General features: G+C 41.0%; 2 protein-coding genes across 2 annotated transcripts; one reads left to right on the top strand and one right to left on the bottom strand.

The window, feature by feature from the left end:
- The first annotated feature begins 20,811 nt into the window (after positions 1–20,811).
- Positions 20,812–29,748, top strand: SNRPD1 (small nuclear ribonucleoprotein D1 polypeptide). Its single transcript, XM_075272213.1, has 4 exons — positions 20,812–20,959; positions 21,112–21,188; positions 24,111–24,302; positions 29,662–29,748. The coding sequence occupies exons 1-4, from the start codon at positions 20,946–20,948 to the stop codon at positions 29,736–29,738; spliced, it is 360 nt and encodes a 119-aa protein (XP_075128314.1). The 5' UTR covers positions 20,812–20,945; the 3' UTR covers positions 29,739–29,748.
- Positions 29,749–32,522: 2,774 nt separating this feature from the next.
- On the bottom strand, positions 32,523–71,493 carry SACM1L (SAC1 like phosphatidylinositide phosphatase). Its single transcript, XM_075271135.1, has 20 exons — positions 71,279–71,493; positions 64,283–64,380; positions 62,645–62,719; positions 61,487–61,614; positions 59,499–59,648; positions 55,569–55,628; positions 54,864–54,897; positions 53,821–53,922; positions 53,073–53,158; positions 50,969–51,055; positions 49,553–49,621; positions 47,956–48,035; positions 46,700–46,798; positions 43,860–43,998; positions 37,797–37,866; positions 37,121–37,193; positions 36,940–37,033; positions 36,306–36,398; positions 34,962–35,019; positions 32,523–33,167 (listed from the first exon to the last, which is right to left on the bottom strand). The coding sequence occupies exons 1-20, from the start codon at positions 71,305–71,307 to the stop codon at positions 33,031–33,033; spliced, it is 1,761 nt and encodes a 586-aa protein (XP_075127236.1). The 5' UTR covers positions 71,308–71,493; the 3' UTR covers positions 32,523–33,030.
- Between the last annotated feature and the right edge of the window lie 596 nt (positions 71,494–72,089).

Raw genomic sequence — 72,089 nt, 5'->3', positions numbered from 1 at the left:
ATATTCTTTGAATTCCCAGTCAGAAACTGGCACTATATGGCAGTAGCAAGAAATGAGGGTATTTGTAAACCCAATATATTATTGGAATTCCCAGTCAGACAATGGCACTATATGGCAGTAGCAAGAAATGAGGGTATTTGTAAACCCAATATATTCTTTGAATTCCCAGTCAGACAATGGCACTATATGGCAGTAGCAAGAAATGAGGGTATTTGTAACCTCAATATATTCTTTGAATTCCCAGTCAGACAATGGCACTATATGGCAGTAGCAAAAATAGTGGGTGTATATAGCCCCAATTCTATTGCTAGGGGACTTGCAGGGTATTTCTGGGGTGAAGGTGGGGGGGCACACCGTTGGAACGGGGATTTGGGGTGTATATATAGGGTATACGGGAATACACTGTCAGTGTATTCCATTCAGGATCCTGGGAAAGCTGGGTTGCGGCGATTGAGCCTGTCAGTGCCACGTTACACTGACAAGCTTCTCCCTGGAATTGAAGTTATATGTAACCCCAATATATTCTTTGAATTCCCAGTCAGACAATGGCACTATATGGCAGTAGCAAAAATAGTGGGTGTATATAGCCCCAATTCTATTGCTAGGGGACTTGCAGGGTATTTCTGAGGTGAAGGTGGGGGGGCACACCGTTGGAACGGGGATTTGGGGTGTATATATGGGGTATACGGGAATACACTGTCAGTGTATTCCATTCAGGATCCTGGGAAAGCTGGATTGCGGCGATTGAGCCCGTCAGTGCCACGTTACACTGACAAGCTTCTCCCTGGAATTTAGCTCTTATAAGAGCTGTTGGTTGTCTTCTCCTTCCTATCCTAGCCTGTCCCTGCCTACCCAGAATCTAAGCCCTAGCTAACTGGACGGAAACCTCCGTCCCCGGTGAATTGCAAGCTCAGAATGACGCGAAGCTGGGCGTCGCTGTTCTTTTAAATTAGAGGTCACATGTTTTCGGCAGCCAATGGGTTTTGCCTACTTTTTTCAACGTCACCGGTGTCGTAGTTCCTGTCCCACCTACCCTGCGCTGTTATTGGAGCAAAAAAGGCGCCAGGGAAGGTGGGAGGGGAATCGAGTAATGGCGCACTTTACCACGCGGTGTTCGATTCGATTCGAACATGCCGAACAGCCTAATATCCGATCGAACATGAGTTCGATCGAACATGAGTTCGATAGAACACTGTTCTCTCATCTCTACTCCTAATAAATCCTCAGGGCTTATTCACGTTGTGTTTTTGGCCTCCCTTGCCGGGATATGTTGATAACCAGTCAGAATCAGCTGACAACTTATCCCTGCATGAAGAACTGGCCATTAAAAAAAAAAAAGGGGGGCCTGCAGTTCTCCGTGCAGGGATAAGTGGGGAGCTGATTGTGACTGATTACCAACGTGTCCCGGCAAGGGAGGCCAAAAACGCAATGTGAACACTCCTTTAAAGTGAAAGTCCCACCCTCAAACAGGCTGCTATGCTAGTAGCATAGCGGCCTACATCATTATCAATACAAAGCACACATACCTTTGGAGGTATTGTGTGCTTTGTAGTTCTCCAGCTAAAAACTTATACATTATATATTATTGCCCCAGTTCCCTCTCCGCAGTGCCGCACACCCGATGACCCAACAATCCCCCCCTTCTAACATCTTTCCATTGCCCCCTGTACCCATACCTCCCAACTTTTGAAGAACCAAAAGAGGGACAAATTTAGCCCCACCTACTTTTATGTTGACTCCGCCCATTCATTAATTTTCATGTGCCCGCACACAGTATAATCCTCCTACAGTCACCCGTACATTATATGTACCCCCTCTTTCTCTCCCCCAGCTTCATATACACCCTTCATCTGCCCCCAGTTTCATGTCTCCCCATCCATTTCTGCCCCCAGATTCATGTCTGCCCATCCATTTCTGCCCCCAGATTCATGTCCCCGCCATCTCTGCCCCCATATTCATGTCCCCTCCATCTCTGCCCCCATATTCATGTCCCCTCCATCTCTGCCCCCATATTCATGTCCCCTCCATCTCTGCCCCCATATTCATGTCCCCTCCATCTCTGCCCCCATATTCATGTCCCCTCCATCTCTGCCCCCATATTCATGTCCCCTCCATCTCTGCCCCCAGTTTCATGTCCCCTCCATCTCTGCCCCCATATTCATGTCCCCTCCATCTCTGCCCCCATATTCATGTCCCCTCCATCTCTGCCCCCAGTTTCATGTCCCCTCCATCTCTGCCCCCAGTTTCATGTCCCCTCCATCTCTGCCCCCAGTGTCATGTCCCTCCATCTCTGCCCCCAGATTCATGTCCCCTCCATCTCTTCCCCCAGTGTCATGCCGTCCTCTCCATCTCTGCCCCCAGATTCATGTCCCCCCCCATCTCTGCCCCCAGTGTCATGCCGTCCTCTCCATCTCTGCCCCCAGTGTCATGCCGTCCTCTCCTTCATCTGCCCCCAGTTTCACGTTCCACCTCAGCATACACAACATTACACTTAGCTTCTCCTTCGTTCCCTCGCAGCTCTCTGCGCGCCTCTCTCACTGGCGCACAGTTGTAGACGCGATGTGACGTCATCACATCGCGTCTACAAGCCAGTAGCAGCGGCGGCAGCGAGGAGCTGCAGGTCAGCTCCTCGCTGCAGCCGCATATGTGTCAGCGAGAGAGGCACGCAGCGGCAAAGCGAGGAGCTGACCTGTGTCAGCTCCTCGCTTCGCTGCCGCCTCTGCTACTGGCTTGTAGACGCGATGGCTGAAGCGAGGAGCTGACCTGTGTCAGCTCCTCGCTTCGCCGGCTACTGGCTTATAGACGCGATGTGATCACATCGCGTCTACAAGCCAGTAGCAGCGGTGGCAGCGAAGCGAGGAGCTGACACAAGTCAGCTCCTTGCTTCAGCCGCATATGTGTCAGCGAGAGAGGCTCGCAGCGGCGAAGCGAGGAGCTGACCTGTGTCAGCTCCTTGCTTCAGCCGCGTATGTCTTCAACTCAGATCTGCGTCCTCTGGATGCAGATCTGAGTTGAAATAGGACATACAATGACTGCTACGGGCACCAGGGGGCCGGCACACGGTGGCGGGCCAAAACCGGGCCCCCCCCCCCATTTTTCAATTTGGCCGGGCCCCTGACGCCAGTAGCGGTAGTACTGGCCTATCGGCGGCCCTGGTTGGTAGAACCCAGCAGATGCTTCCTTACGGATGGTATTGATCAACACAATAGTCCCGGATCCTTGCTGAAACTTCTGGTGTATGTGAGCCATTGGTTGGGTGCGGTTTCTCTGGCCAGCCCCCATCTGTCTCTAGTACCTCCCAGTTTCGGGGGTCTGCCGACTCGGGGCACATTCTGACAATCACTGTTCACTTTTCACCTTCCACCTTCCAAGGATCGACCATTTCTGTGGTACCCGACAATTACCCCTTTCTCGAAATCGGACAACTCTGTACTTCGTGGCATCTTGCACGCGACTAATGCCAATGCTGTTTCCTATTTAGCACCAGAAGGTGTGATGTACATCACGACCGCAGATATCTTCATTTGCATGGAAGTCCAAATACTTATTGGTAGACAATATGTATGTCACAACCTTGTGTATACTGAGGGAGATTCATTAGAGATGCGTTGGATGTCATACAGCAGTAGATGGAAAAATAAAAGTAAGGGTATGTTCACATGTCAGATTAAAATCAAATGTGTATTTCGGAAATAGAAATCCAAGCCTGACCCCTTAGATTTCTAGCATGGATTGCCTGTGGATGTGTTACAGTTATGCAGCAGATTCACACAAGAAAAAGATCCATTGAAGATCCATTTCGGCTTGCTGTCATTCATTGTGTTACTTCTAGAGGATAAAACTCTGACCATGGTCATGTGATTTATGGTCCATGGTCATGTGATGAGCACACAGGTGCTGCAAGTTACTGTCGCAGCACAATATTCAGACATCTGCCTGGTAATCAGCTGTACACCTTTGTCCTCATCACATGACCATGGACCGTAAATCACATGACCATGGTCAGTTTTATCCTCTAGAAGTAACTGAATGAGAGTGAGCCGAAATCTAGAAAACCGTGAGGAATTGATACAGAAAGTATATTGGAAAATTGTATATCTTTTTATTGTACATTTGTTTGTCAATATTGGTCTGAAAGTGGCCAACCCCTTTAAGGTTGCTGGTGTGGTAGGTGTTTCTCAGTATCTTGCTGTTTTTAAGTTTTACCTGTCCCTTGGTCAAGGATTCCACAACTAATTAGGGTCCAATCCAGCGTGGTTCCATCTTTAAACCCATGCGAGCAATACAGCGCCAATTCTTGATATAAACAATGGTACCAGCAGTGATTTCTTTATTGCTGCTGTTTTGACAATCAAAAGCACGCTTCTGACGTTCCTAAGAAGAGTGGATGTTGGTAGTGACAGTTGGGTGGAGCTTTTTAAGAATGATAGTGTATTTAGCACATCAGGGTTGCCATCATTTGAAATGGGCATGGGGTCCAGTGTCATTTTCTGAGGGATTGAAGTCCATAGGAAGCTTGGAATTCTGTCCATACATGATCTCAAATCAAGTGCACTTGATTGAGACATGCATAGATGTGGGATAGGCAAACAGAACTCTCGGGCTGAATTGATCCCAGTTGTTTCCTTGGTTATTAACAAGCTTACTAAGAGATTCTTTGAGTGTTTAAATGTCCCGTTTCCGCTGGCCATATTTTTGTGGGTGGTAGGCAGATGAAATGCGGTGAACTGTTTGAAAATTCTCCATCAGGTTGTTGATGATCGAGTTCACAAACTCTCAGCCCTGGTAACTAATAAGATTGTCCATACTGCCAAGGCGGCAAATAACGGAGTACAAAAAAATTACTACTGACTTGGCACTTTTAGGTGGGACAGCTGTTGCTTCAGTCCACTTGAACTGATCAGTGGCAGCAACTACAGTATATACCTGTATTTGTTGCCATTTCATGTTTCTTGAAGACCAATCACATCAATCCCGACTAAGCTCCATACATTTCCTGGCACTGGTACACATTTGAGTGGTGGAGCTTCCTTGCTGATTTTGGGATTTATCACAAAACATTTTTGTCAGATTTATGAATGAAGAACGAGCAACATGTCAAAACCTGTTTCCCAAATAACAATAAGCCTATAGCATTTACAAGCCATCAAAAGGAGTTAATTGTTCTCCAAAATTATTACTTTTTCCAATTTAACCATAAGTGTCTAAAATAAACACGTGTACGCACCATTTCCTAATAAATGAGTAATTTTTGGAGCATTTTAAAGTGTCAATTAACTGCATAAAAACGAGAGTCAGCACAGTCTGTGATTAAATGTGAAATCTGTATCCACTGCTTATGTTTTATCATAGACATACTTGTCACATTCACAATGACATAACTTCAGCTATGTTTGCCTTAAGAGAACTAGTAATTGGTTAGATAGGTTCATAGGATCCCTAAGAGCATTCTACAAAATGTTTTAAGCCAATCTATAGATTTAAATTGTGGTTTTTACAAAATTTGTTTGTGCCAAAATGAACCCAGAACCTGGGCCGTCAAACCGAAATTGATCTCTATTTATATGCCAAATCATGCCACTGATTTTGGTTTTGGTTATCCACATATCTGCAGTCCTGATTGGATAACATTGCAGTGTGGCTGTGTGAGACGGGATGATATGGATACAAAAGAATTGAAATTGTCAATGTAAGTTCACGTCGGTTGAGCTGACATTTTGGTTATTTTGTGATTAATAGCTGAGCCCTATTACTGTGGCCAATCACTAGCCTCAGTGCTCACATGTTGAGTATTGGTGACGTATCAACTGTAATATCTGTAGTACTGTAACGTCTCTGCTTGTTCGGGTCTCTGTGCCACCCTCGGCGCGCACGCTGTGGCGCAGGAGGCAGGCTCATTTTGATTGTTTGCTTAGAGTTTTCATTGCACTGTGTGAATACTGGTTTATTCCCTCACCTTGGTAATTGAGTTACCACCACACCCATCTCATTCACCTTTTGTCTTGCCTGTGTGAATAACATCCTATCTTCCTATCAAGTCTAGGGCGGGTTCTTCCTCCCTATTTATTCTTGGCTCACATTCACTTTGGTGCTTGCTATTGCCTCGTGCGTACTGGTGTTTCTCTTGCTGTTGTTACTTGTATTCTTATTCTTGACCTCTGGCTTACCATCTGACTATTCTCTTGGATTTTGATTCTGTACTGCATTGCTTGATTGTTACCGGACCCTTGGCCAGCTGACCTCCCTTTGATGTTGTCTTGTCTGTGTTTTCATGTATATCAGAAGGGCCCGTTGATCAGTTGTCACCTATTAGGATAGGACTGGCAAACAGAAAGGGACAGAGGGGGGTTTCAGCTTAGGGCTCACTGTCTCTTGTGCTCTTCCCCCTATGGTTCACCAGCAGCTACTGGGTTAATTGCTGTCCTAGCAATTCCCTTATAAGTACTCAACATTTGACCTGAGCCTTTACACTTTTGGCCCAGACAGTGCAAGAACTGGAAAGAATAGGGAATATGCTACCCAATAGAGGACCAGGGGTTGGTATCCCTTTTTAAAATTTTACCCCAGTTATCCTAGAAAACTCATTTAAGCCTTACCCCAGGAACACCCAAAGACACCTGAGATTATGCCTTTTACATCCAGTGTACTGGATTGTCCTAGAAAAATTTGAGACTTTTGGCAAGTATGTGTGTTCTCTCTCACTGTGTCCCGCTGTCCATAATCTTGTTGAGATTTCCTTATTCTTTATTAGCTTTTCAGCAACATGAGAAAACACAGATGCTTCATTCAACACCTATATATTGTAATTATTTTGTCTTTGAAAATTAGAGTTTATACAAGAAGTTAATACAAAAATTTCAATACAAGAATTTCAATACAAGACATCTGTTTCCCTGTCTCCAGATCTTTTTCAGGTAGTAGAATTGGGACCGCTTTCAAACACCAAGGACCTCTTTCCAGAATGGTCACCACTGTGTCACCATATAATCCTTTCAGCAAGGTGGAGAAAGAAATTGTATAGTAACATCCTGAAGAAAAACCACACATAGACTGATATTTATCCACTCGGAGAAAGCAGAATGAATGAAAGCAAGCAGAGATCTAGAAAGCTGTGAGGAACTGACACAAAGTGTATTGGAAAATTGACAACTTTTATTATACAAACAGCAACATTTGTCTCTAAATACTGGTCTGAAAGTGACCAACCCCTTTATGATAAATTTTAAGAAAAAAATAGTAGCAACCTTATTGTACATTAGTTAATGCAAGATAATAAATACAGAAAATAATGTCCTTGGCTGTTGTAGGCAATGGACAGTGGCTAAATATTTAAATTTTGTCACAAGTTATCCATATATCCAGTGTGACATGGTATGGGGAGTAAAAGCCTAAGGGAATTTGATGCCAAAATAGATCCTATAACTTCAGATGGAATCTGTCCTGGCACGCTTCGGATTATAACTATGCAGAAGTTGGATTATTTTTTTATGCTGTTCCTTGGAGGTCTGGTGCTGTATCTTATTTAAATGCATTAAGCCGGGTGCTGCCTAATGATGGATGGAGTCTGTCTGAACTGCCCTTCCACCTTCCACCTACATGGGTTGGTAAAACAAGTAGTAGTTTGCTTTACAACCACTGTATAATACCGCCAGTTTTATTTATTACCTGCTACCAAAATGATCATTTCAATAGGTACCAGCAAAGTCAAAAAAGTATCTCCACCAGCATCCAAGGCTCGCAGCACCCAACCCTATATGCCCTTGTTAGAGTTAAGTCCTCCATCTTTGTATTTTGGCAGCCATCTTGTGCTCTTTCACATATAAACTGATTTTTCTGCTTAAGTGAAGGAGACCCTTTGTTAGACTTTAAGGAATGTGATAATGAACGTTAATGCAGAGGTTGCTAATCATTATCTCTCAAGGGCCTCATTTTGAGAAGATACAGCTGACTTTGTATATCTCTTACCTCCTTTACATGATGTATGGACACATAACCAACAAAAGTATTAATCTTATGGTATCTGGGCACTCTGTCATATTTTATGGTATATGAAGGTCACTTAGAGTGTGTATAGACACAGGGTCTATGGAACATGTCATCTTATCTCTTTTGCCATGATATATACATATAGATAGTCTGGGATGTTAGCTCACACATAAGTATTTGAATCCTTCTTTGTTTCATGGGAAAGTCCATCCCAGTTCTGAAAATTATAATAAGATGCAGATTATACCAGGCCTCAGCCAATAGTCATGTGCCAGGCTTGTCTTATATCTCTATAACCAATCGTGTTGTACCTGATTAGAATAGCCAAGCCAGCTCTTTGTCTGTAATGTATTTAAACTACCTTTTTCTTATAATAAATCAGAACTCTTTTGATACACTACCATCTCGTGTCTTCAATTAGTTCTCCAGGCTTAAAGAGAAATGGCTGCAGTCCATCTAGGCCTGTTAATTAATTATCTAATTTGGAACTCTGCAACATACTCTTATGAGGACACTTTAATGTCCCTATCACCCTATATGTCAGATTGCCTGAATTGATTATTGTGATGCACAGAGTTACTTCCTGAACATTGGTGCTGGGACTGTGGGATCGACCATGTGCTTAGGAGATTATTTATTGATTATGATTTTTAATTACCTGTTTGGCACTAGATGTGTTTTGTATATTTATGATCACATCATTGGCTTACGCATAATATATAATATCATTGCATTGCTTATTGGTTGATGTATTTTAAGTATTGATTGACCAACAGTCCTTGAAATATTCGGTGGGTGATTTAATGTATTTGTAATTGAAAAGGACTCCTGGGAGAGTGAGTGGTGTTTTGTTTTTTTTCTACAAGACTCTGGTGGAGATACTGTTTTGACTGATTTGGTTATTGCCGTGCATATTGTGGGGATAGTCCCCCAGAGTTGGTGCTGTCACATAATTTCTTTAATCGGTACCAGCAGATATAAATTCTCACCTGTCTATGCTCCTGGTTCCTCCTCATAGACCCAGTGTGATCCCTCATAGTGGTGCTGTAGGACATGCAGCAGCTCCTGAAGCCACTCTTTAAAAAAATTAATTGAAAACAAATGTCATGGGGTGCCTTCCTGTTTTTTTTGCAACCAGCTAGATAAAATAAGTAGTTACAGCATAGGATTGCCTGAAAAAAGATCCGCAGCTTTTGGTCCTACCCAGCCTGTTGATAACAAACTGCAGCCACTCCAATACCTGACCATCACATCAGATGGTCATATACAGGCTGCTACCCAGCTCCTCTGAACAGCCCTGGTGGAAGTGAGCAACAAGATGATAATGGGGCATTTTTGCTGGTTACCATTAAGGCCTGCAATAGTAATGGATGTGTAATTCAGACACAGGCAGTAATAAAGTTTAAAATATAATATATATATATATATATATATATATATATATATATATATATATATATATATATATATATATATATAATATTTTATTGAAATAAAAATTTCCCCACATATCTCTCTTTGACCATTTTATTTTAAAAATAGACGTTTATCAATGCAGTCCAATAAATCCGAAGTGGTTCGTTAAAAATATGAGGTACACCGTTTACGAAACTTCCTTTCAGGACTCTGGGAATTATGCTATTTATTACAGATATTTGAGAACCCACCCTCACAGGGTTTAGTTGAGGGAAGAGACCTCCAACAACTGGATAAAATCACAATAATTTCTGCCACAAATTGGTAAAAATTAAAGGGATTTTATGACCCCAGATCAAATTTTTATATTAATGATCTATCGGCAGAATTGGTTATCAGGATGTGATCTTTCAGGGTTGCATAGATCATCCGTTCTAGGAACCTCAGGAACTTCTGCAAGTGGGTGGGCGGCATGTGCAATGCTTCTCCTATTCAAGTAATAGGAGCAGTCCTGCAGCCCTGACCACTGCATAGCGGTGATTCCAGTGAAATGCAATACCACTCCTATAACTTAAAAAGAAGCGGTGCCACATGCAGTGCCTATGCACTAGCAGGTTCCAGCACCTGGATGATCTGCCTGGAGTCTGAGTGTTAGACCCTCACAGACCACACACTTATGACCTATCCTATGCTGTGGATAAGTCAATGGTATAAAAATTAGGAAAACCGGAAAAAACCCTTTCAAGGCCAAATCTATGGCACCTTCAGCCAAAGATGCATCTTTTCATTAATTTGGAACATCTAAATCTATTGCTTATCAATTAAAGAGTGGTGTATAAAATAAATTTTCCCCTTGGTCTTAACTAATTTTGTAAAGTTCAGTGAACTTACAGAATATAAAGTATAAGATATTGGTTATATAAGATATTGGTTATAGTAGCATTTTCTTACAATATTTTCATAGCAAACTATAGTAAGGTATTAACAAGAACCAGTCACAATTAAGCTTTTATTCATAGCTGATAGTCCCTGTGCATAGAGACTGGCAATGTAAGCAGTAAGGCTGCTTTCATACTACTTTTTTCAAAATCAGTCAGAATATCTGTTTTTGTGATAGATCCAGCATAAATTTAAAAAAAAAAAAAAAAAACATCCAGTATATAAATTTGCGTCTTTTTTGCATGTGGTGTTTTTTTTATGCTGGATCCAATAGTACAGACATCTGTGTTATTCTTTGCAGGTATGACATCTGTTTTCTCCATAGAATCCTATGCATCAGCGAAACACATCATTTGAGAAATTTTTTAACCCCTTCCCAACATCCACCGTAATAGTACGGCGGACGCCGGGTGTTTAACTATGGCAGCCACCCAGGAGTCGGGCGGCCGCCATAGCTGCCGGGTGTCTACTGCATGGGTGCCGCTATTTTGCCAGTGATCGCCAGCGTCTGGAGCATGCTCCAGGGCCAACGACATGTTGGCATGACAGCCGGGAGCCTTGTAAAGGCTCTGCAGCCGGTCTGCAGTGGTATATTCTGTGTACTGTATGTAACCCCCAAATGTAAAGCACCATGGAATTAATGGTGCTATATAAATAAACAATAATAATAATAATAATTTTATTTTGCAGGCTGCTCTATGCAGCCTGCAAAAGAAATGACTTTTTTTTTTTTGCAATGTATTGCAATGCATTAGCATTGTAATGCATTGCATTAGTGATCAGACGCCCTGGGATTCAAGATTCCTAGGGGGTCTAATTGCAAAAGAAAAAAAATTAAAAAGGTAAAAAATAAAATATAAAAAAAATTAAAAAGTATTAAATTCAAATCACCCCCCTTTCCCTAGAACACATATAAAAGTAGTTAAATATGTATTAAGTGATTGTATTGCCAATGTAATTACTTCTCTGACTAACAAATTATGTATTTAACTGGTACATAGGCTTCTACAGAGAAAACAGATGACATATATGTGTAGCTTCTCTTTATATATAATTTAAACCTCTTAAAAATCAATGTTTCAAAAAAAGTATAACATTAAATTTGTGTGTTTCTACAAAAAATATATAACTGTTTTGAACTCATTATTGATAACTATTAAATGTACTGGTGTTGTGTTAGTCAATAAATTGCTTATCTTCAATATATTATCAAGTCTCTGTATTTCTAATTTCTAGCAGATAATAAATTCAGTACTTTTTTTTTTTTTACTGTAATTGTCTCTGTGCTAAACTGCATCTAGAACTCCTTGTGACTTACATATAACTATGGAATCTTTCTTCAGATTCAGGCTGCTGGGTCATGTAATAAGCAGCTATCTCTAATTGTCACTTTCTGTGTCCAGGGCCCAGATATTATGGTTAAGCCAGTTATGAAGAGATATTCAAGATGGCGTTCTTCAAAGGAACAACTAATGGAGCAACTTAATTCAGTTAAACTTGCTGCAACTTTTTCTTCTAATTTTCCCTTATTTTCTCCAACCTCAAATTGGAGGCTGTTTACACTTTTTTTTTTTTTTCCTGCATAGTGCAGTATGACCACAGACAAGTTCAGGTTCTGGATCTCATAAAAAAAGGTTCTATAATAGAAATTCTCCACAAATCAAAGGATCATTTTCTTCTGAATGAGTGAGAAATTCCACGTTTTTCCTCTGATACAAAAATGCCATAGAAGACGTCCCAGAAAAGGAACAATGTTCTGGAATTTATGCAAGAATTTTTCCATTTCCAAAGGTTGGTGGTTTTTGGAGAGTGATCATAGACTTCAGATCCCTGTGAAGCAAATTCACTTCAAGATGGAAACAGGGAGAGTTACAAAAGGCTAAGTTCTAGCATCCCTGGACCTGAAAAGATGCATACCTGCATGTTCCCATCCATCCTGTTTCAAGAAAATTTCTGAGATCAATTACTAATTCAAAGCACTCCCTTTTAGGCTGGGGCCCCACTGGCCGGAAACGCTGAGGTAAAAATCGTGGCGTTTTACAGTACCTGCAAAGTGGATGGGATTCATGCAAATCCCATGCCCACTTTGCGGAAAAAAATCGCAGCATGGACACACTGCGATTTCCATAACTGTCGCAGTTTTGAAAATTGCAGCATGTCAATTATATCTACGAAAACGCTGGTGGCTTTCCCATAGATATAATTGTAACAAAGTCCACGGAGGAAAACTCAACGAACTTTCTGTTCAAAGCACTGCGGAAAGAACCGCAATGCATTCACACCGCGGTTCTTCCCGCAGCGCTTTAGCGCGGCGTTTCCGCCCAGTGGGGCCTTATCTCCAGGGTCTTCACCAAAGTGGCAGTAGTAATAATAGAGGCTCTAAGGCTAAAAGCAATTCAAGTTTTTCCCTATCTAGACGATTGGCTGATAGCCGTTCCATTGGCATCTCTTCTGCAAGATCACCTCAATGTACATTGGAAGAATATGCAAATCTGACTTCCATGATGTAATTAGGATGCCAGTGACTCAAGTATGATGTAATTAGGAATAAAGAGTCTCAGTCAAGACATCCAATAGAGGGCGCGCCCTTTAAATCCCCAACATCATTGCAAACAAAGGCCTCTGAGAAGGTTGGCATGATGTTAAAGGGAACGCCCTCTATAGGTTTTGCTTGACTGAGACTCTGTCTTCCTAATTACATCATGGAAGATAGACTTTCACATTCTCAGTCAGCGCCCTCTATTGGTGTGCATACTTGAGGCACTGGCATCCTAATTACATCATGGAAGTCAGATTTGCATATTCTTCCCATGTTCCTTTGCACAGTGGAGCGCTCATGGCTTAATAAGACTCCACACACCTAAATGGTGGTTCTCTCCCTATGGAGTGACGATATCCCCTCACCTCAATGTAGTCATCATACTTTTCAGAGAACTTGGATTCCAAATAAACTGGGAGAACTGTTGCCAGAAATTTCTAGGCTTCATAATAAACATAGAATTGCAAGTGCATTTTTCTTCAAGAGAGAGAATTTAAAAAAATCCAAGGTGCAGTAACAATTCTAATCAAATCCCCATTATCTAAAATTCATCAAATCATTAAGAAATTGGGGTTATTAGTAGCCTCAATAGATGCAGTACCTTGGGCTATGGTACACAGCTGGAGTCTTCAACACAATATTCTTCATCATTGAAATGGAGATATGTAGAAGATGTTTACAAAGTTAAGTTTAGACTACCTACAAGACAATATTTAAAATGGTGGAGGGGGCCACACGGTGGCTCAGTGGTTAGCACTGCAGCCTTGCAGCGCTGGGTCCTGGTGCTCAAATCCCGCCAAGGGCATAAAACCATCTGCAAGGAGTTTGTATGTTCTCCCCGTGTTTGCATGGATTTCCATCCCATATTCAAAAAAAGACATACTGATAGGGAAAAATGTACATTGTGAGCTCTATGTGGGGCTCACAATCTACATTTAAAAAAAAAAAAAAAAAAAATTTAAAATGGTGGCTCAATCCATGCAACCTAGAAAAAGAAAAGAGTTTCCAGTTCAAGGAGTAACACATCATAATCTCAAATGCCTCTCAGAAGTGTTGGGTTGCTTATCTAGAAACCTTATGGGCATAAAGCCTTTGGGAACAAATTGGACAGATGCTATTCTTCAAATTTTTAAAGAGATGAAAGCTGTCAGGCTGGCTCTTTTGCATTTCAAACCATTGATCCAGAACAAATCTGTATTGATTTAAACAATCAACCAGGGAGTGGTCTATTATATGAACAATCAGGGTGGAACTCGAAGCAAGCTATTGATGACAGAATGCAAGAAGCGGCAGCCTGGTATTATGAAGGTGTGAAAGGCCATGGTTTTTGGCCTTTCACAGCCTAATAACATTAGCCTGCAGCCGCCCAATAAATGACCATCAATAGATGGACAGTTTACTTTATTGGACCCAGCTCTTTCCTGACACCCCTGGTGACGTTGAGTACCAGGGTAATAATTGTTAGGAGGGTTGCTGTCTTCCTTTTTGGCAGATGACAGCGCCAGCTTTAGTAATGCATGCTGTCAATCAGTCAACTGCATTATGAAGGACATTGTTTAAAAACTGGGTGAGAAAGTACACATGCGCAATTGAAAAAAATATTTTATTTAAAAAAGCAATCCCTCAAAGCCACCCTCTTTCACCATTTTATTACTTGAACATGATGGTCAACCACATAGTCCACAATGATACATCTCATTAGGGTGAGAGTGGCAAAACACCCGGACTCGCTTTGCTGCCAAGGCCCAGTAGAAGGCTGTCACTGTTGCAGGGGTGACGGTGCTCCTTCACTCCACTGAGGCAGCCTACTGTACTGTTGTAAGAGTAGATATATGACCTCTCACAGAGATGTGGTCAACACCAAAGATGATGACTGTGCTTATGACAGCAGGTAGGCTAGTTGTTGGTGCACCTCCGGAGGAAACTGGACCAAAGGTAAATCCTACAAGTGTTGGATGCAGACTCCCTAGGGTGTCTGTGGCTGACTCCTCCCACACCTCAGGCAATAGTGGTGACACAGGAACCTGGTCCACATCAGCTGCCTAGAATCCTTTGGGGCCAGTTTTGAGGGTAGACCCCACTATCTCCCCTGCACACAATTTGTGTAGATATTCAGGCAGTCCAGGTTTCTTAATTGACTGGCAGTGCACAAAAACACTGACACACACTTGGTTACCCGGTCGAAGTCCATAATGATGCCTCTCCTCTAGGCAACTCATCCACAGCAGGTGGCTCCTGTTCAGCCTGGCAATTGGAGTAGGCCTTCTCTTCCTCCACCTTAGAGGGGTTGTCCGGGATAACTAGAAATCCCTACACTAATATGAACTCTGTTTCCCCTCCCACTTTCTAAATAACATAATTCATAAAAAGTGGACTTCTTCAAGGCAGCTCCTCCCTCTGTAATAATTCTACAGGGTGTGCATTCTTCTCCTCTGTGTGTGCTGCTGCCAGTAATTCACCTCTACTGCATATCTACGGATACACAATAGAGGTGGATCATCACTGGAGGAGTGAATGAATCAGTACAGGAGGAGGGGCCATTTCACAGGAAGAATCGTGGAGGGTAAGTATATAATATGGGTCAGGGGTTGGGCTGAGTAGGTAGGGAAGGGTGGGGTAGCTAGAGACAGGGAGGAGGTGTATGGGAGGGGGAGTGAGGAAGATGGGAGAGAGGAAGGAGGGGGGAGTGAGGAAGATGGGAGAGAGGAAGGAGAGGGGAGTAAGGAAGGAGAGGGGAGTAAGGTGAGAGGGGTTAGTGAGGAAGTTACATAGCAGGAAGTTAAAGCAGATAAACAAAAGCAGGAGATACCAGCAACTCCCAGAGACACCCAGAAATCACTCAAAACACGGATAAAAGTATATGAGTGCATTTATTAACCCATTAGTAGCACTAACAGACATTTTAAAAAAATTACCCAGAAAACCTCTTTAATTTCTTGCATTCTAGCCAGAGTGATAGATCTCTGGGTGTGTACCTCAGACGGGACAGCAAGTGACATGGTGTGGGTTCCAGTCGGAGTCTTGGGAACAGTTTGTTAAAAGATGTCGCACACACAGGTTTTGTTGCCAAAAAGGGAAATAAATTTATTTACAACACCGTGTACATCATTTGTTGTGCCTTTGGACATAGGGGTCGCAGTAATATGAAAAAGACTAATAGATCACAATAGTTGACGTTTCGGTCGTGTTTCACGACCGAAACGTCAACTATTGTGATCTATTAGTCTTTTTCATATTACTGCGACCCCTATGTCCAAAGGCACAACAAATGATGTACACGGTGTTGTAAATAAATTTATTTCCCTTTTTGGCAACAAAACCTGTGTGTGCGACAACATTTTTTGATTAATCTGATTGTGGGGTCGAAGGACCCTTTGACATCTGCACCACACTTTCTAAATTTGTGAGTGTGCGGCACCATTGCCTTTTTTTCATTCATTTGGGAACAGTTTGTGGCACAGCCACAGCATGTCCACCAGCACACATTCAACTGAACACTGTCTATGGTCCTCTGGAGACTGAGAGTTTCCACCATAAGCCTAGTGGCCTCTGATAGGCCAGTGCTGAACCAAGACCTCTAAAACAGAGGAGAAGCCAAACAATGGACCAAACTAAAAAGGAAACACATAAGGGAAGCTGCAAACATACAATTCAAGGACAAAGACATATATAAAAAAAAAACAAAAAAAAAAACATTATATGCAGCCAGTGGTACAAAAACACATTAGAGATGGCCCTACAGAGTAATAGAGTCTGCCACACACTCCAACTTTCAAAGGAGTGAAAGAAGGACAAATTCTGCAAACACAAACACACTACAGTGAATTTAGGTATTATAAGCAATGCCTCATATCCATGCCTACTTTGGATTCTCACTGATTATTTTGTTTGCCTGCCCAGTAGCCAAATGTACCATATTGTTTAGACCATAATCCTAACGTGTGCGTGTGGGGAAGGAGCGGTGTCGACTCTGCAGGAAGTCAGCGGTGACAGGAGTTGGACGATGCTGTGGGCTCTGGCCTGAGAGGAGAAGGTGTCCCAGCAGTGCAAACCCCTTTAAAGATGAAGGTGGACGCTCTGCTGAAGAGCGGTTGCCATAGCTGCCGGGTCTCGGCTGTAATGTAGAGACACAGAACTAATAACCACAATCAGAGTGGACTCTACGGGCATTATTACCTGTGAGCCCCCCATAAAGTATTAAAACTGCCCCTGGGGCTGATCCCTACCGGCCTTGTACCTTTCACATTGCAGGTCAGCTCCCATGTGGCAAGATCGAATTCAGCACACTGTCAGCTTTCTAGCGGTACATAATGCCACACATTGATGAGGACATGAAAGGTCCTCTTCAAAAGACCCCCACAGTATAATACCCTCCTAAATATGCCCACCACACTATAATGCCCACTGTATGTCTTCTCCTTCCTCAGAAAAATGCATAAAAAAAAAAAAAATACTAATACTCACCTTGACCCATTCCCCTAGAATCATCTGTCACTATATTGCCCCTGCCTCCTTCCAAGCTGTTGGGAGCAGAGACAGGTACCAAACAGTGAAGCTGGGAGTGGACAGCTCCCTGATTCACCATTGCACTCAGCTCGGAACAGAACAGAATCTGGGACTCTCCCACTAAATCCAGTTTTCCTGTTGTCCCTGTTTTCAACAGTAAATTTGTTGTAATCACTTACCGTATTTTTCGGACTATAAGACGCACCCAGGTTTTAGAGGAGGAAAATAGGGAAAAAAAAATTTGAAGCAAAAACTGGTAAAATATTTAATATATGGGAGTTGTAGTTTTGCAACAGCTGCAAGGCCACATTGACAGGTGACCCTGCAGCTGTACGGGGATGCATAGAGCGTTTTTTTTTTGCGGGGCCAGCTGTACTTTTTAGTTATACCATTTTGGGGGATATCTATTGCTTAGATCACCTTGTATTGAAAAAAAAAAACAGGAGGTGATTTAGAACTTTTATTTATTTCATATTTTTAAAGCTTTTTTTTTTTTTTTTTTTTTTACTATTTTATTCCCCCCCGGGGGCTTGAACCTGCGGTCACTTGATCGCAAGTCCCATAGACGGCAATACAACTGTATTGCCGTCTATGGGACATTCTGTATATTAGTATTACGGCGGCTGGTCATAGAGACCAGCCGCAATACTAATATATAGCAGTGACAGGCCGGGGAGCCTCATTAGGCTCCCGGCTGTCACCCGAACAGGTCGGCTCCTGCGATATCGCCGCGCAGGAGCCGGCCTGCAACTTTACAGGTACGGGGCCGGTGGGGACCGGCCCCGGGGGAGAAGGGGCCACGGATACTGACCCGGCATCCGCTGTACTAGAGAGGCGGATGCCGGGGAGGGATAGACGCCGGGGCCTGAGACATCGCTACGATCCTCTGCCCTTCATGAAGCCAGCAGCGGGGGGACGGAGGAGCGGAATAGCATCGCCGCTGCCTGGCTTCATGCAGGGCAGAGGAGCGCAGCGATGTCTCAGGCCCCGGCACCTGTAATGGCGTCTATCACTTGCCGGCTTCCGCCTCTCTATTACAGCGGATGCCAGGCGCCACCTTCAGACTATAAGACGCACCCTTCTTTTCCCCAAAAATTTTGGGGAAAAAAAGTGCGTCTTATAGTCCGAAAAATACGGTACATATAGCACCATTAAATTTGTGCATATAAAGTTTCATTCACTTCTAACAACTCCTTTCTTTGTGTGTTATTTTTTCATCAATGAGTGTATATACATACATATTAGTTGATTTGTTCTCCAGATACTTTGCAGAAAAGACCTTAACCACTTCAGTACCGGGCCAATTTGTGGTCCAGGACCAGACACATTTTAGGTTTATTATGTATGTGCGGTTTTGAGGTCTGTAAAATTTTTCTCGTATATCTTAGTCAACTAATTTTTGCGTCTTTTTTCGGGGACACATAGGGCTTTATTTTTATGTTATTTTTATTTTCAAATGTGTTTTAATTTTTTTTATATCCAGGAAAATATAAGCAAAATAGGAGGGAAATTGTGTCTGGTTTTCAATTTATAATTTTTTTTTTTATTTAATAACACAAAGTGTCACTGAAAAACTTTATAAGATAGTTTTTCCTCTCCGTTACGGTAATTTTTATTTTGTATGGTGTCGTTGGGGGCGGGGGTATAACCTTTAATAACGGCGTTTTATTAGCGTATTATTTATTTATTTTTTTATTATTATTTTGTTTACATTTTTTAAAACTTTTTTATTATATTTTTATTTTATTTTTTTTCCAGATTGTGTCCCCATAAGGTGATAAGAGACCTTTGGGGACATCTGATCACTTTTTTTTTTTGTACTTGAGGCTGATTTCTCCTATAACTGGGGCTGGTACATTTAACCTCAGTTACAGGAGGAATACAGCGTCCTGCATGCTGCTATACACAGTATGCAGAGCTGATCTGAGTCCTGTAGGACCCAGCAGCTCTGGCAGGACACTGAGCCCAGCGGATCACGTGTCTGCCGGGTCAGAGGGCAGCTGAATTATGGCTGCATCCATAGCCGTGTATATAGTGCTCATTGAGCGCTGTATACACCGCGATCGAGAAGGCAGGGGAGGTAATAAATCTGCCCTGTCTTCTCTCTGGGAGCTCCGGCTGAAGTTACAGCCGGCTCCTAGTGAAAGCAGCTACACGATCTCCGTGCAGCTGCTGTGTTCTGGTGGACGTACAGGTACGTCCTGGCAGAACTAGGCAACCACTTCCCGGATGTATATAGTCTATGGGCGGTCCGGAAGTGGTTAAAGGGGCTCTATCACTGGGAAAAGTAATTTTTATCTAATCACATGCTTGCATAGGTTTTAGAAATGCTACTTCACACTTATCTTTAGTATATAGATTGCCTCAGTGGTCTCTGAATAAGTCCGTTTTTATTCATATGCTAATGAGCTTCCAGCCAGCTCAGGAAGTTCCCAGCAGCCTCCTCTCTCCTATTATCTTCTATGTGTGTGAGGCAAACAGGAAGCTGAGTCATCATCAGTAGCCTGTACATAGGGAACAACAGGAGAGGTGTGCACGATGTATCGTGCACCAGTCTAATTAGCATATGAATAAAAACGGACTTATTCAGAAACCACTGAGGCAATCTATATACTATAGGTAGGTGTGAAATAGACTTTCTAAAGGCTATGCAAAGGTGTGATTAGTTAAAAATGACTTTTCCTAGTGATAGAGCCCCTTTAGGGATTCTACGATTAAAACACTTTTTTTTCTGGTTGACACGTAGGAATAATCCATCAAAAAACGCACTTAAATGCAAACAAAAGGTTGGGAAAGTAACAGCTTCAAAAAACAAAAAACGAAACCAATCTATTATAATAATTGTCACTCCAAAAAAGGAAAATAAATATAAATTTATTGACATAAATTACAAAATAGATATCAAAAAGACTACAGCAGGGCAAGATGGAAATGCCAAAACAGACACAAAAAACACAGGGCTGAATTACAGGTAAATTTACAACCAGTGCATAAAATACATGAAATACAATAAAAGATCACACGTATAATCAGTCATCAAAACCTGCACATAGATGCAAAATGTCACGTTCTGGAAGTCACCACGTTCTGGCATTATAACGTAGGCTCTTAATTGATATTAAAATAATAATTAATATTAATAATATTAGCTAAATAAAATATTGTTCCACATTTTGTAGAAGCTAAAAAAAAAACAAAAAAAAAAAAAACTGCAAGCCTATTGGATAGCTATTCCGAAACTACTACAGACACTTGTACTGCAGTATGAAGGTTCGGAAAATCCTTATGCAATACGATAGACTACAACAAAATGGCCGCAACACGCACAAGAGGAGACCCGATTAAACATACGACACTTACTCTAGCGTACACACACACAAGTAACTTCCGCTACATTGTCTACTATCACATCCGGGTTTCAGCCGGCTTCCGGTTCTCCGTGTATTTGTCGTTTTTCTAGTGTCGGCTCTTCAGACATAAATATAGCGCTGAATCTTGCAACTATTTTCCCGCTTTTTCCTTCCTGAGGGCTAGTGAGTCACAAATCTTGCGGGAAGCCATGAAGTTAGTCAGGTAAGACTGTGAGGGCAGTGGATGGCGTTGGATTCAATTAGGCGGGAACAAAGCTTGGGAGCTCTAGCTGTCTGCTGTGTCCGTGTAGTGGGCGCACGGGATGGGCGCTCTGCTCTCTCCTGCCATTGTTACGAGCTTTCTGTCTCTTCCAGGTTTTTGATGAAATTGAGTCATGAAACGGTTACTGTGGAGCTGAAGAACGGCACACAGGTCCATGGAACCATTACAGGTAGGCGGTGTGGCCATGGCTGGAGGAGCTGTCACTGAGGCTGCTTTATACTATTTGTCAAATAATGGCAGTCGGCGGTGTGTGTGTGAACGTACGTGTGTATACGGGAAACCTGCATGTATATAGGATTTATAGTTCGTTCATTCATTCATTCCCTGCATGTATATATAGGTTTTGTAGTCCATTCATTCCCTGCATGTATATGTAGGGATTATAGTCCATTCATTCCCTGCATGTATATATAGGGATTATAGTCCATTCATTCCCTGCATGTATATATAGGGATTATAGTCCATTCATTCCCTGCATGTATATATAGGGTTTATAGTCCATTCATTCCCTGCATGTATATATAGGGTTTATAGTCCATTCATTCCCTGCATGTATATATAGGGTTTATAGTCCATTCATTCCCTGCATGTATATATAGGGTTTATAGTCCATTCATTCCCTGCATGTATATATAGGGTTTATAGTCCATTCATTCCCTGCATGTATATATAGGGTTTATAGTCCATTCATTCCCTGCATGTATATATAGGGTTTATAGTCCATTCATTCCCTGCATGTATATGTAGAGTTTATAGTCCATTCATTCCCTGCATGTATATATAGGGTTTATAGTCCATTCATTCCCTGCATGTATATATAGGGTTTATAGTCCATTCATTCCCTGCATGTATATATAGGGTTTATAGTCCATTCATTCCCTGCATGTATATATAGGGTTTATAGTCCATTCGTTCCCTGCATGTATATAGGATTTATAGTCCATTCGTTCCCTGCATGTATATAGGATTTATAGTCCATTCGTTCCCTGCATGTATATAGGATTTATAGTCCATTCATTCCCTGCAAGTATGTAGGGATTATAGTCCATTCATTCTCTGCATGTATGTATATAGGGTTTATAGTCTATTCATTCTCTGCACGTATGTAGGGTTTATAGTCTATATATTATATTCCCTGCACGTATGTAGGGTTTTTTAGGCTATTCACTACCTGCTTCCACCTAAATCTGATTTCCATTGACCGCCTCAAGCAATTTATGAAAACTGAATTGGCACAACTGGTTACCTATGTGTGAGATAGTTGGATAGATATTGTAGTGGGGATGTTACTTTTTATCAGTGTGTTACCGTATATACTCGAGTATAAGCCGACCCCCCCCTAATTTTACCACAAAAATCTGGGAAAACTTATTGACTCGAGTATAAGCCTAGGGGGGAAATGCAGCAGCTACTGGAAAATTTCAAAAATTAAAATGGTCGGAGTTTTTGGGTGCAGTAGTTGCTGGGGGAGGGGGTGTTTTGATTGTCTGTCTGCCCCTTCCCTGAGCTTGAGGACTGTCCCCCCCCCCCCCCCACTTGGAATTCAGCCTGGCTGACTATAGGGTATCTGCAGTGCTCCTGTAACCTCGGAAAGGAGTTAATGCAGATACCCTATATTCAGTAGACCGGGCACTTTCAGACACCAGGATACCTAATGTATATGTGTTTCACAGTAATCTTCTACTTTTGTGTCTATTCTAGGGAAAGGAGGGATTTAGAACTTTAATTTTTGTTTCTTAAAGCTTTTTTTTTCCCCCCACTATTTTATGGGAGGTTCTATACATTGATATTGCTGCTGGTCATAGACCTACCCCCCTAAAAAAACAAAAAATTGTTGTTTTTTTTTGCTGACTCGAGTATAAGCCGAGGGGGGCTTTTTCAGCACAAAAACTGTGCTAAAAAATTCGGCTTATACTCTAGTATATACGGTATTCAGTTTTTATTGGTAATGCTTGATTATTTTTGAGTACTGATAGGGGACAAACTCATGTAATTGTCCTTTGTGATGATGTCCCGTAAAGTGAATGAGTCCTATAAAACTGGCGCATAAGAGTTGTACCAACTAGAGTTCTTAGAGGACGTTTCATCAATTGGGGCATATGCGGCTTTATACACAGTTAGAAAGCCAACAGTGCGCTGAATGCAGCGCACTGTTGGCTTTCTAACTGTGTCGGCTTTTACGATCGGCTTTTACGATCTGTGCCACCAGTGAAGAGTTATCGCTGGTGGTACCGTAGCTCTTCACCGTCATAAGGGTGTTTATAACGCTCTTCCTCACAGCAGTGCCTAATAGCGCTGTACTGTGAGAGCGGTGAGGAATGCCGCCTTAGTACTCGTCTATAGGCGCTGCTGTGAGGAAGGACGTTTCTGACTGTCAGAAATGTCTCTCTGTCGGTGAAGAGCTTTGGTACCGGCACTGATAGCTCTTCACCAGGGGCACAGATTGTGAAAGCCGACAGTGGTAGCGCTATATAAAACCGCATATGCCCGAGGAGGTGAAAGGCCCTCTTTAAATGCTTTCTGTGCTGGGTGCACAAAGCTCCAGACTTTAAAAGTTAACAAAAAAAAAAAACCCTAGGAGCCATTGTCTCCTAAACTAAAATGGCTGAATCAAAGTTTTGTTGCTAAATTTAAATACATATATAATAATAGTTTGGGTCATATCTCCCAGACTGAGCACAGCTTTGTGAACTGAACTCATGGCTTCATATTGAGTTATGGCCAAAAGCGTGACTTGGTTGTGTGCTAGGTTCATATTATCGTATGAGTCTGCATGGGAACCCGAAAGACAAGGAGCCAGACTGCTTTAAAAAAAAAAAAAAAGAAAAATTGTTACCTGTGGACCCAGTTTACCGGGCTTCAGCTGGTTTTATACTGAAAAGTCCTGCTTGTTTGACTTCTTGATCTGCAGAGAAGTTTCCTATTGAGACTCCAATGCAGATGTGAACCTAGCCTTACTTTCCCCTCCCAAATAGCTTATATATGCTGCAGGGGTGTGTGCTTTATGGCCGTTTATATGAATGGAAGTCTACACCCATGCACGGTTTACTAACAGTTCTCATTTTAAAATGTAACTTTTAATGTTTTCTAGGTGTCGATGTGAGTATGAATACACATCTGAAAGCTGTCAAAATGACTGTTAAAAACAGAGAACCAGTCCAGTTGGAGACATTAAGTATTCGTGGGAATAACATCCGCTACTTCATTCTACCTGACAGCTTGCCACTTGACACCTTACTTGTTGATGTTGAACCAAAAGTTAAATCCAAAAAGAGAGAAGCCGGTAAGTTTTGCTCTGGAAAGCCTTGTAATAATAATAAGTCCGGAAATTGTTTATGGTTAATAAAACTGTTCAAACGCTGTATCACTGCATGACGTCAAACCTGCTTGGGATGAAATATGTAAATTAGTTGGCTATGTGCACATACATGGTTCCTTTCAGCAGCATGTTTATGCTGCAAGCGTCATGCTGCCCAGGAACCTTTTATGCTCTTCATATTGTGGCTGCTGATATTGTCTGGTCAGTGAGGATACTGGGTGTCAGCTTTTGCCAAACATGGATCATCAACATCTTAGAGATAAGCGAACACTATTCCAAACAGCCGTTTCGAATAGCACGTTCCCATAGAAATGGATGGACATAGCCGGCATGCGGGAGGTTAATTTTTTTTTTTTATGGCTATAACATAATAAATTTTTATTTATATAGCGCCAACATATTCCGCAGCACTATACAATTTGTAGGGTTCAAATACAGACAGAAAGATACATTACAAAGAAAGTCGTTTCACACAATGGGACTGAGGGCCCTGCTATGTCTATAGGACAGGCTATCAGTAAGTGATTGACTCACATTGGACCCGAAGTCTGCTATTTCTGTAACTCCTGTACAAGACCCCCTGTCTGGGTCCACAAGTGATCCAAACCAGTCTTCATTTGCAAGATAAAGGCGGGTTTCACTCCTGCCAGGTATTTATGGCATGTCATATGAATGTAGCCATAAATACAGAGAATTCACCAAAGTCTGTCTTGGCCAATGGCTATTCTTCAGCTACATTCACACAACCGTGATTAAAGAGGACCTTTCACCATTTGGGGCACATGCAGTCTAATACACCGCTAGAAAGCCGACAGTGCGCTGAATTTAGCGTACTGTCGGCTTTCCCGATCTGTGCCGATACCGTAGCTCTTCACTGTCAGAAGGGTGTTTCTGACAGTCAGTCAGGAACTCCCCTCCTTACAGCAGCTGTCTATTGCTCTGTACTCTGAGAGCGGCAAGGAACGCCCCCTCCCCTCCTGATAGTTCTTGTCCATAGATGAGTACGGGAAGGGCGTTCCTCACCGCTCAGCGTCATCACTGGGTGGTAAGGAATGCCCCTCTCTTAGTACAACTCTATAGATGCTGCTGTGAGGAAGAGTGTTCTTGACTGTCAGAAATGGCTCTTCACCGGGGACACAGCATGGAAAGCTGCCTTTCTAGCGCTGCATTACACTGCATGTGCCCCAGATGGTGAAAGGTCCTCTTTAACTATTTTTAATGGAAGTCTCATGGTGGCATTGTGTTGTGACAGACTGTCAAATTTACAGATCATTTCCTATTTTTGCCTGCTTTCATATACTGTAACATGTGAGGGAATCTGTGAAAAACGTTGCCCCTCAGATGCAAGGCTGCTGTTGTCTGAATGTAGCCTAAAACAAAGTCCCAGTACGCATGTTCTATAGCATCTGCTGGGAATAGTCTGCCCATTCAGTACTGTAGCAAACTAGCTTTTTGGGAGCTGACTGCATCATAACTTATTATGCATGTCCATGGTCAGTCCAGGAAGTATGTCTGACACCCGCACAATGACTTCTAGATGGAACACTTGTGTGAATAAGCCCTTAGTTGTTGCTAGATAGGGTAGTTTATATTCCCATATTCTTCTGTCTCTCTTCGATTTAAAATTCCCCCTTAACACCAAAATCTTCATGTCATTGATGATATGATTTTGATTGCAGAAATCATAAATGACATGAAGATTTTGGTGTTATGGGGGAATTTCAAATTGAAGAGAGACAGAAGAATATGGGAATATAAACTCATGACCACCTTTGACACATTCCAGAGGGGTTTAAATCTGTCCCATAGTTTTATGCCAATTTACAACAACTGTGTTCGGCAATATACTTCCTTGCACGTTTGGGGTCAGAGGACCCCTTTTTTTTTTTTTTTTTTTTTTTTTTTTTTTGCCAGCACCACCTATTAGAGTGTGCAGCTCCATTGCTTACATTTTTGCATTGATTTTACAACAACTAGACATCACATGGCTAATCAAAGGGATCATAAAACTCAGAGCCATCCTTTGAACTAATAATTTGGTTTTTTTTTTTACTTTATTTGTGTATTGCTTTCCATCACTTGTCACTTGATTCCTTTGCACTTTTTGTGTGTATAAGAATGCATGCCTTCAGAAATTGTCATATCATGCCTGATAAAAAGACCTGTTGTCTCAAAAGCTTGCAATCTGTCATTTTTGTTAGCCATTAAAAAGATATCAACTACTGAAGACTCTCAATCTTTGTACTGTTAGCCAGTGGCTATGAAATATAAAGATATATTTTTCCTTATACATTATCCTATTCACTTACGTGGTGCAAGTGAATTCTACAAGACTGTTAAAGCATACCACCCAAAAAATTTTCAATAAATTCATTTCAATCTAAAAATTTTATTTTTCTTTAAAAAGTGGTTTTCTTAATGAGGCAATAAATCAACCAGTGGGCAGTAGAATATTAATCAACTGCTCACTCATAATGTGCACTCCTAGCCTCTTATATACAGGATGTACCACTTGGGAATACAACTTGAAAATATGCAAATTACTTGTGAATGTAAAGGCGAGCTGTAAGAACTGAACATACTTGTATTTAGTGGAAAATAAGTCCACATTACAAAAGGTGCTGAAAATGTCCACGCACAAGGCTGATAGCTAATACAGTGCACTACAAAATTGCAGTGCAGGGGAGGGAAGTTAGGCTAAGTTTGCACTGTAGAAAATGAAGAGAAATTCCACATTTTCCACACCAGCTATTTTGCGGTGCGTTGGCATTCCATCACGCCATCCTGCTGCTGATTTAAGCCTGGATGAATGGGCCTAATCTGCAGAGAGTCTCGAGCCGTGGACTCTGTTTCAAGATTGAGCAGGACTAGAGATGAGCGAGCACTATTCGAAACGGCAGTTCCGAATAGCACGCTCCCATAGGAATGAATGCACGTAGCCAGGGCTGGCGTCCTGTCGCTTTAACCCCCTTCGTGACAGCCGCTCCCATTCATTCCTATGGGAGCGTGCTATTACTGCCGTTTATATACTGCCGTTTCAAATAGTACTCGCTCATCTCTAAGCAGGATGCTTTTTTCCACGTCCTGCTGTGATTTCTGCCTCCCATTGAACACAATGAGGTGGCTCCTGGGATGAAACTTGCAGCAAGTTCCTCAGTGAACATAGCCTTACTTTACTTAAGGCTATAGCCCCATGGTGTGGAAACACAGCTTTTTTTTTTGTTGTTGTTGTTTTTTGAGCCAAGGTCATAAGTGGATTGAGCAGAAGGGAGAAGTATAAGAACTTCATATGTATTTCCCATTCCCTTTGTAGGCATTCTTGGCTTTGGCTCAAAAAAAAGCGCTGTGTTTTCACAATGTGGGGCCACAGCCTCTATCATTAAGCATTACAGTTTTTTGTGTTTGGGCACCTCTTAAGTAATGTTGCAGTCATGAACTTGTAGAATTTTTTTTTAATTACCGTATTTTTCGGACTATAAGACGCACTTTTTTTCCCCAAAATTTCGGAGGAAAATGAGGGTGCGTCTTATAGTCTGAATGTGGGTTTGCAGCATGGCCGCGCTACTGCCACCGCTGGTTTTCTTCAGCGGCAGTAGCGCGGCAATCTGCAGGCCCCGGCAGCTAAGACAGTCCCCGGCATCTGCTGTAATAGACCGGCGGATGCCGGGGAGTGTCTTAGCTGCCGGGGCCTGCAGATTGCCGCGCTACTGCCACCGCTGGTTTTCTTCAGCGGCAAGAGCGTGACAATACTGCAGGCCCCGGCAGCTAAGACACTCCCCGGCATCCGCCGGTCTATTACAGCAGATGCCGGGGACTGTCTTAGCTGCCGGGGCCTGCGGATTGCCACGCTCCTGCCGCTGAAGAAAACCAGCGGTGGCAGTAGCGCGGCCATGCTGCAAATCCGCTCCTCCTCCGCAGGTCCCGGCAGTTAGTTAGCCCCGGGGCCGGTCCCCACCGGCCCCATACCTTTAGTGATGCAGGCCGGCTCCTGCACGGCGAGGCCGCAGGAGCCGACCTGTTCCGATGACAGCCGGGAGCCTAATGAAGGCTCCGAGGCCTGTCATAGATATATATTACTATCGCGGCTGGTCTATGACCCTCCGCGATAGTAATGTATAGAATCTCCCATAGACGGCAATACACTTGTATTGCCGTCTATGGGACTTGCAATCAAATTATTGCAGGTTCAAGCCCCCTAGGCGGGGGATAATAAAATAGTAAAAAAAAAAAAAAAAAACTTAAAAAAATATAATAAAAAATAAAATAAGTTCACCTCCTTTCCCTAGAATACATATAAAAGTATAACATTACTGTGAAACATATACATTAGGTATCCCTGTGTCTGAAAATGCCCGGTCTACTAATATTTTTATGTACAGTGAACGTCAAAATCAAAAGTGCTAAACTGCCGGGTTTTTCCTCTCTGTTTTGCCTCTGAATTAAATAAAAGGTGATCTAAGCAATAAACATTTCCCAAAATGGTATATCTAAAAAGTACACCTGGCCCCACAAAAAAAACGCCCTATACATCCCCGTACAGCTGCAAGGTCACCTGTCAATGTGGCCTTGCAGCTGTTCCAAAACTACAGCTCCCATATATTAAATATTTTACCATTTTTTGCCTGAAAATTTTTTTTCCCTATTTTTCTCCTCTAAAACCTGGGTGCGTCTTATAGTCCGAAAAATACGGTATTTCCTTTCCCATGTGACTACTATGTGATATATTGAGCTTACATATAAAAACTGGAAATTTTATTGACCTTTTCATAAAGGTAGAATTTTATTTTTATTTTTTTTGCCTATAAGTAATAGGTAGTCAATAGAGATGAGCAAACACTGTTCGGATCAGCTGATCCGAACAGCACGCACCCATAGAAATGAATGGAAGCACCTGTGACGCTGACTTTGCCGGCAGCCGGCCGGCGTCACAGGTGCTTCCATTCATTTCTATGGGTGCGTGATGTTCGGATCGGCTGATCCGAACAGTGTTCGCTCATCTCTAGTAGTCAATGATCAGACTTCTCCATAGTTGAAGTTATATTTAGAGGTCAGGGACTCCACCCAGCTCCATGTATGTTGCCCATATGTGTTACTGACAATCACTTTATACCAAGTGTCTGAAGACCTTAGACATTCTATATATACATACACTAACTCCAATATAGCTTGTCCTCATGCTGCATCCTTTGTATACCAATATGTCAGTTGTATATAGTTAACTTATTAACATGACTATAACTCATATTTGAGTACCTGCTCTGCTTGTGTAGTGTATGTAGTACTCATATTTTGACTTAATGTTTTCATACCTCTTTGAATTCAGTTGCTGGACGTGGCAGGGGCCGAGGCCGTGGTCGAGGAAGAGGTCGTGGCAGAGGAAGAGGTGGACCAAGACGATAGATTAAGAAAACACATATGGACAAAATATCATTTTGTACAGTTTTTTTTTGTTAAATTTTAATAATGCATTTAGAACTTGTGCACATCCACACTGGGGTTTATGAAACTTTCATTTTTGAATAAAATTGTTAAAACCTTAAACATTCTTGATCTAGTTTTTTTTTTCCTTCCTGAAGTGTAATAAAAGGAGCAGAGCACAGTTGGGATTTTTGTTCTCTAACATATTAAAGATCCTAACAAGACTTGAAATCCATTAATTTATCTTCTGTGTAAGCTTTGGATACAGCTTTATTAAACTAAAACTGGTCCTTGCCATCAGTGAGGAATGGAAATTAATTTTTTTGGGAAATTCCTATACTACTGTTGGAGAGAAACTGACACCACCCATGTGGCATTCTTATCCTGTCTACTATTCATGGATTTTTCTATGATTTGTTTGCATCTTATTCATGGTGCTCAACACATTTACACCTATTTAGCTAACTGGTGGCAATTGGGGCTTTTCGAAGGAAACAGATTTAGGCTAAGGCCCTACGGGCCAGAAACACAGCGCTAAATCGCTGCAGGAACAACTGCCGCACGAACGCATTGCTCTTAACTAGAGATGAGCGAGTACTGTTCGGATCAGCCGATCCGAACAGCACACTCGCATAGAAATGAATGGACGTAGCCGGCACGTGGGGGGTTAAGCGGCCGGCCGCCGTCAAAGTGGAAGTACCAGGTGCATCCATTCATTTCTATGGAGCGTGCTGTTCGGATCGGCTGATCCGAACAATACTGGCTCATCTCTACTCTTAACAGAAAGTTCAGAGTTTTCCTCCATTGACTTAGTCAGTTATATCTACAGGGAATCCGCCAGCGTTTTCGTAGCTATAATTGACATGCTGCGATTTTTCAAAACCGTGACTGTTTTGACATTTGCAGTGTGTCCACGCTGTTTGGTTTTTTTTCTTTCTCCTGCATGAATCCCATCCACTTTGCAAGTACTGTATAATGCTGCGATTTTTGCCATGGTGTTTCCATCCCGTCGGGCCCTAGCCTTAAGGCTGGGGCCCCATATGGCGTAACTGGTACAGTTTACCCATGGTGGTATACAGTTACAGCAAAGTGGATGGCGTTCTATTCCATCCCCACACACACACTCACTCTGCTGGAAAATGCACTGTGTGAAAAAACAGTGATTACCCCATAGCTATAATTAAAGCAGAAAGTCCACAGTAAAAGTCATTGTGGGGCCTAAGTCTGTTTTGCTGTGCTGTATACATCAAAAATGAGCACATACTTTTGCCTGTAAAAACGACACTGCTGAATGCAAGTACAAAATATAAATTCGAAAGTATTTCTTGCCCGAAAAATGACCTAGTTCTACCTAACGCACGATTTAGACTTTCCAAAGACCATTAATCCATTTTAGGGACCAATTACCTAAATTGCCTTTGAGTCTGTAAAAATCAGACCACATATATTGTCCATATTATAGCAGATCCAAAATACATAAAGTATAGCACTTTGGGTGAAAAGTGACTTTTTAGTGTGGCAATAGACCTGTCCATGGAGACCATCTGTATAAGCTTTTAGTCCCTAAAAACCACAAATGTTCATAGGTGAGTGGGAAGAAAAGTTTGAGAAGCATTAAAACATTCATAAATATTGAAGTAAGGGGAAGGATTCGAGCCACGTCCCAGCTTTATAAAATATAACTTAAAGGGGTATTCCTATGTCGCATACTCACCAGTCTTCCCTGCTGTAAAAAAATTTTTTCCTGGTTTCTTGACATTTGTTGGGTGGGGTTTCATGCAACCTGCCATTTAGCTCCACCCCCAAATCAGTGTGTAGCTGCGGCCACTGCATAGCGTGATCCTATGGGGCGGGTGAAGGGCCTGTGATGTCAAAGGTCCTCAAACACTATATGCACAATACTGCCTGTCTCTGCCATAGTGAACACAATTGAATTAGCTAACCTGATAAATGGGAGAACAGAAGACGAGTTCAGAAAGCAAGCAGCTCCCCTCCTCTATCTGATAGCAGGGAGGTAGGTCACATGTGTGGTGTACACACAGGCTCGCTCCTGTGCCCTTAGCCCCTCCTCCCTCCCCCCTGAGAGCAGCAGATACATCACTTGACTTTTGAGCAGATAAGTCAGGGCTGTGTCAACAATGAATTGAATAAAGTAAGATAGTGGACAAACAAAGCAGTTTTGCTGAAGCAGTGTATTTAGGAAAAGTCTTACATTAACAAGCAGTATAGATAGGATCCTTGTGATGGGACAACCCCTTTAATTCATATGAAGTTTAAAAATTGATGGGTATATACAAAACACTTATGTTTGTCTCTAACTTTTTCACTTTTTGTCTATACCTATCGGTTTTTAAACTTCGTATGAATTAAAAGTTATATTTTATGAAGCTGGGACATGGCTCGAATCCTTCCCCTTACTTCAATATTTATTGGCGCATGGCTTCTCCACAGTCCCGAAGCTAGGATCGTGCACCCCAAACAGCTTCTACAGTCTTCAAACAGCTAAGAATGTATATACTTTTTCTATACATCTATTAAAACATTAACTTTTGGATGAATAAACACCATTCAATATTAGTTTAAAAGTTTTCCAATCCCAATCAAATGTCCAGCCTGAAATCTTACATAATCGCTTATCTTTTCATTTATTTACTCATGAACCATAATGCCACCTCCATGTACAGTATATGACAATGCAAGATTATATAGGAAACAAAGATAAAACCTAGCATTGCAGTACGCGTATATACATTATATGCTTTTCTGCCTGACTGTACATTTCTTAAAGCAAATAGTTCTAGCAATATGTAAATTAATACATTTTATTATAAATTAAGGCATACAAATGAAGGAAAGAAAAGGTCTTATTACACACAATAGAGGAATGTTTAAGAGCTAAAGTATTTATCGTGCTTGTTTAAACCGTGTTTGAAGAAGAAAAAAAAATTAAGACTATCTTAAGGCATGGAACTGAAAATGAAAGTCTTTATTGTATAACTATTGACTTAAAGATGAGGTCTCATTTCCTGTAATGTAATTACACTGCAAGTCAATGGAAAGTGCACATTGAGAAGCAGATCATTGTTTAAGAGTATGTTGTGCTCCATGTCAAATAGTAATGAGTTTTATGCCATGAAGATGCTCCTGTATTATAATGAAATTAATCAGCTTCACCATTAGAACGATCAACAATGTGATTGAAAGCAGATTAGTATAGACTCCAGCTATGGCTTGTGGAACAATCACTGCCGAAATGCCTTGAACAAATACAAATTCAGTCCATCTTCTCCTTTTGCACTAGTTTTGGAGCATCAACAAAGTCTTTGCCATTGTAAAGGATAATCGTGGCTGTTCCAATGCTAGCAATACCCCAGAAAAGAACATAGGCCAGGGTCTCAGTCCAAGTGTCACCTACAAAAAATACATATAACTTATCAATATAACATAACAATAGCAGCACACTACCTACCACACACACACGGTTTTTGAATTAGCCTGTTTTTATTGATATGCTAATTAGCCAACACGGAGCACCCGGAAGTTCAATGAGCACTGTGTGCTGTGTTTAAACTGGGTGCCGGTGATCTGTCTACAGATCAGCTGGGAGAAGATTAACGGCTATCTGTATTAAAATTGAATGGACCTTACTATATACTGTAATGTAGCTGTATTGCAGTATATTGTACCAGTAATCAGACCCGTTGAGTTAAGTCCTGGGGGGGGGGGTGTCATGAAATAAAAAGAAACTTTAAAAAGGTTTGAAATGTAAAATTTCAATTCACCTCCTTCCCCTAGATCCTATTTAAAAAAAAAAAAAATAGAAAAATAAATCTGATATAAACATATTAGGTTTCATTTCATCCAAATGTGCCCAAACTAAAAACCTTTTGAGAATATCTTTTTAAAAAAAAAAAATGGCCAAACTGCTGCTTTCGCTTTCTCAAAAAATGGATTAAAAAGTGATTAAAACATTTACAATCTGCAAAATTATGTAAATAAAATAAAAATGCCTTACACAGCTCCATACACAAATATATATAAAATAAGTTACAGGAGTCAGAATATGGCAATTCAAAGCAATCGTTTAACTTTTTTTTTTTTTTTTTTTTTTAAACTTGAATAAAACATGGCAAAAAGTTTGGTATTGAAATAATCATACATGCTATTTTGGCAGCATATGCATTTTTTTTTCCTAATTGAGCCCCATTCAGAATTTTTCCCTCCTACCTAGTACATGGTGCCATTATGAAGAACAATTTGCCTCGCAACACGTAACCTGGTCTGAGATAGAATCCACTCACTGCTTTCAATAGGTCCACCCTCTTCACACCAAAGAAACATGGCCTCCCTATGTGGTTGATCATGGAAGCAAATCTTGATATCCTTTCTTATGGCTTTTATGAGCTGATCAGTGGTATGTAAGGTTAGACAGACTAATCAAGTGATGTAAGAAACTAATACCACTAATGGGAGCCCTAGTGACTAGCTAAGAAGAACCTCCAGCTTGGTGCTTGACCTTACACATCCTCTTGCATCATCAAGTTGCCTACTCTACTACAACCCGATGTATATCTGCAATGCAGTTACACAGCATCTTCACAGACTCATCAACTCTCACTTTCTTTTCTTTCCTCTTAGACTGTGTTCTCACGGAGTAACACGCCACTCATTCTGACATGTAAACACATGTCAGAGTGAGCACAGTAAAACAGAATCCCATTGACTCCAATGGGTTCGGTCTTACGCGCGCTACCCATTGAACTCAATAGGAGGCTTGTTTTACCTATTGCTTTCAATGTGATACGTGCGTAAGACCGAACCCATTGGAGTCAATGGGATTCAGTTTTACTGCACTCACTCTGACACGTGTAAGTTTCAGAATGAGCGGTGCGTTACTCCGTGTGAACGCAGCCTTATATATTGTCCCCCATTCCATTGCTTGTTGAGCATTTAGTTACATTAGGATCTTTGTTTTCCTCTCTCTTATCTATTTTGTTTTTCCCCTTTCAACTGTATCATTACAATCGACAAGACAAATGTCACTTATTTCCGCATTACTTAGTATACTCTTGATAGGATATGTATTGATTGTGAATTGTTCTGCAAATGCCTCATTATCTTATACTTTTAATAGAACAAGATGCCTGATTTTAGTAACAAGCTGAAAGATAGTTGGACAACATACTAAGAGTTTAGAAGACTTACCGGCCATGAGTAGACAGATAATGCACATGGAAAATGCAACCACCATTATAATTGGCAACTGTAAAGATAAAGAGACAAGTTAGAAATGAAATCATTGGTTTAAACCAGAGGTCGGCAACCTTCGCATTGTAAAACTACAACTCCCAGCATGTATACTTGCTCTGCTGTCCTTGGAACTTCTATGGAAGTGAATGGAGCATGATGGGAGTTGTAGTTTCAAAGCAGTGGGAGTACTGAAGGTTGCTGACCCCTGATTTAAATGGTCATTGTAAACATTTTTTACAAAACTACACAAGTTAAAATGATGCTACAGGAATAAAGCGCAACTATGTAGCAATCCTATGGCGTTTTGTAAAAACTATAGTCTTAAGTGTGAATTTAGCGTACGCAACAGCAACTTTAACCCCTTAAGGACACAGCCTAAAAGTGCTTTAATGACCAGGCCTCATTCTGCTAAACTGACATGTCACTCTATGTGGTAATATCTTTGAGACGCTGTAACTGATTCTGAGATTGTTTTTTCATGCCACATTATACTATATGTCAGTGGTAATCACCCTTTCATTTATTTCAGATAAAAGGCTTGCAAGTCAAGCAGTCATTTTCCAAAGCACATTTGTCAAGGGACCAGTTCAGTTCTGAAGGGTTTTGAATGACCTCTCTAATAGAAACCCTCATAAATCACCTCATTCTAAAAACTGCCATCCTGAAAGAATTCAAAACAGCACTCACAAAGTGTCTAAAGCCCTTCAGCATTTCACAGCCATTAAAACAAAATGGAGGTCAAATTTAAAATGATCAATCTCTGTCACTAATATATTCATTTAGCCCTAGAATTTACACATTCACAAGGGGTTAAAGGAGAAAATGCAATCCATAATCTGTTATGCAATATCTCCTGTGCAGGAAATTATCCCACATGTGGATGTAAACTAATGTATGGCGACACAGTAAGGTACAGAATGAAGGAGCGCTTCTAGAGGGCAGACTTTGCTGGGATCCGTTTCAGGAACTATGTTGCATTGGACCCCTCCAATAGCCCCATTTTGGAAACTAGACCCCTCAAGGAATTTATCAAAGGATATAGTAAGCACTTTGACTTTACAGGTGTTTCACAGATATATATATTTTTTTTAACCATTGAGATAAAAAAATAAAATAATACTTTTTACAATAAAACATCACTTTAACCCCAAATTTAATGAAGACCATTTGTAAAGATGCTTCATTTTTTCATTCTGAATGCATTCACTATAAAACATCTCCTACAAGTTTTAGTAAATTATACCCACAACTTCCAGGTAATACCATTAGACAATTAGTGCATTGGATTAGAAAACTTACAGCTAAAAATTTCCAGTCTTTCTGGATTTGTAAAGGACTTGTGGAATAAACTTCTTCAACTGAATAATTTCCAAGAAATAAATCAATTGAATCCTGCAAGAGACACAAAATGACAATGTCAAATTTTATATTTTTAAATGTTACCATTACCACGTACTGGAGGGGATTAAATGGTCCTACAGTTTACAATTTTCAAGGGCAGAATAAAGTAAAATCTGTGATGCCAGTAGTTGCTATGAGTAACACTATTTATTTTAGATAGTTTCAGAAATCTGCTCTATAGTGTTATGGAAAAAAAAACAAAAAACAAACAAACAAACATGAAACAGCTGGCTATAAGAGGAGGGGCCTACTGCCAAAACCTACAGGCCATGCCTGTTCTGTCATGGCTGATGAACATCACACACAGATGTAGCAGGGTTAACCCTTACTTCTGCAATTGGTTTAAACTACTGCAGTGTGACAGACAACACAAACCATGGACAAGTATTTTTCAATGACTATTTATTGGTTATTGTCACCTTCTATCATACTGTAGCAGTTTACTCCATTGCAGAAGTTTGGGTTAACTCTGCCATATCAATATATCACAATGTAGCTTGCAAATCTTCCAAAGCTTGATGTAACATCCTACCTGTCTAAATCCATCAGAGAAGTTGTTCTTGTAATATCGTATGAGAGAGTTCCAGCCATCCATTATAAGACCCCACTGTGTCCGCTTGCCAGTTCTGAAAAACAAATGGATTTAGCTTGGTGGTGGAAACATGAATTTGTGATACAGAACAGCATTTTTATATAGCAACAATTCAACTTGCCTTGTAAAGTCTGTCTTCAGAGCTCCTGTTCCTGCATATTGCTTCGCACAAGCATTGGCATTATCAGCCCAAGCTGTGAACATATGGTAGTATATGAACAAAGCACTAGACCTTAACACATGCAATTTTTACATTCATGTCACATCTTTAGTGATAGCTCATTGTTTAAATAGTTTTAAAACAAAGTTTCAAATCGTCCCCTCTTCATAAATAAATCACATTAGTTAAGCTCCTTTGTCACAATAAAACTAACATTTTATTATACACACACACATATAATACTATAGATAATATATACATACACATAGTGCCTTTCAACAGCATGCCACTGTATATACACACATATAAATTTGGTATTGGAGTGACCGTACTGACTTCTAAAATAAAAAATGTGCTTTATTTATCGTACTGTGAACACTATAAATATGAAACCTGCAAGAAAATGGAGCTACTGCATTTTTTTCCCCAGTTCTGCCCAATTCTGAATTTTATACTTTGCACAAAATATTTAACAGTGGGATTATGAACTAAAATTTATCCCCCAAAATATAAGCCCTCATAAAAGTCTGTGAACGGTCAAAATAAAGATGATGGAATGTCAAAAGAACAAAAACGTAAAAACTAAAAATTTTAGTTACTATGGAGTTCCATTTCTTAACATTAGTAGGAACATTACCATTTTTATAAATCTTTTCAAACTGTACTTGCTCTTCAATTCGCTGCCCAATATGGAGCACTCCAAGTCTCTGAAACATGAAAGAAATAGTAAACTTTTACTTAAGTAGAATTCGACAAGACCCTAGGTGACCATGCACTTGAGACACCTTTTCCAACAGGTCTCATCAGGACTAGTTCGTAATATGTAGTGCAGGGGTAGGCAACCTTTGGCACTGCAGCTGTTATAAAACTACAACTCCCAGCATGCATACTCGCTCTACTGTTCTTGGAACTACTATGGAAAGGAATGGAGCAAGTTGGGAGTTGCAGTTTCACAGCAGCTGGAGACCTGAAGGTTGCTGACTCCTCATGTAGTGCAATAAAATTGGAAAGCTTATTCCAACCTCTAATGAGCGTCTCTTACAAGGGTTTCTGCACATGCATTTGAATCAGAGGGGTATTCTGGTCTAGCGCAGTGGTTCTCAAGACATGGCACGCCTACCACAAGGGGCACGCACCAGCAGCTCTTTAGAAGGAAAAACACTTTCTGTGCACTTCTTTAAAGTCTGCTGACTGGGCATAGTGGGGTGAATGTGTAAAAGCAATCAGTGAGCCGGGCTGGGAGTGGGGATTAAGTGCAGAGGTAGCTGGGTATTGAGGAGAGTGAGTAGTGTAAGCAAAGAGCAACCCTGAGAGTGTTTAAACAAACTGTCATTAAAGGGGTTGTCCAGGATAAAATGATAACCCCTAAACTAAACTACCTCCCCCACCTAACTTCTAATTTACATCAATTTAAAAAAACAAAAAATGTTTACCCATTTTCCTGGAGCGGGACACTGATAATCCGGTGACGTTCCGTTTTGGAAGTGGTGGGAATATAACAAACTTTTTAATAAATCTTATTTCATAAATGTGTTTCCTTCTCCATTTATCAAGCTGAATTACTTTTTACATATTAATCTTATTACTCATTACTAGAGATGAGCAAACGGCGTTCGATTGAATTAATATTCGATCGAATATCAGGCCATTCGAGGTGTTCGATTCCAATCAAACACCAGGTGGCAAACTCACTAAAAATTTGATTCCCCTCCCACCTTCCCTGGCGCGTTTTTTGCACCAATAACTGCGCAGGGTAGGTGGGACAGGAACTATGACAACGGAGGCAGTGAAAAAAAAAAATCAGAAAAAGGAATTGGCGGCCGGAAACAGATAACCTCCAATTTAGACGAATGGTAGATCTACTATTCGACTAATTTGGGACTGTGAACTATATGAATGTGAGACAGGGACATCTACAGGCAGGGTTAGCTAGGGATAACCTTTATTTAGGGGGGAATGTCACTCACCCAGCTCTTTGGGGCTCTATCTTGTCGGGATCCCTGTCAGCTTGTGATATGCGTGAGCTGACTTTTTCCCATAGGAATGCATTGGCCAGCGTTGATTGTGCGAATGCCCGTACACTGGCCAATCAATGCTGGTCAATGCATTTTTATAGCGAGATATAGCAGAGCCCGTGCGGAGAGCCCGTGCGGTTAGCCCGGCTACTCCAGACACCGGAGATTAAAGAGCTCTGCACTAAACTCAACCATCCCTCCAGCTACTCCTCCTGTAGTAACACGACTAGCTCAGCTTGGCTATTCCTTAGTGCTACTAACACGCTCAGCTCGGCTATTCCTTAGTGTAATAGCCCACCTGAGCATGTTAGTAGTACTAAGGAATAGCCCAGCTGAGCATGTTAGTACTCCCCGCCCACACTCTCCTAAGCCCTGCCCCCTCTCCCGACTAGTATTATAGAGAAGGCGGGGCTTCGAGTGTGGGCCGGGAGTCTCCCCGCTCACGTTCTCCTAAGAGCCAAGCTAAAATAAATTCTGCCTGGAAAACAACCCCTTTAAAAGTGTTTGTTCTTCTCGCACATCAAGACTGATCTTTCACCACTATGCAGGTGAAATCCATAGCCATATCCAGGTCACACATAGAACTGTATGGTGAGAAGAGGGGGATGATAAGGCTATTAAAGAGGACCTTTCACCATTTTGCCCACAGGCAGTTCTACACTCACCGGCCACTTTATTAGGTACACCTGTCCAACTGCTCGTTAACACTTAATTTCTAATCAGCCAATCACATGGCGGCAACTCAGTGCATTTAGGCATGTAGACATTGTCAAGACAATCTCCTGCAGTTCAAACCGAGCATCAGTATGGGGAAGAAAGGTGATTTGAGTGCCTTTGAACGTGGCATGGTTGCTGGTGCCAGAAGGGCTGGTCTGAGTATTTCAGAAACTGCTGATCTACTGGGATTTTCACGCACAACCATCTCTAGGGTTTACAGAGAATGGTCCGAAAAAGAAAAAACATCCAGTGAGCGGCAGTTCTGTGGGCGGAAATGCGTTGTTGATGCCAGAGGTCAGAGGAGAATGGCCAGACTGGTTCGAGCTGATAGAAAGGCAACAGTGACTCAAATAGCCACCCGTTACAACCAAGGTAGCCAGAAGAGCATCTCTGAACGCACAGTACGTCGAACTTTGAGGCAGATGGGCTACAGCAGCAGAAGACCACACCGGGTGCCACTCCTTTCAGCTAAGAACAGGAAACTGAGGGTACAATTTGCACAAGCTCATCGAAATTGGACAATTGAAGATTGGAAAAACGTTGCCTGGTCTGATGAGTCTCGATTTCTGCTGCGACAATCGGATGGTAGGGTCAGAATTTGGCGTCAACAACATGAAAGCATGGATCCATCCTGCCTTGTATCAACTGTTCAGGCTGGTGGTGGTGGTGTCATGGTGTGGGGAATATTTTCTTGGCACTCTTTGGGCCCCTTGGTACCAATTGAGCATCGTTGCAACGCCAAAGCCTACCTGAGTATTGTTGCTGACCATGTCCATCCCTTTATGACCACAATGTACCCAACATCTGATGGCTACTTTCAGCAGGATAATGCGCCATGTCATAAAGCTGGAATCATCTCAGACTGGTTTCTTGAACATGACAATGAGTTCACTGTACTCCAATGGCCTCCACAGTCACCAGATCTCAATCCAATAGAGCATCTTTGGGATGTGGTGGAACGGGAGATTCGCATCATGGATGTGCAGCCGACAAATCTGCGGCAACTGTGTGATGCCATCATGTCAATATGGACCAAAATCTCTGAGGAATGCTTCCAGCACCTTGTTGAATCTATGCCATGAAGAATTGAGGCAGTTCTGAAGGCAAAAGGGGGTCCAACCCATTACAAATCAAATCAAATAAAAAAAAGCTTTATTGGCACGTCCGAATAGATATTTGGCATAGCCAAAGCTAGTAAAGTTGGGGGGGGGGGGGGAGTTGGACTCGGGTGGGTGAGTGGTGGGGGTGGGGTGGGTGGTTTGGGGTATAACAGTCCATGGAGTCTCATCTTCCTCTTCGTTGGTGACCGTTATATGGGGAGGTGGGGTGGGGCGGTTGGTTTGGGGCATAACAGTCCGTGGAGTCTCATCTTCCTCTTCGTTGGTGACTGCTATATGGGGAGGTGGGGTGGGGCGGGTGTATTGGGATAAATATAACAGTCCATGGAGTCTCATCTTCCTCTTATTTGGTGACAGCTGGACACGTATTGGGCAGCGATCTCCACAGTGGCCTCTTCTTCTCCCAGTAGGATGTAGAGTTTCCTTTTCTCATCTGCAGATATGAAGTCTGGGATGTGGGCAGAGAGTCTTTGGTAGTAGACGGCCCTCACAGCTGAGTATTTGGTGCAGTGTAGCAGGAAGTGGGTCTCGTCTTCTAGGGCCCCCTGGTCACAGTGCTGGCACAGTCTGTTCTCCCGTGGCTTGTACGTCTGCCTGTATCGCCCCGTCTCTATCTCTAGGTTGTGGGCGCTCAGTCTGTACCGGCTCAGGGTCTGTCTGTGTTTGGGGTGGCGTATTCTCTCCAGGTAGGTGGCCATGGTGTAGTCCCTTTGTAGGGATTGGTACACGGTGAGTTTCTTGGAGTTATTTATTTCGTTTCTCCATTCTTCAATGTACTGCTCTCTGTTTGCCTCTGTGGTCGCCTTTATTTCGGCCTTGGTTATCGTCTGTTGGTGTTTTTGGTTTGGTGGTTGGCTGTTGTTTGGTTTGGGAGTGTCTGGTTTGCTCAGGTGGCTTAGCCATGCTTGGTGGTGGTAGGAGTCGGGCTTGCTCCCCTGGATGTGTGCCTGGAAAGCTAGCGCCCTCTTCTGTATGGTGAGCCATAGGGGGAGTCTGCCTAGCTCTGCCCTGCAGGCCATGTTGGTGGTGTTGCGATGGACATGGAGCAGGTATTTGCAGAACTCCAGGTGGAAGTTCTCTGTTGGGCTGGAATCCCACTTTGACTGGTCTGGGTAGGTGGCTGGGCCCCAAACCTCACTGCCATAGAGAAGGATCGGGGAGATGACAGCGTCAAATATCTTCATCCAGACCCTCACCGGTGGTTTGAGGTGGTACAGTTGTCTTCTGATGGCATAGAAGGTTCTGCAGGCTTTTGCTTTCAGGGTTTCTATTGCTGCTTTGAAGCTTCCTGATTGGCTGAGCTCCAGCCCCAGGTAGGTGTAGCTGTTGGTTTTCTCCAGTGTGGAGCCGTTCAGTGTGAATTGTGGGGTGGTGGAGGCTTTATTGTGGCCCTTCTTCTGAAATACCATGACTTTGGTCTTCTTCTGGTTGATGGGTAGGGCCCATGTGGTGCTGAATTTTTCCAGCACTGACAGGCTTTCTTGGAGGTCTTTCTCGGTGGGGGCCAGGAGTAGGAGGTCGTCGTTACTAGCATGGTGTACCTAATAAAGTGGCCGGTGAATGTATATACTGCCGGAAAGCTGACAGTGCGCTGATCGTCTTTCCCGATCTGGGCCCGGTGTGAAGAGCTTACAGTCCGGTACCATAGCTCTTCTATGGTCAGAAGGGCGTTTCTGACTGTTAGTCAGAGACGTCCTTCTTCACAGCACAGCCAATCCTCCCGGCTCTCACAGCATAGCGCGATTAGCTGTGCTGTGAAGAAGGACATCTCTGGCTAACAGTCAGAAACGCCCTTCTGACCATAGAAGAACTACGGTACCGGGACCGTAAGCTCTTCACACCAGGCCCAGATCGGGAAAGCCGACAGTATGCTGAACTCAGCGCACTGTCAGCTTTCCGGCAGTATATAGAACTGCCTATGGGCAAAATGGTGAAAGGTCCTCATTAAATGATTTACTGCTTTATTCTGTTCACTTTTAGCCTGTCATCTTTAGCATATTAGTATTAAAAGAGCAACCTGACTAACAGAATTGCAGAGTGAAGGAGCAGCAGCAGTTATCTGTGTTTTCCAGCAGCCTCCTTCAGCTCCTCCATAGATTAATATATAAAAAGTAATTCAGCTTGATAAATGGAGAAGGAAACACATTTATGAAATACGATTTATTACAAAGTTTGTTATATTCAAATGTACCATATATTTATGAAGGTGTTTTTGTTTTTTTAATAATAATTGGAGGTGTGCTTTAACATTCAAGAGTAATAACTTTTTTTGGGGGGTACTGGTTGTGAATTTCTAGTCAGTATGGGTATTTGACTTGGATAAGTTGAGAAGCAGTCTAACACAGATTTGGATATGATACAGTAATCAGTTTGACATGAGGGAAGTGAATTAGTTTGTTCCTGCAGCTGGTTCTTTGGACATAGAGTCAATTCCCTTTATCCAGAGTGGCAGATCAGGATTGCAAGCATATACCTAGCTCTGACACACGGTGGTCTATTGGGGTATGTGTAATGTCTGGGTTTAGGCGGGTCATATGTGATATATAATAGTATACATCTATATATTCACACAGAAGCATAGAGTACAGCTCCCAAGCGGTTTGAGTATTTTATCTGTGAGGTCCACAAATCTAGAGCTCAAAATATTCTACCACTTTATACAGCTGCCGGCATCATGTAGTAGTCCAATAATCTTATAAATCTAGGGCTCTATTCATTGGTTTAAAGCATATCAACAAAAAATGTATTTTATTTATTTTCAGCCATTTTTTTTCTGCAACAAAACTACTGTATGTGAATACACGCTAAAGGAAATGTTACGAATATAACTAACAAATAACATTGTTCTACCTGTAACTGAGCCTGAAGAGAGCGATGTGCCAGTAGACTCTGAACAACATTTGTGCGATCCAAGCAATCCATACAGTTACTTCGGAATATTCCATCTTGGGTCATTAACACTTTCCCTTCAGAGTCCACCAAGAAATATCTAGTTAGGAAAAAAAACAAAAACAGAATGTTAAGAATAAAGCGAACAGATGAAACCTCTGGCTCATTTGCTTTAACCCACTTATGGACAAAGCCCAAAAGTACCTTAAAGCCCAGCCCTCAATTTTCAAAACCGACATATATCACTTCATATGGCAATAACTTTGAGACATTAAGTCTTACACATGTGATTTTGAGACACATTGTACTTGTGGATGGAAGGTAACACTCCCTCTCATGAATATAAATGAGTAAGAAATACACATCTGGGTCTCTTTAGGAAGACCAGGGTGGGTGGTCCTGGCAGGTGGTCATTCATAAAGGACGTCATGACCAGTCCAAGTCCATGAACCAGTTGACAAGCATGAACCAAGCTGTAACTACAAGATATCCAGATGAAGAAATCTAACTTCTCTGAAGTTGTAAGCTATTGAGACATTGACTGATAATTCTGTAATTTTGGACATTTTTCCTGTTCCTGTGTTTTCCTTCAAGACCTTAACCACTCCCGGACCGCCCATAGACTATATACGTCCGGGAAGTGGTTGCCTTGTTCTGATAGGACGTACCTGTACGTCCAGTCAGAACACAGCAGCTGCACGGAGATCGTGCAGCTGCTTTCAATAGGAGCCGGCTGTAACTTCAGCCGGAGTTCCCAGAGAGAAGACAGGGCAGATTTATTACCTCCCCTGCCTTCTCGATCGCTGTGTATACAGCGCTCAATGAGCAGTGTATACACAGCTATGGAAGCTGCCATAAATCAGCTGCCCTCTGACCCGGCGGACATGTGATCCGCTGGGAGCAGAGTCTTACAAGAGCTGCTGGGTCCTACAGGACCCAGATCAGCTCAGTAAGCTGTGTATACAGCGTGCAGGAGGCTGTATTTCTCCTGCAACTGGGGTTAAATGTACCAACCCAGGGGGCCACACGGTGGCTCAGTGGTTAGCACTGCAGCCTTGCAGCGCTGGAGTCCTGGTGTTCAAATCCCACCAAGGGCACAAAACCATCTGCAAGGAGTTTGTATGTTCTCCCCGTGTTTGCATGGATTTCCATCCCATATTCCAAAAAAGACATACTGATAGGGAAAGATGTACATTGTGAGCTCTGTGTGGGGCTCACAATCTACATTTAAAAAAAAAAAAAAAAAAATGTACCAACCCCAGTTATAGGAGAAATCAGCCTCCAGTACAAAAAAATAAGTGATCAGATGTCCCCCAAAGGTATCTTATCACCTTATGGGGACACAATCTGTAAAAAAAATAAATAAAAATAAATAAAAATATAATAAAGTTTAAAAAATGTAAATAAAATAATAAAAAAATAATAATAATATTAGCCCCACCCCCGACGACACCATACAAAATAAAAATTACCGTAATGGAGAGGAAAAACTATATTATAAAGTTTTTCAGTGACACTTTGTTATTAAATTAAAAAAATAAATAAATTGAAAACCAGACATAATTTCCCTCCTATTATGTTTATATTTTCCTGGATATAAAAAAAATTAAAACACATTCGAAAATAAAGATAACAAAAATAAAGCCCTATGTGTCCCCGAAAAAAGACGCAAAAATTAGTTGACTGAGACATACGGGAAAAATGTTACAGACCTCAAAACTGCACATATAAAATAAACCTAAAATGTGTCTGGTCCTGGACCACAAATTGGCCCGGTACTGAAGTGGTTAATTAAACTCTACATGTTTTCATAACAAGCTGGCTCCTCCTATCGTGATAAGGCCTCTCAACACGCGGTCACAAGTTTCACCGTAATACAGAATATTTAACAGAACCACACAAAGTGATCCCATTTTAGAAACTACAGCCCTCATGAAATTTCTCAGGGAATATTATCATTTTGAGCCCAAGCATGTTATCTAAAAATTAACATACAACGTGAAATCTAGAAATCTCAGTGCCCAATATGTGTTGCCCACTTTGTGTCATCAAAGACCTGCACTCCTAATACTATTAAGAGGGCTATCCCTGGTACAAAAAAGTTGTATTTGTGGTGTAAACTGCTGCTTGGGCACACAGCAGGGCTCAGAAAGGAAGGAGTTCTGTGCTTTTTAGGTTTTGGAGTTCAGATTTAGAGGGACTTTTAGGACACCCTGTTGTTTTTGCAGAGCCCTGGAGGTCCAGTAAATTGAAATTGCCAAGAAGTGACCCCATTTTTTTTTACTGGCAATCAACCAGGTTTGTGAGGCTCCTAGCAGCGTGGGGGTTACTGTCCAGAAAATAGAGGGGTGCCAATGGGGCATTATTACTGTATAACCCTTTGGATGCATTGGTCAAACATCACAGCATAGCTCTACGTTACAGCTAACACCCGCTCCTGATGCCGCCCGCTCACATAGTGAGCAGAGTAGCAGGCACCCAGGATTTAATGATACGTCATGTGTCACTAAGAGGTTAAAGGTTAAGAGTCCATATTTTTGTAAGCATGTGTTACCAGGAATTGAATTTCTTAATTATGAACAGCAGATAAATTTTAGAGGATACAAGTCGAGAGAACGACAAGTGACAGAAAACCAGTAACCAATAAATAAATCCTATATATGTGACAAATTTACTATAAGACCAAAATCACATTTGGTCTCTTTTTCTTAGAGCACTGTAGGTTGTCCTATTAGTCACCGTTTTGTTACATGTGGGTCTACCTTGTAATAGTAGCCCAATATCTACTAATACTATCTCACCCAAACTCATCTTGAATTTCAGCCACTTGATCCACCAAAATCTGTAACCGGTCCCAGCGCATTCGGCTGCATTCTTTGTGGAAGTCAAAAGCAAAATACCTATAAAATAAAGTTGAAGGATGACATTAGAATTACATTTTTTTCTGAGTTTGCACGAAGCTCCTTCTGCATTCAATCACATATTGCCAGTACAGTAAAGGAAAATAACTATGATATGTAAGACTTCCTGGCCATTCAAACTTTTATGTGTAATTTTAAAATTTGGCAAGGTCTTGTTTTTTTGGCTATGTATGGATAAATATATGATTTTGGTACTAGTTTAGAGTGGTAGAATTTGTGTGCTGTGTAACAGAGTCCAAGTAAGCGCTTGTTGTTATTCATGAACATAGAAGGTGTAGTTTTCATGGAGAATGGATCCTTATGCATGGAAACCAAACTGCCTGATGCATTAAAGTCTCCACTTTCTTGGCTGTTCTTTAGTTGCACTCCTGTTTCAGTAAGAAGATACTTGAAACCCTTGTAATTTCTCAAATGACTGTACATTTTCTGTCTAGATGTGCAAACAGATTCTGCCTACACCCAAATAAGAAAAGCACTGCTCTGTATCTTCTGCAGCTCAGTTAAAGGTTTCCATCTTTGCACTGTAAAGAACTCTCAGGCCATCTTCACACGGCGGAATCTGCTGCTGAGCAAATAATAAAGAGGAGTCTGAAGAAGATGCCCTTCTCACATTCCTCTTCATTTTCCACAGTGTGAATGTAGCTCTATAAAAAAGATGCCAGCAATTGAGATGACCACAACATCTAGGTGAAGGCAACTGCACAGCCATTTATATTGGGGGGTCATGGAAATACTGATTTTTCCGACAGGTGAGGCTCCAAGAGGATTGAACTCCAACTTTGAGACATTTATATCCTGTCATAATGGTTTAAAGGGAGTCTACCACTTCTCTCTAGAATATTGGATTTCAACCACCTTGTTACAGAGCATATTACAGTGATAAACAATAGACTTGAAGAACAACTTTGAAGTTGTATGCAAATTAGGTAGCTGGTGCACTAGGGGCGGGTTTTCACCTCTTAAAAATGAATTTGTGTTGAGGTGAAATCCTAGTCTAGTCCATGTTCACTGACACTACACTCAGTTTCTAGTTGGTACTAAATACAGTCTTACATGATGATTTTCTAAGCTCATCTGACAAGGAAGAATGATCTAACCGTAACAGAAAGACATTAAGACTGAAATTGTAGGATTACCTAACCATTCCATTTCCAAGACCGTTTACCATCTGTGAAAATGTCTGTTCAAGTGGTTTTTCTGATCCTTTTTGGTTCACCTTAATAAAAAAATAAAAAAAGTAAATAGACATGTTTCATGGTATGTTAGTGCCTGAAGTGTCCTATTGCCCTGAAGATCTAAAACACTAAATTCCGATCAGGTCAGTACAGGTTTTCTGAGAAAGCAATCATCTGCCACATTCATACCTAGTAAATATGTATGCTGGAGAAAAGGCTTTGTAATCCTCAGTAAATGTTTAATGTATAGATTTTGCAGCAGGTGTGACATGCAAAAGTTGAAATCGGAGGCAAAAATTCGCTAGAAATGTACAGCATAAGTTATAGTGCATGCATTTAAACCAATCTGCAATTTTTTAAAATTCCATTCACATGTATTTTGCACAGTATTATGTTAAAGAGTATAGCCAGAAATATAGCCATTTTTACTTTTTTGTCAAAATGTTTTTTAACCCGTCGCAGCCATTTCTCATTTTAATTGATTTACTCCCTAACTTTCAAAAAACAATTAAAAAAAAAAGTTTGTTACCACATTGTGACACCTAGAACTAATTTTTTTTTTTTTTATATTTTTTAAAATTTTAAATATATTTAAATATTTAAAATAAAAATTAACTATTAAAGTTTACAAAATGTACAGAATAGTAAAGGGCATGTATAATCACAATCAATTGCTTCCACTTGCAGAAGAAGTTTTCAGATGTTGTCTCTCTGCAGCTTTCAGCTTCTATTTTATCAACATATGTTTTACTTTGTTTGTGAGATTATTCCTCATCTGGGTGTCTGTTGATACCCTGAAATCCTTTCAGGCTTCTTGTGAGGTTATAACGTTGGGACAGTGCATGAAGGCATCAAAGTGCCATCCATGACTTCACATCACAAGAGACCTGAAGATGAAGTGAGGTGCCAGCAGGGCACAGAGAAGATGAGGAGAGATTGGACAAGGTGAGCATCAATGTTTGTTATTTTCTCTCACATCCCTTGAGCCTCCACTTATTATACTCTGAGGTCTGAGAAACGGGGGTGGGGGTTTGCGGTTTCGGCAATATGTATTATATTGTGGATCATCATACCAAGTGGAGACACCATGGAGCATTTTATACTGTGTGTGGTAGCACATGGGAACATTATATATAACATGTGATGGTAGAGGACAGGAAACTAAAATACATCGAGGAGGAGTGGGCCACACAAGTTTTGCTAGTATGGGACCCCAAAATGTCTGATGGCATAATAGAATAAAAGGAAGAATACAGCTGATTAAGTGACAGAATACAGGGAGAAACACATTATTCAAATAAGATTCAAAATTCTTGTCCAAAAATGGTTCCCACCTTCAGAAAGTCTGGGAAACACTACCTATGGTTGGAGGATAAATATAACCCCTGTAAAAACACTGCCTTTGTGCATATCCGTTTTACATGTATACTAGATGGGGTTAAATAATTATATTGCAGAATACAGGATGAAAGTCTGAAAACATATTTTAACGGAAAAGTGAACAATTGCAGAACAGTGATAGTTCATTTTTTAACACTGGTTTATTCTAAAAACATACCAAGTTAACTATAACTTGCTTGCCATAGCTAATGATCTGAGAGTCAAAATGTCGCTGGAATCCATCCATCTATGGGGGAAGAGAAAAAAAATTAAAACAAAACCACTACTAAATAAACACTGACAAATCAGAACATTTGAACATTAGAACTGGCAGAGTTTGATAGTTTAGAATAAATATCAGCTATTCATGATTTATAATGCTGGAAAATGTCAACTGCAGAAGATCTCCCAGCACTCAGTCTATACTTCAAACACTATTTTAACAAGAGAACATAACTTTATGAAAAAAAATGAATAATCGTTTCTGAAGGACCAAAACATTAAGCAAAAATTGTGAATGTAGATTAATTAACACAAGCAAATGAGGTTATTTTCAGATTTGTGTTTGAGTCTCTGCCAGGCCAGTCTTAGCCAGGTTCCAATGTTGCTCCCTGCCCACTAAGACTATTGGACCAAAGTAGTCTTGGATGGCATGGAGCAGCATCAGGCTAGTAAACATTGCCCCCTTGCACTCCTGGGCATGACTGACATCTCCCTCACAATCCCCTCACTCCCTGACATTACATGGGAGATGACACATTAATCACAACCAGGAGACGGGCTTTGCAAGGTAATAGTGTGACTAAGCTGAAGCAGCTCCTTATCATATTCTGTGTGAGCCAAAAAAAAAAAAAGCTAATAAATAATAGAAAGGGGTGGGGGGGTTTATCTACAATTTTAATGGGGGGGGGGCATTTACACAACCAAAGATAGCCAAGTTGGGAAGTTTTTTTTTTTTTTTTTTTTTTTGGGGGGGGGAGGGGGGTAGGAGATCTTTCAATTGTTCACCTCAGACAGCAGAGACTAGGTTCACCCCATCCCTACCACCGTGTTCACTGATACTTCCCTGTTACTCAGATTGTATTACACAGCTTCCACTCTGTCCCCTCCTGATTATGGCATCTACCCTTAGTCAAGGATCTTTCCCCCCCACCCCCCTCCTTAGCTCTGCTCCCTTAGGGTACAAGTACTGGCCTTCTTGCAATCCCTGCACATTTATGTCTGGTTAGCATCTGGCCATGTGCCTAAGAAATGTAGGTTCCCAGTGGGATAGTTCCTGCAAGGGTGTTCTGCAGCTGCTTTCTCACTGATTCTATGTCTATAGACCCTGGCTTGTTTCTAACTTCATCACTGATCCTGAAGCCATTCTAAGGTTTCCCCTGTATATAGTCTCAACCTATGTCTGACCTTCAAGCCTGAGCTAGATGTGCTGAACACTGAGGAGGCTTCTTAAACAGCACCTTAAAAAGTGGACCAAAGTTATGTTGCATTGTATGTTGCAGACAACAGTCTGCTCATACTATGATACAATGGTGCTTTCAGACATAATACTTAAGATATGACACCTAAGGAATGCAGAGGGTCGTCTACTTACATGGTTTACAGCATTGTTGATCTGAGGCTTTGGTTTGTATTTCAAGTTTGGTCTCTGTGACCAGAAAAATGGAATTGATCCACGAGTCTACAAATGAAAACAAAATTATTATTATTTTTTTTTCAGTTGGGAAGTAGGTACATAAGATGAAATCTGTTAACATTTAGGTACCGACAGATCAAGTACCACACATCAATTTTTCATGCTGGTTAGGGTGGGTTCACACCTATGCCTGGTCTCCACTTTAGGCAATCCAGCGGGTTTCCGTCTTCTGCCCAAGAAACTGGACGGGACAGAAACCTGGCAGTCAGTTTTCAAACCCATTCACTTGAATGGGTTTGCAAAGTGTCCACCCGTGAGCACCTTGTGCCTCTCCGCAGGGGAACCGTTTTGTTTTTTTTAACCGGACACAAAGTTGGAATGGGTTTGAAAACTATCCGCCGGGTTTCCGTCTCCTGTCCAGTTTCTCTCAGCAGAAGATGGAAACCCAAATGCGGAGACCAGGAGCAGGTGTGCTGTACTTGGTTATATACCGTATATACTTGAGTATAAGCCGACTTTTTCAGCACATTTTTCATGCTGAAAAAGCTCTCCTCAGCTTATACATGAGTTGGCGTCCATTGAGCACAGAAAACTTGAAGAACCTGGAAGGGGGAGGCCCTTTAGTGCTACTGCTCTGTGATTGGCTTGTCATGAGGTCACGTGACTGTGATGTCATCAAAGGTCCTGTACTCTGCCTAGTAATGTCAGACATTTGGGGTTATTAATTTAGTTTCAGTAACTCCATGTGACTCACATTTATAACAGTTAACCCCATCATGTCCCTCACATTAACCCCTGTGTGCCCCATATAAGGGTTATTAATATGTGAGACACACATGAGGGGACTAATGAAGGACCTTAATTATGAAGATACCTAATTATTACCTCCATATGTCCCACATATCAGTAACTCTTATGTGAGGCACACATGCTATTACTATGATCCCCATGGAGTTACTAAGCTGCAATGCACATGACCAGACTTTTTTCTGCAATGGCAGATTCCCCCTCGGCTTATACTCGAGTCAATAAGTTTTCCCAGTTTTTTGTGGTAAAATTAGGGGTCTAGGCTTATATTCAGGTCGGCTTATACTCGAGTATATACGGTAATTAAAACAAAAAAAAAAACGTTCACATGGGAAATACATAGAACTCGGCTCAGACAGTTTCTAGCTGGAGTCATAAATGCTCACTTTAAATATTAAATAATAATGATGATGATGATAATACTGATAATAATAATAAATAAAATGAATGAGGTGCATAAAAAAAAAAAAAAAAAACACCGTGGAAGTTAGCACCTTTTTGTAGCATTTTTTGCAAAAAGCACTGCTAGCAATTTTTTTCTGCCATTCATTTCAATGGGTGTTGCAAATCAGAATATGCCTGAAGATAGGTCCTGCTTCTTATTTCCTCTAGCTGAAAAATCAACTCCTGAAATGAATGGGAGAATTGGGAGGCATTTTTGTGGCAGAAAATCAGTTTTTATGGCACTAAATTCAACAGGGCCAATCACAGAACAGCCACTGACCAGTAATGACTTCAACAGCAGCATCAGCTCTTATGTATTTGCTCCATTTGAATTCAAATGTCCAAAGCGGGATGTTGGCAGCCCTGCTATGTTTTGTTTTTTTAACCACTGCCACTAATTTTATTTCCTATCCCTGTACTGTGATATCATAGTATCGCAGCACAGACATAGATCATAACAGGACCACCGCTGGGTGGGCCATAGAAATGTATGGGTCAGTGTGCAAGATGTTTGCATGAGGCCTCAAGGAAATTTAACGCAAAGAAAAAGTATTCCATAGCTTCACTTTTGGCTCATTGGATATCTTATATCAAAATTTTCTGAGAGAGAACGTGTACTGGATGTTGGTTCATAACAACTCAATTCCATGTAACCCTCTTCATTTTAGCTTGCAAGCTTATTGGTTCTTCTAATAAACAAGGTTACTCTCTTTCTGGAGATATTTCTAATGTGTATGGTTGAATTTATTTCTCTAAGGAAATACTCTTTTCAAGGTAAATAATAAATAATAGGTGTCTGCATAAACTTTACCTGAACAAATGACGCTTTTCCTCCATTACAGTACACAATTTGCTCAGTCTCAACAAAATTTGCTGCATGGCCTTCAGAATCAATACCTAAAATATGAAGGAGAATAAAAAAAAGATTTCAAACAAATTCATGGATATGGACACATTTCACATAGAAAATTAATTTTATACATGTCACTTGTTATCTCGAAAAGTTGCAGGTTAGGCAGCAAACTTCAAAACGGGATCATTTTCAGAGCATGTGTTTGCAGCTAGCAATCTGTAATGTGAGTGTGTCCCTCTCAGTAATACATGCAGAATGTGTGTTCTGTGCATCCATAAAGCTGCTGCCTGCACGTGTATCAGAATAGCACCATTCATTTCTAATTCTCTATCATATGAGGGATTTATCCTATATTCTGCTGACATAAAACTGTTGTGTGCTATTCATGCATATGTGGGGCTCTATCAGCATGATTTTGCTGATAGAGCCCCTTTAACAATCCGGTAAAAGGACACCTAAAACCAGGTTCATAAGCAGTGACGTGAGATACCATGACTCATTTTAGTCAGAATAAAAACCTTCAATTTCTGCAGATGAAACTGTGGTCACCAAATTAGTGGCCCTAAAATCCAGTAACATAAGAACATGCTGGTTTAGGGGTCCCAAACCTGGTGAGAGGTTCCTTTTAAAATAAGCACGGATTGCACATACATTGAATGAGTTTTATTTTCTCTTTGCTATTCTATAGAGACTAAAAGTACTATACCTCTAACATAGTATCTTACACCAGCTCGAAAACAACTTCTTCTAGAGATGAGAATCCAATCAAAGTATTTTCCGTTAACCGAACAGGAATGTATAGCAATAACTGAAAACACAGTTCAGAAAAACCAAGCATGTAATACAAAAATGAAAAAACAAACAAACATTAAACTAAACTCATTTTGCATGGATGTGGTTTAGTGCTTTATTTCTGCATTACTTTAAACTTTGATCCAATAACTGTACTAATAATGACTTGTAGTTGAAATTTTTTTTCAATTGCATATTAATATGACATCACAGACACAAGAACCCATCACCAATAATTACAAGCTTTCATTTTACTCTAACCAATGCTTTAGCAAGAATCCCCATTTATTAGTTTTGCATGCTGTTTTTTGTCCATCTGGCTGTACCTATACAAGCTTCTCAGACAAAAACTGCATCAATATAAGGATTTCCATTCAGTTCTTGGCCCCACAACAAAACTTGCAGTGTGCACAACAGCCTTAGATCTATTTAGTGGCCATTTAGTAACCCCTGAATTTTACTACATTTCCTGTTACGTTTGAAGAGTACAAGTCAATTTAATGAACTTTGTAATATATCCTATTAAAAGAAAAATACTTTTCAACACATATTACATCATTTCCTCCCCTTTCCTTCAGTTAGAATGATCATTAATAGAATAACCCCATACCCAACCTCACACCCAGAGCTCTACAGTGAGGGGAGGGGAGGCTGCTGTGGGTTAGAAAGGAATTATTTCCTCACCATTGTGCTGTGGTTGAGTTACCTTACAGAGTAAAGTAAAGCTTACTAGGTGTAGAAGAGGTCTTTCTTTTAGCAGCCTCTTCCACACCCTACATAGGCTTGTATGTTAGAAGTAATTCTAAAAACAGGAAAGAGGAACTTAGCCCAATTTTTCTTTAATAAAGTATATTACAAAATAATAAATATATTCTTCTATTCAATTATGAAAACATAAATCGGAGGTACACTTTCACAATACTGATAATATCCAGTGATTACATTTCTAAAGGATACATCCATGAATGACTGGAACTGCAAATTTATGAATCTGTCAATGAAAGGGAAAAAAAAAATCTTACTATTTATTAAACTGAACTGCATATCAGACTGCAATAAAAGAGCTGCCAAGACCTTTAACATGGATTTACCCATCACAAACACCCCAAATAACTTTGTAACTACAACTGGCATGCAGCACTAGAGTGAGTTTTGCTGCTTACTAAAGGCATACTTTCTATACATTGGGACCTGTATAGGATTTCATTTAGCAATTTAGAAAGTGGCAGCACCAGAGAAGATTTTTTGGCCAGCATTTCACTTGGCTCCAATCACCAAGAGCAGATGACAGAAGCACAGCATGTACCACTGAGGCCACCATTCAGCTTCAGCAGTTTGTGATTGCAATCATTTTCTGGAAGTTAGAATTGCAGGGGTGGCAATACTTTTGGCCAACACTGTATATTTTACCTCTACTTTGCTAGAATAACTATAATAAGACTTCTATGTCAATATATATGTGTGTGTTCAGAGTGTACACATAGTTTGACACTAACACAATGGGAAATTATGTGATTTGGGGAGGGAGGAGGGACACATTACATGACTAGCAAAATCCTCTTCTGTTATTGCCTCTTTAGGATGGGACATATTTTCATTGTGTATTTGGCTGTGCAGTTTGGGGAAAAAGTGTTCTAGATATATTACAAATTAACTTATTACCTCTGGCTGAGCTGAAAATTCTCGGAGAAAATGGCCATTCCAAACAAATCTCTGATCTGCCTGGAAAAAAAATTACATTTTTAATTAGTATTTTTTAAACAAAAAATCCAAAAACAAAACAACAAAACAGAGAATAAATAGTAAAAAAATCAACAAAGTGGTCATTTCAAACAGGTCATCCAAATGCCAAAACTTAGGAGATTCATTATAAAGCTATTTAGACTGGCCATAGACAAGCCTCAATAGCTATATTAGTATGATAGGCCTTAGCGCCTTTATAAGGCTCCCAGCTGTCATAGGAGCAAACAAATGCTCGTCATGATTTTGCCATGCAGGAGTCATCTTGCACTAATAAAAATATGGGGTGCAGTGGGGGGACACATAACAAAACAAAGCCCATGATCAGAATGAACTATGGTTGTGGGCACTAGTGCCAGGTGCTACGTGTAATACTGCTTCAGAGTGGCAGCCATACTTAAAGAACCAGCACTATTATGGCAGATGTCAGGAAAGGATTAATTATAGAATACCAATAATTGCATAATATAAATAAATCCTTTGGATTTTAAGCTGAAGTAGTAGTAGTAGGTAATTTTTTTCTGCCTCTCCTGGACAACAACCTGATTTCTTTCATTTGTTTATAACTCAATTACAGTAGAGCACAGCAACAGCAAAATTAGCAAAAAAAAGGGAACTTTTCCACCACAAGTGGCCTCAGTCAAGAGAGATTTCCCTCATCTTCAAAGTATGTTATGCAATTAAATCTTGGGACAACTAGTATTACAGCTTAGCCCCATCCACTTGGGGCTAAGGATATCCAAATTCACATGATTGCCTTGTGGAAATGTTCAATAGTCAGATTTACCAGTTTATTTTCAAGAATGGCATGAATTGGGTCTGCTTCTTCCTTTTCTGTGAGGCAAAAGAAAGAAGCATGCCCCTAATAACTGTGGGCTTGTCTAAGCCTGTGTCAGCAGTAGAGCTTCCGTTATCTCGGAGGAGTAAAGCTCACCTACCAAAGCCTTCTAATCAGTTGGGTAAGTATGCAAGAATTTGTTGAGACGCCACTAGTATGAGATAGAGGTTTTCCCTACAAAAATCAAATTCTGCAAGGATGTCATGGTGTGATTAGGCACAGCGTTGATGCTTTGCATGTAGCGGTATTGGATAAATCCAAACCAATTTTAGTGCAATGTCATTGGGTAGGAGAGTAATAAAGGATGCTCCTGCCAAACATCTGCCAAGATCTCTCCTGGATACTTATATGTAGATAAGTATGTACGTACAAGTAGAACATGGTGGAATTCATGCAACTGTCCATTATATAATATTGAAATGGCCACGTCAAATAAGATTATAGTGCAATTGCAACTGCATCAGTACGCTCATGTAGCAGACTACCGTAAGATGGCCGCCCAAACATGCGCAGTCGACTCTGAATATAAGAAGCTAAGCGGTGGTGGAGAGTTATGACGCAGGGAGCGTTCGTAGCACAGGAGGAATGCCCCCGCTGCTCCGTGATTGTAATTTGCATAACAGAAGAAACCGATTTTAATCAGAAAAGGCAGCGAGAAGCTTATAATGGAAGATAGGAGTAGAATAGCCTTTTTTAAAGGCTATTCCAACGTGCCATTAGTTAAAAATGTGTTTTTCTAATGATAGACTTCCTTTAAGTCCCAGTTGCGAACATGGGACAACTGTACTGAGCAAGATCTGGACGCTGCCTTCAAAAATCTAATAATCCAAAGAACCAGCTAGTGCAACCTGAAAAATGGAAACTTTGTGCAGAAACATATTTAACAAATGCAGCTAATGCTATCTGATCACAGAACTGAATATGGAGGTGAGAAAAACCAAAACAGACCAGAAGTTCCAAAATGAAAATAATTCAAAGAGATCTAAATAGTTCTCCTACCCCCAAGGACTGGAAACTGCACAGAGTTAGAGGAGTTCCACATGATACTCGCGTGAAGAAGAGGAAGTGCCACTAGATGGTGGATTCCTTCATCACCCTAAAAGCTATTCCTCTCCTTTCCTTACAATTTTCCCCTGATGAAGCGTGTCTATCCACAAAGAAACGTGTAGAGAAACTAACTACTATCCTAGGGATGCAATTTTAGAATCTACTTAGGCAGGACATTTGGACTAGCTACTTTTAATCCAGTCATAGTGCTTAGGAGCTGTTAATAGGATGTATAAACACTAGACGTGTCTCCGATACTGTGGTACTTTGAGTATGGCACTGCAGATACAATAACCTGAAGGTGTTTTGCCTTGACGCTGAGTAATACCACCCAGTGGCTGGGAAGTATATAATAAATTGAAACAGAAACATGTTAACAAGTGGTGACATAATTGCATGCAACACTAGAAAAAAAAGTCAGTGAGTGCAAATATACAAATCCCCATGAAAAACTCGCCTGACTGAATACTATTATAAAATTCATATTTATTAAGTTAAATGTAAAACAACAATATAATAAAGGGAGAACAACAGAGAATAAGCCACAGATTAATATAATCCTGGGAGGTAGGCAAGTATCAATACTGATTAAGGTGATATAGAAGACTGGATATAATAAATAGACCGTCCAACAAATTGACTATGCTATGATTATAAAGCCAAATATGTGTGTGCGCTACTAGTTACAAGTGTCTAGCGCTAATGAACGGAACAAAGTCCAGGCAAAAAAAGCCTCATAATATAAGAAAATAAGGTGGAATATACACACAAATGCTAATGAAAGGTGAAATTTAGACAAATCTAAAAAGCCAATATAAATCAGAGTTGAAAGCAAGGCATATTGAAAAGTTATAACTCAGACAAATAATGCATCAAAATTTGAACAAAGCATATTACTGACCAACAAGGATACATGTGTATGTGGCTTTATGATTGCAGCATATTTAGTTTGTTAGTAGGTCTGTTTATTTATTATATCCAGCCTACTGCACACCTTCATCAGAATTGACACTTACCTACCTCCCAGGGTTATTTTCATCTGTTGCTTATTTTTAATGGTATTCCTCCTTTATTATATTGTTGTTTTACTTTTAATGTAATAAATATGAATTTTATAATAGTATTCAGTTTCATGAGTTTTTCATGATGATTTACAATTGCATATATGATAAACACATATTATAACATGCATTTATATGTGAAATAATACACAACAGCAGGCTGTTTACAATACACAGCTATTAACAGTAGCTTTTGCTTTAACCTTACCCATGAGTAAGTAGGGTATACATCAATTATTAAAATTTTAAGTTTGTCATGCTTTCCCCACTATAATGGACTTATTACTTCACTCTGTGCACTAGCTATCTCTTATCTACAAACCTAGAAGTGTTACAAGCATACAGATTAGTAGTGTCACAGCAAAAATTATTTGATTTTCTTTTTTATCCTCCTACCCTCTTCATAAACTAATATATAGAAAGTAATTCTGTCTCAAAAGTGGGAGAAGAAAACATATTTCTTTATTAAGATATATTATAAAGTTTCAAATATTAACCTATAATATTTATTTATAAAAGTTGTTTATAACTGGAGGTATGTTTCAAATCTGATCTGCTTCTTCTACTCGCCAGACAAACTCTGACAATCACTGGTTCCAGTGTGGTCATAATTTCTGGTTGGCTGGCAAGTATCAGAATAGGATCAACAGTGAAGCAAATAAGGAGAGTATGTCAATTTTTTTTTTTAATTTTGTTATGTCCCTCAGCCATAAAAAAAAAAAAAAAAAAAGTAAATAAAAGTAGTTTGTGAATCCCATTAACTTTAGTACCCATAATTGCAGTAACACTTTTACTTGTAAGTGACAATGGGAGAAATTCAAATACATACACACAAACATCTTGAAACATTGTGACTAATAAATATAAAATTGCAGCATATTAAAAAGTATTTGTCTGTTTTCTTACCCTTTCCAGTAGGCTCATTTCCTGAAATTCTGGACTTGTGTTGGACAATCTTTGCAGAGTATGGGTAAGATCATAAGAAGTGGAGAAGTAAAAACCATCAACACTCAGGACGTGGTTGATCATGGAAAGGAACGTTTTGTTATCCTGCAACTGGAAAAGGGACTACTAGTCATTGTTCAAGTCAGAGAAGCAGAGAAATGAGAAACATCTGTTTGACCAGATTGATGACCATGACCGTAGTGATTTTTACTTTCTAAATATTTGTCCCACACACAGTATAATGCCCCCCCCCCTTTACTGACCCTAATAGTATATTGACCCCGTTATAGGTCCCCACACAGTAGATTGTCCCTTTCGAGCACTCACATAGTATATTGCCCCCTCTTTTTGGCCCCCACAATGTAATAGGTTAGCCTTAGATTCAATCCGAATTTTCCAAAAGTCTCTGGCTCAGCCTGAAACCAATAAGCATCATTATGCTACAGGGTCTCCTTAGAGAAGGGAAGATTATGTCAGGAGGTGCAATGTGAGGTTGTTGCCACATGACAGGTGCGGCACTAGCTATAAGGAGCAATTTATGTGAGAGGAAGTTCTAGGGTGCAAATTATGTGAGAAGAAGGGGGGAGGCATTTTCATGAAAGAGTTAGGGCTAGTTCACACGGGGACATGGAGGAGGATTTTGACAGTGGAATCCACGTCATAATCCTCCTCCATACAATGTTAGTCTATGTCGACTGCTAGCTTTTTTTTTTCTGCTAGCAGATTTTTCTGCTAGCAGAGAAAAAGAAGCGACATGACCTTTCTTCAGGCGTTTTCTGCCTGAAGAAAGCAATAGAAGTGAATGGGAGGCGAAAACCGCGCAGTTTTTTTCCACGCTGTTTTTTGCAAAAATAAGCGACGCTTTTTTTACGAAAAAAACGCGACACTGTTTTTTCAGCCCATTCACTTTACGGGAGGGGAAAACAGCCTGGCTTTTTTTTTTTAAGCTGTTTTTAAGCTCCAAAAAAAGCTTGGCAATGTCCAAAAAAAGCTTCCTAATTAGGAAGCTTTTTTTTCCGGTGCCAAAATAAGCCACATGTTATTTACGTGTGAACTAACCCTTAGGGTCCATTCACATGGAGATGCTAGCAGAAAAAGGAACTCATTGAAGTCAATGGGAGGCTTTTTTTCAGTGCTGAAATTCCACACCAAATTCCTTACCATTTTCCTCCGTGTGAATGGACCCTTAAGGTAAAACTAAACTTTGACAGGTTTTGATTTTCTGGCAGTATTTGTTTCATTAATAAATTTTGTAATATACTTTAACCAATGTTGTCTCTTTTCTGTGAAATCCTGCCTCTCTTTACTCTTTCTCTGGCTTCTTTATCAAAAGCTGTTCACACTGGGTAACTGTGTATAAAGTAGTATTTGAAAAAATTAGGGCAGGATCACTTGAAACAGTTATAGCTCCAGCTAGAGTATCGAAACTAGCTTAAGGCGTAAAAAGAAAGAGGAGAGTCTCTTTGTATGTAGAAGTTCTACCTTTATTATTTCTGGAGATATCACCGATTAAAACCACACAGGGGATTAGAATATTCATATCGTATATATTATGCAGCTGCATATCAATATCCAGTGATATATCCTGAGATATCACTGGTATATTGGATAATATATAGATAGTACTGTAACCTTGTCAGTGAATATCTCCTTTTACATAACATCAAAAGCAAATTTTTGCTTTTTATAACACCTGAGATATAACTGTTTGCAGTCACCCTGTTTACTCCATACAAAGTTACTCAGTAACAGTCAAGAACAGTTCTCAATACAGAAGAGAAGGATGGGGGGGGGGTGGAGTTGGGGGGATGCAGGATTTTACAGAAAGGAGACAAAACCTGCTAATAAATTATATTACAAAATGTAGACTTGATTAATCTGAGGTCATGTTGTAGCTCTCGGTAAAATCTACACACACACACAGACACAAATCAGTTGGCAACACTCACCTGGGTATCAGTTAAATGTAAAATAGTTTTCTTATAGGAGATTATATCAAAGTCTGTCACCTTCCAAATGGAATGGTTAAGAAGATCACCTACTTTCTTCTTACGGGTAATCACAATCAGATACATTCCTGTGAAATTAGAAAGCATCATTAAACACAATCCCACTATTGATGTGTGTTGTACAGATGTAATATTCTTTATTGTGACTTTTAAACATAATGCTGGAACAATATTTTGCACCAGAAACGCATTGAGCATCTTAGCAGGAACTGCCCACCAATTCAAATTAGTTGGTGCACCTTCCTCCGCCCTGTGATCTTTAATATTGACAGCAAAGTGAAGCTGCATAAGATAACGGCTGTTAACACTTTAGAGATAGATAGATAGATAGATAGATAGATAGATAGATAGATAGATAGATAGAGATAGATAGAGATAGATAGATAGAGATAGATAGAGATAGATAGAGATAGATAGAGATAGATAGATAGAAAATGCAGGACCTTTAGAGTAGGCTGGTTAATAGATTAAATCAGGCAGATGGAGGCAAGGTTATCAGCACAAAGTTGTAGCTTTTTTGGTGGAGGTTCACACAGTCCAGTAGTAAGGAAATCAAAAGGTCTTGTAACATAATCATTCCTTGGCAGATAAGAATTTCAGAAGTGGAGGCAGAGGTTGCCCCTCAAGCAGTCTGGTCTTTTAGTTCAATACTTGCATATAAATTAACACAATCTTTAGAATATTTAGCGGCCATATTATACTTTTGAAATGGTGTTTTGTTTGTTTTTAAAGTGAGGCTGTCGCCTGAAGGAGCAATGTTCTGTGTTTGAAGGGGTTGTGCAGGACTTTGAAAACATGGCTGCTTTCTTCTTCACAGGAAGTGACCTCATGTCTATTGGTCACATGGCAATGCCACAAGTCCGTCCATTTAAAATGGATGGGACTGAGCTGTAGCATGGCCATGTGATCAATGAACATGATAACACTTGAGAAGAAGAAAACAAACCCTGGAGAGCAATGAGAGCCCTATTCCGACACGGACCCCTGCCATTATCTAAAACATCATGGCATAACCATGATGTCAGAAAGGAATAAAAACTTGACTGACTTAAAAATGAATTACCCAAATCTCCTTCCAGGACTGTGTAATTTACTTACCAGCAACTAATCTTACTGTACCAAAGATACCGCATATAGGTCTTGTAATAGCTGATGGTGGAATGTCCTTTTTTGCTGCAAGATATAATTAGTACTTTGGATAATTAGTATCATTCAGTTCCTAAATATCCTTTATTAATTATTATTATATTAAGTATATAAATCTCAATGTAGGATTATAAAATTTAACCTTAAACAGAATAAATGTAATCCTAATACATACTAAGGCTAAATCCACAGTGGAATGGTATCAAAGCGGATTATATTTCAAGAAATCTAATCCACATCGCCAAGAAAAGAGATTAGCATAATAAAACTTTCTGTGGATCTACCCTATGTGATACACAGACAAAAATAGCAAACAGACAATCCATAGCAAATTTGTTGATTTCTTTTGTCCATTGTGGACACACCATAGTGCCCATTGCTTATTAAAGCACTAAGACCAATGTCATATGTTTTACTGTTATACCAGAAAATAAAAAATAATTAAAGGGCTTTTGTAGGCCAGAAACACGTCAGAGGTGAATGTGTATTTCATGTCGGCTGTTCTTTCATTGAGTCATGGAGTAAAAACAAAAATGCGATTTATATTTCTTAGAGTGCTGGCTACTGCTTCTGTTGTACCCTAGAAAATGAGGAGCACAGATCTAGATGTATATATCTATATTTAAAAATAAACAACCCACACATATAAAACCCATATAAGATTATTAAATGAGAGTTCGGAGTATAATGAATGCTCTCTCCAAATGTTACAATACTAGGGGAACAATAAGAGTATGTTCACACGGAGTTTTGTGGCAGTGGAAAAAAAAATCTGCTTCAGGAATTAGGAAACTTTTTTTTGACACAGTTTTTTACATGAGGCTTTTTTTGGAGCGTTTTTTGAGGTGTTTTTAGTTTTTGTTTGTTTTTGCTCCAGCACGGTGTATGGACCTGGAAACTTCTCTTTGAAAAACACTAGTGGTTTTTGAAGTGCTTTTTGCAAAAACCACGTCAAATTCCACCTGAAGAAAGGACATGACTAATTTTTTTCCCCATTAGCTGAAAAAAAAAAAAAAAAAAAGCTAGAGGCTCCCACTGAAATGAATGGGAGGCGTTTTTGCAGGCGGATTTCGCGTCAAAATCCGTTGGCAAAAAACTCTGTATGAACATACCCATAAGCTCTAGTAGTCACCCTGAGTGTGTATTTTATACAAGAGAAGCACAATGTCCAAATACAAATGAGTGAGCCCCCTTTTCAGGAAAGTTTAGGGCTAGTTCACACGTAGGCAAAGGGGCGAATTTTGACAGCGGATTTCGCTTCAAAATCCGCCCCTACAATGGTGGTCTATGTAGACCACCGGGCTTTTTTTTCCCGCTAGCGGAGAAAAGAAACGACATGCCCTTTCTTCAGGCGGAAGCCGCGCGGGCTCAGCCGCGCAGCTTCCGCCCCCGGCAGCTCCCTCATTTGAGCCGACAGCGGAGGGGAAAGCCGCGACCGCGATGGTCGCGGCAGGCGGGTTTTGACAAGAGAGAGACACGGCTCACCACGTCTCTCTCGGTGTCAAAACCCGCGCGGGCAGTTCATGTGTGAACTGACCCTTACACAGGAAAAAAATCAATAGTAGTTGACTGCATAACAGTAAATATTACCTGTAAGAGCAACTTCTGTAGACACTCGGTCAATGGCAAGAACATCATCAACACCATCATCACAGGCTTCCACAAAAAACTTCTCAGGTGTTGTATGTCTAGAAAAAAATAAAGTAAAAAAATATTTAATCTTTGTGACATGTTAGGGGGGCGTTCACACTACAGTCAGTGTCCGACAGGTAGTGTCTGCTCCTACTGTCTGTTCAAAATCTTGCACGGACACCAGTATCGGACACTAGCTGTGTCCGTGACACTTTTCATTCATTTAAATGGTGATCGGGTGCGTTCTTTTGCACTCCGTGCCTGTCCTTAACTGTCCGACATGTAGGGTTTTTCTGTCCGCTTGAGAAGTCGGACATCTTCACTTGCGGACAGGAAAGGATAGGCACGGAGTGCAAAAGAACGCACCCGATGCCCATTTAAATAAATGACAGGTGTCACGGACACAGCTAGAGTCCGTTTCTAATGTCCGTGCCAGATTTTGAGCAGACACTACCTGTCGGACACCGACGGTAGTGTGAACGCCCCCTTACATAAAGAAAATCCCCACATATTTTGCCTCTAAGAGACACAATCCTCTGACTGGATGCCATCTAACATATTCTCAAACCCAGGGTACAATGTGCGGCCCAGATTACCCACGTATCATAGTCTAGAGGAGTTTCCATACTGAATGTCAGTTGGCAGACCACAGCTGTCCAGATGGACAGAGAAAGCAGAATCATCTTTATACAGACGAAAATCAACGGCCTTACCTGTGTCCCTCTGGCTGTATACCTCCCCTCAGTACCCTTATCAACTGTATATAAAACACTGGCCTTCACTTTAGCCTATCTACAAGCAATGATCATCTGTTTTGTAGACTATAAACCTCCTTCATGACCCACACAGATAAATCCCACCAACCACTTGATGCTGCGATGAGGCAGCTGGCAAGATTTAAAGGTGTTGCCTAATTTCAGATCAAAAGAGTTCAATGTTATTGTTTGTATAATTAAAAAAAAAACAAAACAATTTTCCTATATACTTTCATTATCGGTTCCTTACAGTTTTCTAGATCTTTGCTTCTATTCATTCACTATGCTTTGGTGATACACAGTCCATGGTGCTGTGTGTTCATCACATCTCATTATAGCCACAGCACAGAAATTAGACATCTGTCTGATAATTAACAGTGTACCTGTGTGTTCATGACATGACCATGGACTAAATACCACATGACCATGGACTAAATACCACATGACCATGGACTAAATACCACATGACCATGGACTAAATACCACATGACCATGGACTAAATACCACATGACCATGGACTAAATACCACATGACCATGGACTAAATACCACATGACCATGGACTAAATACCACATGACCATGGACTGATTTTTTATCTACTGGGAGTGTGCAGAATGAATGATCGCAAGCAGAGCTAGAAAAACGTAAGGAATTAATAAAGAAAGTATATTGGAAATTTGTACAACCTTTTAATTTACAAAAAAAATAACATTGGTCTCTCAATGTTTAACCAAAAATGGCAAACCCCTTTAACCACTTCCGGACCACCCATTGGGTATTTACGTATGGGTATTGGCTCTTTTGTTCTGCAAGGACGTACCCCTACATCCATGCAGTTTTAAATAGCTGCACAAAATTGTGCAGCTGCAGAAGCTGGGAGCTGCCTGTTACTACAGTCAGAGCTCCTCTAGATCGTTGTGTATGAGAGCTGCCATGATGAAGCTCCCCTCTGACCCACCGGTTACGTGATCCTCCAGGGATCAAAGACTGTTAGAGCTGCTGAGTCCTAGAGGACTTGGATTAGCTCAGCAGTAACAGACAGGAAGCTGCATTCCTCTTGTAACTGAGCTCAGGTATCAGCAACCAGTTAGGAAAATCAGCCTCCCCCACAAAAAGAAATATATATACCGTATGCATAATAGTATTCATATGCCCCCAAAGGTTTATTATGACCTTATGGGGACACAAAATAAATTACATTTAAAAAAAAAAAAAAAAAAAAAAAAAAAAGAAAAGGAAAAATAAATAATACGCCAACACCGTACACATTACAGGTTCTAGCCCTCAACCCCAACAAAACAAAGACCGGATACATTACAGAAAAAAAAAAAACACATGCAAGAATAAAAAAACATAAAAATAAAGACCTTTGTACCGCTGAAAAAAGATGCGCAAGTTAATTGAATAACCCAATAAACGAAAGAAAAAAAAATGTGTCTGGTCCTGAACCAGATAAATTGGCCCACTACTGAAGTAGCTAAAGAGACTCCACCACCCCTCGACCTCTGAATACATGTGCCCTGTTAATAAATGCTCTCTATAAAATAAATTATGTCTGGGACAATATTCTAATCCGACCTCATTATCAGCTGAGAAGGGACCATTCATTACACTCCTTCCTCTCCAACGCCCCTCACATCAGAGGTATCTGCACTGTTAAAACCATTCAGGCAACAAATACAAATCCTTCTTTCTTCTATGGATTATATTACCATGTCCCAGTGTCACTACTTCCTTAGACTTCTAACAAAGACTTTCAAAGAGGACTTTTCACCACCTCCATGCATTCAAGTTATTAGCATCTGTTAACATGAGCTGCTCATGTTTGAGTGTGCTTTCTTTTGTATCTTTCTGAAATATATGAAATGTAGTGATTAACTTTTCTTGGAATTTTTTCTCTAGCCCACACTATTCCTGAACACTAAGTGCAGTTAGTTTTGGTGCTTGATGTGCAATGTCAGAATGATTGAAAGGTCCAGTAAGAGGTATCCTGTGTCAGAGCTCAGACATCAGTCAACAAAGGAATGTGACAGAGCGGATCTATCTGTCCACTCTACACTTTTTTTACAAGTTGGTTGGATTGGTCCTTTCTTGTTTGGTGCTTCTCACTGTACTGACCTACCAAAAAAAGCCAAAAGAAAAACAAAGCAAGAGAAAAAAAAAAAAGTAAAATATTAAACAGCCTACGTATTTCAAGGCCATATGCCCCTTAGTCATAGCATTACAAGTTTACTTATAGGTTCATGATAGTCCACAGATTAAAAGATGATAATTCCTGGGCCATCACTTTAACCCAGACCTGGGCAAAGTCCGGACCCTGGGCCATATCCGGCCTTCTGACTGATTCAGTCTGGCCCGCACAGCTTGACTAGGGAGGTGTGTCTAGGGGGCGTGTCTTAGTGCCGGCAGAAGATGTAGACATGTGGTGTGTGTCATAAGGTACTGAGAGATGTAAGGTGAGATGCAGGGTGGAGAGTGTGTGTGTGTCTGTCTGTATGTGTGTCTGTCTGTGTCTATATGTGTCTGTCTGTGTGTGTGTGTGTCTATACGTGTCTGTATGTGTGTGTGTCTGTCTGTGTCTGTATGTGTGTCTATATGTGGGCAGAGATGGAAGGGGAATGTTATACTGGGGCAGAGATGGCAGGGGGACATGAAACTGGGGGAGAGATGGAGGGGGGACATGAAACTGGGAGTAGATGAAGAGGGCACTTAAATTGGGGAGGGGGACATTAAACTGGGGACAACAGGAGGGGGCATTAAACCGTGGAGGTAGCTGGAGGGGGACCTGTCTGCCTCTAGTTGCCCCCAGTTTAATGTCACCCTCCAGCTACCCTTACGGTTTAATGTCTGCTTCCAGCTTCCCGATTTTAATGTCCCCCTCTAGTTGCCCCCAGTTTCATGTCCCGCTCCAGCTGTCAATTTATTGCCTCCCTCCAACTACCCCCACTGTTTAATGTCCCCCTCCAGCTGTCCCAGCTTCATGTCCCCTCTAGTTTCCACCAGTTTATACTGGGGCACCAGGAGAGGGACTTAATACTGTGGGACAGTTGGAAGGGAACATTATAATGTGGGGGCATATAATGTACGGGTGACTGTAGGAGGATTATACTTTGTGGGGGCACATGGAAAGATGATTGGGAATAGGTGGAGTCAACATAGAAGTGGGTGGAGCTAAATTTGCCATGGCACGGCCCTCTAGCATAGTTTCAATTTCTTATGCGGCCCCATGGGAAAATTAATTGCTCACCCCTGCTTTAACCCCTTGCAACAAAGCCTAAAATTATCTTAAAGGAGGTGTTCAAACAAAAAATACATTTTCAAAAAAGGTTGGTAAGTGCTATTGATTAATAGGTTAATAAGTGCACAGGTCGGAAACGCCGCGGGAAAAATCATGGCATTTTATAGTAACTGCAAAGTGGATGGGATTTTTGTAAATCCCATGCCCTCTTGCGGTAACAACCACAGTGCAGACACGCCGCGATTTCCAAAACCGGCGCAGTTTTAGAAATCACAGCATGTCAATTATATCTACAGAAACGCCAACGTTTCCCCATAGATATAATTGTAACAGGAAGTCCACGGAGGAAAACTCTGCAAAATTTCTGTTTAAAGCACTGTAGGAAGAACCGCGATGCGTTATCACCGTGGTTTTTCTCGAAGCACTTTATAGCTGCGGGTCGTCCTGTGGGGCCTTAGCCTAATATTGTTTTGAGTGATGTCGGCACTCCGTCTCTATTGCACAGGCAGATGTCAAGAAGAGGAGGAGCCAGCCCCACAGAAGGAGGTGATCTCCCGTGCCCTGAAGATCCGGACATGAAGTTAAGTATGATAGGGTGCGCTGAGTCTTTAACCTTAACTTTTTTTTTTTTTTTTTTTTTAGGGGGTTGGGAATTGATCATGCAGGTTAAAAAACGTTTCAGCTTTACTGTATGGGCTGTTACGGACACATCAATACTAAGAATGTATTGATTGTATAATATTTTATGTTTCTTGTTTTTTTATTTACATAGCTCATTTTATATGGGAAGAGGGCATGGTTTGGGCTTTATTTTTTTTCACATTTCTTTGATGTGCCACTAGGGGACTTGAAGAAGTGATCTTCTGATCACTAGTTCAGTAGTATGTACTGCAATGCAAGTTACAGGCAGGATCGACCGTGTGTGTGGCTCTGGCAGCCCAGGGTCACTGGTCACACACTAGGCTTCCAAAAATACATATTACCTCCCCCAAACTCACCGAAGGGGGGAAGCCTAACAACAAAATTCCTAGGTGCAGTGGTCATGTTTGATCTGGTCATCCAAGGGGTTTAAAAAAAAAAAAAAAAAAAGCACCATCAAAGCTCAGCTCTGACCATGTGTATGAGTGGGCAGAAGGCTTCCGCCATAAAAGTACGACGGTGTGGCTTTAGACCTTTACTAATATGGCACTGGTCGCTTATGGGTTAAAGTTTCAACTCTCCTGTGTATATTCAATTGCCCGCAGCCTATACAGAGCACACTATAGTGATAAACAACATACCTTCTGTTAGTTTTGTCACTTGTGTAGGCTTGGAGAAAAACAACTTTGAAGTCTTATGCAAATGAGTTAGTTGGTGCACAGCGGATGGGTCTTTAGGCCTGGGATGGTGCGATGGCTAATGGGTTGGTGCAGGGGATGTTAGTGGTCTGAGTGGCAAAAGAAGTGTTTAAAGGGATCCCATCAGTCAGACACACACACTTTTTTGCAGGTACCATGTCAGAATAGCCTTAAGAAAGGTTATTCGTCTCCTACCTTTCGTCGTCTTTTTTTTTTTTTTTTTTTAAATGTAGATTGTGAGCCCCACATAGAGCTCACAATGTACATTTTTCCCTGTCAGTATGTCTTTGGAATATGGGATGGAAATCCATGCAAACACGGGGAGAACATACAAACTCCTTGCAGATGGTTTTTTGCCCTTGGCGGAATTTGAACACCAGGACTCCATCGCTGCAAGGCTGCAGTGCTAACCATTGAGCCACCGTGTGGCCCCTTCTTTCGTCGTCTTCTCCGCACCGCAGTTCCGTGGATATCCCAGTTCTTGTCGGTATGCAAATGAGCTATCTCACAGCACTGGGGGCGGGCCCCAACACTCAGACAGCACTGGGGGAGTCCCTAATGCTGTGAGAGAAAACTCTAGCGCCGCCTCTATCTTCACCTGGAACGGCCTCTCACAGCGTCTCCTTCCGGCGCTGGCTTCAAACTTCTAGGCATGCGCAGTCTGCTCTGCCGTCGGGCCTCAGGCTGCGCATGCCTAGAAGTTTGAAGCCAGCGCCGGAAGACGACACATGGAGAGGCCGTTCCAGGCAAAGATATAGGTGGCGCTAGAGATTTCTCTCGCAGCATTGGGGACTCCCCCATTGTTGTATGAGCGCTGAGGACCGCCCCCTGCGAGAGAACTTATTTGCATACAGAAGAAAACCTGGATTTCTACTGAACGGCAGCACGGAGATGACATCTAAAGGTAGGAGAAGAATAGCTTTTCTAAAGGTTATTCCTACGTGTTAGGGAGAAAAAAAAATAGCTTTTTAATGATTGAATCCCTTTAACACTGCCAGGACATACAAATAAGAGTCAAAAGTGGGCCACCCTGACATAAATACTCTATGGGTAGCCAGGAAATGGTTAAGGCAGATTTCACAGAGCTTTTAGACATTTTTTTTTTTTTTTTTTTAATACTGCGACCAGTTGTTAAAGAGGACCTGTCATGACATTGGCGGTATTATTCACGGCTAGAAAGCTTGACGTTTTTATGCCAGGAAAACAAAACAAAAAAAACTAAACACAAACACACAACCAGTCCCACTAGAGTTGAGCGCAATTTTAGATGCACATGAAAAGTAGGGCTCTTCTGTATTATTTCACACATATAATATGTAAGTCATTGGGATCTGGAATACAGCTTTCCATGTATGAGCAGCTGGCCGGATCCTAGCATGAAATAGGAACGTGTCAGCTGCGCATTCACACTGATCAGATACCTCAAGCTGAAGAACAATCCTGAGCCTGCCAATACCATGAAGTGCCTGCAGTGTGAGGGGAGAGAGCAGAGAGCGCAGCGTGTACTCTAATGGAAGGACGGGAGAGCAGCCGGCGCCGGCCATAGCAGCCCATACATCTACATAGTGACAGCTAGCCGCAGGCTGCACGCCACACAAATCCCCATAGAAAGCTTCTACTCACAGCTTCAAGTTCTCATAGACCAGCGCCATGGTCCGCAGACTCTACTGAATTCACAGCAATCTACAGCCGAAAGTAAGACATATAACCCTAAGTGTAACACAGGCCCTTGTATGCGCAAGTCACAGTCTGTGGACCTTCTTCCTCTTACGTAGAATCTCCAACACTCAGTCCTACGGAAGCCGAGAAGGACGTCAGGCTAGCACTACAGTGTGAGTCGGGTGATGGACGGTGCGCAGTTAGGCTCAAACTTAGTTGTAAAACAAAGAGGAAGTGATGCAAGGAAAATGCATTGGGGATTAATGTATATGAAACCTAAATTAAATCTGGAGTTGATTTTAACAGTTTGAACAATACTGTAATGGGGAGCATATACAGCCGGGCCCTCATCCTAACCTCTCATGCCTTAAAAAGTGGGAATCAATGTATGATGTGATTTAAGGGAGTCTTTCATGGGGATTTTTGAATTTTAAGTCGGCTATTGTAGGCATACCTCCCAACTTTTGAAGAACCGAAAGAGGGATAAAATTTAGCCCCGCCCACTTTTGTGTTGACTCCGCCCACTCGTTAATTTTTCATGTGCCAGCACACAGTATAATCCTCCTACAGTCACCCGTAAATTATATGTCCCCCCTCTATCTCTCCCCCAGTTTCATATACACCCTTCATCTGCCCCCAGTTTCATGTCCCTCTTCCATCTCTGCCCCCAGATTCATGTCCCCCCATCTATGCCCTCAGATTCATGTCCCCCCATCTCTGCCCCCAGATTCATGTCCCACATCTCTGCCCCCAGATTCATGTCCCCCATCTCTGC

Source organism: Leptodactylus fuscus, chromosome 4 (assembly GCF_031893055.1).
Source record: "Leptodactylus fuscus isolate aLepFus1 chromosome 4, aLepFus1.hap2, whole genome shotgun sequence".
In the NCBI taxonomy this organism is placed as follows: domain Eukaryota; kingdom Metazoa; phylum Chordata; class Amphibia; order Anura; family Leptodactylidae; genus Leptodactylus; species Leptodactylus fuscus.
Note: the sequence above shows the minus strand (reverse complement) of the source record. Positions and strands in the feature narration are given on the sequence as shown.

Coding starts and splice junctions, on each gene's coding strand:
- SACM1L (XM_075271135.1), bottom strand. CDS start 71,307: ATGGCGCTGGTCTATGAGAACTTGAAGCT. Junction 54,898..55,568: donor AATTTTCAGCTCAGCCAGAG/GTAATAAGTTAA, acceptor TTTCATTGACAG/ATTCATAAATTTGCAGTTCC. Junction 46,799..47,955: donor CTTGGAAATGGAATGGTTAG/GTAATCCTACAA, acceptor TTTATTTTATAG/GTATTTTGCTTTTGACTTCC.
- SNRPD1 (XM_075272213.1), top strand. Junction 21,189..24,110: donor GGTCCATGGAACCATTACAG/GTAGGCGGTGTG, acceptor AATGTTTTCTAG/GTGTCGATGTGAGTATGAAT. Junction 24,303..29,661: donor ATCCAAAAAGAGAGAAGCCG/GTAAGTTTTGCT, acceptor CTTTGAATTCAG/TTGCTGGACGTGGCAGGGGC.